This window comes from Larus michahellis, unplaced genomic scaffold (assembly GCF_964199755.1).
Source record: "Larus michahellis unplaced genomic scaffold, bLarMic1.1 SCAFFOLD_69, whole genome shotgun sequence".
NCBI lineage: Eukaryota > Metazoa > Chordata > Aves > Charadriiformes > Laridae > Larus > Larus michahellis.
The window spans coordinates 1,083,061-1,153,190 of NW_027436445.1; the positions used below are offsets into that span (position 1 = coordinate 1,083,061).

The 70,130-nt window shown below is 49.2% G+C and overlaps 3 protein-coding genes across 10 annotated transcripts; 1 reads left to right on the top strand and 2 right to left on the bottom strand.

The window, feature by feature from the left end:
• Nucleotides 1-15,075: 15,075 nt before the first annotated feature.
• On the bottom strand, nt 15,076-22,762 carry LOC141737445 (E3 ubiquitin-protein ligase RBBP6-like). The gene is given in 10 exon segments (XM_074572141.1): nt 15,076-15,933; nt 15,936-16,082; nt 16,085-17,208; nt 19,361-19,418; nt 19,511-19,589; nt 19,669-19,765; nt 20,883-21,010; nt 21,453-21,556; nt 22,320-22,498; nt 22,737-22,762. Coding segments are annotated over 10 exon segments (2,079 nt in total). The 3' UTR covers nt 15,076-15,796.
• Nucleotides 22,683-29,109, bottom strand: LOC141737446 (E3 ubiquitin-protein ligase RBBP6-like). Its single transcript, XM_074572142.1, has 6 exons — nt 29,100-29,109; nt 26,862-26,992; nt 26,186-26,230; nt 23,949-24,037; nt 23,734-23,830; nt 22,683-22,908 (listed from the first exon to the last, which is right to left on the bottom strand). The coding sequence occupies exons 1-6, from the start codon at nt 29,107-29,109 to the stop codon at nt 22,765-22,767; spliced, it is 516 nt and encodes a 171-aa protein (XP_074428243.1). The 3' UTR covers nt 22,683-22,764.
• A 3,314-nt stretch (nt 29,110-32,423) lies between these two features.
• On the top strand, nt 32,424-57,259 carry LOC141737449 (NACHT, LRR and PYD domains-containing protein 12-like). 8 transcript variants are annotated; one of them, XM_074572144.1, is made up of 12 exons: nt 32,430-32,490; nt 33,362-33,475; nt 33,784-34,086; nt 35,917-35,943; nt 36,516-38,229; nt 45,250-45,342; nt 46,395-46,565; nt 47,110-47,280; nt 50,849-51,019; nt 52,429-52,599; nt 54,126-54,296; nt 55,434-57,259. In XM_074572144.1, the coding sequence occupies exons 3-12, from the start codon at nt 33,804-33,806 to the stop codon at nt 55,447-55,449; spliced, it is 2,988 nt and encodes a 995-aa protein (XP_074428245.1). In that variant the 5' UTR covers nt 32,430-32,490; nt 33,362-33,475; nt 33,784-33,803; the 3' UTR covers nt 55,450-57,259. The 8 variants fall into 8 exon arrangements, with proteins under 8 accessions (XP_074428252.1, XP_074428251.1, XP_074428253.1 ...); XM_074572149.1 differs by having other exon boundaries at nt 33,362-33,467; XM_074572145.1 differs by having other exon boundaries at nt 32,434-32,468.
• The last annotated feature ends 12,871 nt before the right edge of the window (nt 57,260-70,130 follow it).

A 70,130-nucleotide genomic window follows, 5' to 3' on the forward strand; every position in this document is an offset into this window, starting at 1 on the left:
AATGGCCAGTACTTTATCTCTACACTGACTCATGGATGGTGGCAAATGCTCTGTGGGGGTGGTTACAGCAGTGGAAGCAGGGCAACTGGCAGCGCAGAGGCAAACCCATCTGGGCTGCTGAACTATGGAAAGATATTGCTGCCCGGATAGAGAATCTGGTTGTGAAAGTACGCCATGTAGATGCCCACGTACCGAAGAATCGGGCCACGGAGGAACATCAGAACAACCAGCAGGTGGATCGGGCCGCTAGGATTGAAGTGGCTCAGGTGGATCTGGACTGGCAACATAAGGGTGAACTATTCATAGCTCGGTGGGCCCATGACTCCTCAGGCCATCAAGGAAGAGATGCGACATATAGATGGGCTCGTGACCGAGGGGTGGACTTGACCACGGGCACTATTGCACAGGTCATCCATGAATGTGAGACATGCGCTGCGATCAAACAAGCCAAGCATTTGAAGCCTCTTTGGTATGGAGGGCGATGGCTGAAATACAAATATGGGGAGGCCTGGCAGACTGATGATATCACACTGCCACAAACCCGTCAAGGCAAGCGCTATGTGCTCACAATGGTGGAAGCAACCACTGGATGGCTGGAAACATACCCTGTGCCCCATGCCACTGCCCGGAACACTATCCTGGGCCTTGAAAAGCAAGTCCTGTGGCGACATGGTACCCCAGAGAGAATTGAGTCGGACAACGGGACTCATTTCCGAAACAGCCTCATAGACACCTGGGCCAAAGAGCATGGTATCGAGTGGGTGTATCACATCCCCTATCACGCACCAGCCTCTGGGAAGATAGAACGATACAATGGACTGTTAAAAACTACACTGAGAGCAATGGGTGGTGGGACTTTAAAACACTGGGATACACATTTAGCAAAAGCTACCTGGCTAGTTAACACCAGGGGATCTAACAATCGGGCTGGCCCTGCCCAATCAAAACTTCCACGTACTGTAGAAGGGGATAAAGTCCCCGTAGTGCACATGAAGAATATGCTAGGGAAGACAGTCTGGGTTAGTCCTGCCTCAGGCAAAGGCAAACCCATCCGTGGGATTGCTTTTGCCCAAGGACCTGGGTGCACTTGGTGGGTGATGCGGAAGGATGGGGAAGTCCGATGTGTACCTCATGGGGATCTGATTTTGGGCGAGAATAGCCAATGAATCAGATTGTGTGCTGTTAATTGCTAAGTAACACTGTCACTGTATGTCCTCATTGCTATAATTGCTATCAGTTGTACTACAAGTAAGGCACAGGGATGATGGGATAAGAACTGATCTCAGCAGCTGGCGCCCAGCAGTTTCCTCAAGATCTACATCTTCAGCCCACGGACTGCATGCATGAGCCACACCAGGTGCACCAGTCACAAGCTCCGAAAAATACAGCATGCAACAGACCAGCACCACCCCGCATCTCACCTGCCCTGAGAGACTGTTCTAACAGATGGAGCCCAAAGCCGTGGATTAAAAGAACTCAACGGACACTTTGGAGGGATGGCCCATAAACTAAGGGCATTATATGTGTGTATATATATATATATATAAAACAGGGGAAAGTGGTGGCAATTCATTGGAACCTGCTGGGCATGGCATAGATGGTATGGAATAAGGGGTGGATAATGTCCTGGTTCCGGTGGGGATAGGGTTAATTTTTCCTGGTATTCCATGCCATGTGAGCCACGCCCACCCTGAGCTGCCGGGGGAGGGGGCAGGAAGTTGCTGCTTAAAAGCGGGCTGGGGCGTCCCGGGTCTGGTCCGGCCGGCGAGCGGCGGGGAGCGGCGGTTCCGTAATCGCGTTTGTATATTCCCCTATCCGTGTTGTTGTTGTTGTTTGCCTGTTCCCTTTACTGTCCTGTTAAACTGCCTTTGTCTCAACCCAAGAGCCTTGCCTTTTCTTACGATTCTTCCTGTATTAGGAAGGCGCGAGCGAGTGGCACGTGGTTCTTTGTTGCCGTCTGAGGCTAAACCACGACAGAGGGTCAGAAGCGGAAAAGCGCAGAGGGGTCCCACCTGCGGGGAGGAGCGGACAGGACAGGTGACCCAAAATTGACCAACACGGGTATTCCATCCCATCTGCCCCATGCTCAGTGTGAAAGCCGAGGGATCAAAGGGTCAGTCTTTTTCTTCAAGGGCTGACGTCTGAGGAGGACGCTGTCTGTTATCTGCCTTTGATCCCGATCCGTGTGTTCCTGACTCCAAGTCTGTCCAACGGGTTCCCACCCGTTGCTGAGTCCAGTCTGGGACTTCCCTAGTGCCTGACGGTGACGTCATCCTGGGAGCTTAATAGGGTTTTGTATAAACTGTATCTGTTTCATTATTTTCCTTTTCATCTTATTATCAATATTTCATTAAAGTAGTTTAGTTTCTTCTAAACTCATAAATCTCTCTTTATCTCTCCCCCTCCTCCCCGTGCACAAGAGGCTGGGCGGGGAGCATCTGTCGCCGGCCATTGGCCAATTTGGCCAAAACCATGACAGAGGCCAAGGAGGCCAATGGTCTCCTGGGGAGCATTACGAAGAGCATTGCCAGCAGGTGGGGGGAGGTCATCCTCCCCCTCTACTCTGCCCTGGTGAGGCCACATCTGGAGATCTGTGTCCAGTTCTGGGCTCCCCAGTTCAAGAAGGACAGGGAACTGCTGGAGAGGGGACAGCAAAGGGCTACCAAGACGCTGAGGGGATGGAGCACCTCTCTGCTGAGGAAAGGCTGAGAGCCCTGGGGCTGTTCAGCCTGGAGAAGAGGAGCCTGAGAGGGGATCTCATCAATGCTCATCAATATGTAAAGGGCGGGTGGTAAGAGGATGGGGTCAGGCTATTTTCAGTGGTGCCTTGGGATGGGACAAGGGGCAACAGGCACAAACTGGAACACGGGAAATTCCATCTGAACATGAGGAAAAACTTCTTTACTGTGAGGGTGGCAGAGCCCTGGCACAGGCTGCCCAGAGAGGCTGTGGAGTCTCCTGCTCTGGAGAGATTCCAAACCTGCCTGGATGTGATCCTGTCCAACCTGCTGTAGTTGAACCTGCTTTGGCAGGGGGGTTGGACTAGATGATTTCCAGAGGTCCCTTCCAAGCCCTACCATTCGGTGATTCTGTGAGAGGAGCAGGCATAAACATCTTTTGCTTCCTGGTACTGAAAGAGATTTTCAGACTGTGGGAAAGGACGTAACTGTGAGATGCCAGAAACTGTAGAGATGTGAGGAGAACACTACACGGATGGGAAGAAGCAGGGGTCTTCCCGGGAGGTCCTGGGGCCACGCCTGGGGTGTGTGAGCACACGGCTCTGGGACGAGACGGAGAGTACAGGATGGGGGTCTGGGGGCACCAAGAGAGGACCCATGGGCCAATGGTGAGCTGGCTCCCTGCCCCCCCCAAAGTGGACGCCCTGCCCCTCCTGACCCGGGGAGCGGGTCTCAGTGGGGCCCTTTGTGACATCACTGCGTGACACCCCACAGCACCATAGAAAGCCAGCGTGGCTGCAGTCCTGCAGTGTCCGGCAGGACGGCGACAGGACAGGGCGGGAGTGCGGAGCTGGCGAGGAGACTCCAAGCGCAAGCCCACTTCTTTCCCCGCCACCCCCAGTAGCCCCACGGCACTGAGGTGTTCCCCTTAAGCTGCCCTCCCCTCTCCCCCACGCTTTCCTCCATTTGGCAGGATGGCGGAGAGACCCCCCAGCAGCCCCAGGGTGGCCTGGGAGGAGGTGGCGGCTCCCCAGGAGACCAGGTCTCCAGCGGAGCCCTACGAGGTGACCACGGTCCAGCAGCTGCAGATCGGTGAGTGAGGAGCCCCTCCGGGACTGGCAGGGCCAGCAAGCGCGACCGCCTCGATGCCGGAATCCCGTTTCCACGGCACACTGGCAGCAGGGGTCCCACGGGCAGGGGGCAAAGCGGTGCTTGAATGCCAGGGCCGCTCAGGGCTGGAGCCCTCCCCAGCACAGCCTCCTCCTCCTCAGCCATGCCGAGCTTAAAGCTCTTTCCACCCTTTGGGAAGCTTGTTGGCAAAGATGTTGTATCCTACTGACTCTTCTCTGTTTCCCCTCCTTGTAGGCAAGACACTGCCAGAGGAGAATCCAGAGCATCCAGAGCTCGAACCAGGATGGGATTCCGAGAGCAGCTGCTCGCTTTCTTCGCTTGACAGCAGCGAGTCGACCACGGTAACGAGCTGCCCCCTTCCTGGGACTCTTGTCCGTGTCACCAGCAGGAGGCTTGTGTGAGCAAAGGGACGCACAATCAGTGGGTCTCGCGTGGCCTCCCTGTCCCCGGTGAGAGGGTTCCTGCTGTCCCCGCGCAGGGACTATGTGAGGGGGGCACTCCAGTGTCCCAGCAGCAGCTCCAGCCCTCCTCAGCAGCAGCGAGCCCTGGTTCTCTCTTGGGCCAGCACACTATGCCCATGAACCCAAGCCTCCTCCCTCACCCTGGGGACCCTCTGCTCTCATGCTCGGCCCTGCAGAGACTGCAGCCCCTGCTGCCACCTTTGCTGCGGGCACTGCTGACAGCACTGCCGGGCATCTGTCGCCAGAGCTCCTCGGGTGCTCAGTCTAGCAGCACCAGCAGGGTGCTTGGCATGACATGGCTTCCCTCCCTTCCTTCCTCCCGTAGGTGTTTGGACTACACCTTGAGCCTTCTCAGGTGACAGACATTGTCCTCATTGCAATCGAGGCCTTGACATCAGATGACATCTGTGACAGGCAGATGGGCAGCAGCATCCTGGACATGGTCGTGCTAGACCCTGGCTACTGGCTGACAGACGTAAGTGCCCTGTGGCTGGACTGCCCTGCCTGTGAGCCCTGCCAGGCCTTGCTCTTCCCTCCTTCCCTAAGCCAGCTCTCTCGGGCACCTGAAGCCTTTTCAAGGCAACAGAGAGGGATGGGAAGGGCAGCAGTTTCAGTCGCAGCTGGAGAAATGGCTGCACTCCAGTGGCCACACCATCCTCACCTGTGTCCTCTCCAGGTACCAAAGTTCATGAGGTACATCCACAAAAACGTGGAGTGCATCTGCACGGAGCCAGCCCGGCACAGCCTGGACTCACTTCTCCTCCGAATGACCGAGTGGTGCCCCAGAGAAGTGGTCAGGAGCCTGTTGAAGATCTCGCCAACCTGTGACAGGTACTAGCCCCGACAGCCTTGAGGGCTTGTGACCTGTGGGGAGAGGGACGCGGGGACTCTCTGGCTGCCAGACCCAAGGAATATTGCAGGACATCCCTGAGGAGCAGGGCCCTCCATCCCACCACGCTTCCCAGAACCAGTGGGTCACCGGGCCTGCAGCAGCCAGAGCTGGCCAAGCCAGAGCCCCACCACCACGCTCCTCCCAGCCCCAGGGGGAACACCACCGCAGCCCCCTGCCGCCTGCCCAGTCAGGGCCCCCGCACACCCCAAGTGAAAGGGCCAGGGCTTCAGCACAGCCAGGGCCCGGAGAGGCTGGCCCAGGCACGGCGCAGTGGCCGAGGCAGCCCTGCTGACCCAGCGCTCTGGGTCTGCAGCGCTGCCCTGGCCATGTGGGAGGTGATGATCTCCGTGCCTTGGATTTTGTGGAGCGTCTTGACGGAGCTGCTCAGCGTGCTCCAGGACCAGCGGGTGCGCAAGGTGTTCAGCTGTGCCACGGAGGACGCCTGCATCTATCCCTTGGCTGTGAGTGACCACGCTCATCCTCAGGGCTGTGCCTGCCTCCCCAGGGAAACGGGCACGGAGCCCTCCCCTCCGGTCTGCCTCCAAATGGCCACCTCCCCCCATACAGAGGGACACAGCCCCTTAGGGCCAGCAGGGCCTTGCCCAGCACCAGCCAGACCCCCTGCCAGACTCTTGGGGCCACCCTGGGCCCTTTTGACCCTGGTGCACAAACACAAAGCCTGCGCCTGCCCGGGCAGCGCTCTGATTCCCCCCGCCCCGCTCTGCAGCCCCAAAACCTGGGGCAGAGAAAGGGGCAGAAGCCAGAGCCAGGCCAGGTGCTGGGCCTGGGGCAGAGGCATGGCCTCTGCACAGCCTGAGCGGGCTTCAACTCTGGGGAGAGGAGACGATTGCCACCGCTGGCGGGTAACGCCTCCTTCGTGCCAGCGTGGCGGAGGGAGCCCCGCAGGCTCTGCTGCTCTCTAACCGCTGTCTTCGTTTTAGCTGCTGCTCTACACTGACATTGACACCGAGGAGTTTGCTGCCCTGTACAGAACCCAGAGGTACCTGAGGCGTCCAAGCTCAGTGATGCTCTCGCTGGTGCTCAGTGTCCTCATCACGCTTTTGAAAAAACCTAAGATGGTGAGCAAGGTGTAGCCAAGCGGAGCCACGTTGGCAGCTGGGGCCTGGGGCAGTGGGTGATGCGGTGGCTTGGCCTTGGCTGGGAGTCAGAAGGTGGGGTGTCAGGTCCAGTCACCCTCCCTGCTATGGAGGGGGCTGGTGGGTGCCTGGGGAGCCCTCCAGGCACAGAGGGTTACCAGTCCATCTGCCCCTTCCGCCTGGTCGGTAAAGGGCATGGCTGAGTAAGGGGACGCTGCTCTCCCGCAATCCCTTCCCTTCCTCCTGCTCTCCCTGCATGCCATCAGTGGCCAGTGCGGGCCAGGAGGCTGCTGCAGTGACTCCTGTGCCACCTGCTGGGAAGCTGCACGGGAGGCTGGTGCTTAGCAACCAGTGCATTTTTGCCAGGGTGGCCGTTCACCATTTCGTCATAAGGAAACTGTGTGTTTCATACAGGCAACAAAAATGCAGGTCCTGCTGCCAGACATCATGGAGAACCTGCAGGATGCCAACACCGATGCCAAGATGAAGACCCTGGTGTTCCTCAGGAGCATGATGGGTGACATGAAGACTGAGGAGGCCAGCCTCATTGCTGTGCAGCTGGCGGAGAAGCTCCTACCCCTCTTTGATGATGTAAGGCTGCCGTGGGCACCTCAGCCCTACAGATGGGCGCTCTGCACAGACAGCTGCCCCTCAGCCCAGCCCGGTGGGCAGCACTCGGGCAGGGCTGCCCTCCTCGCTCCTCTTGCCTGGCCTTTCAGGGCTCTGGGGCCATTCAGCTTCAGCTGCACAGTGGGCCCACAGCTCCTGTGTTCGGGATCTGAGCCCAGAGCATCTCCCCTCACATCAGCCACGCTAGCGCCCTTGCTCACCGTGGGCAGGGAGCGGCTGTTGATGAAGTCCCCCTGTCCTCCTCCCTACCAGGAGTCCAGCCAGGTGCGGGAGCTCTCCATGAGCCTCTTCAAAGATGTGATGAAGGCCGTGGTGGGGACAAACAAGAAAAAGATGAAGAAGAGAGTGCAGTGGGTCCTGCTCCCGCTCTTCCTCCACATGAGCGATGAGATCGAGAGCGTGGCACAGGTACAGTGACCAGCGACCAGTGTCACGGGGAAGGGTGTGCTGACACCGCAGTCCGGCAGCGGACTGGCCCTGCATCCCCGCATCAAAGCTCTGCCCACCCTGGGCCTGGCCGTGAAGGAGCCGGGGCAGCCCCAGCTGGGCAGCCAAGCGTCCTGCTGGGGGATGCCCGTGGGAGGTGCTGCTGGCCCTGTCCTGCCCCGCTGTCTCTGGCACTCCCACCCTCCCTGCCTACAGCCCAGGGCCCACAGCTCCTTTGCCCTTCAATTTGCCCCCAGCCCTGGTGGCAGCTCAGCAGCTCATGAGGATCTCTCTTCTGCTGGCCGGCAGCATGAGACACCCGAGGTGGTGGCTGCCCCGTGTCCCTGCCCTGGGCACTGAACCCAGTTCAGCCTCGGTCCCCCGCTGCCTCTTCCCATAAGGGTCTGGGAGAGGCTCGGAGCCTGGCCAAGAGGAGGAGGATGCCAGCTCTCCTTCCCTGGGCTCTGGTGCCATCTCCCATCCTCCGCTTCTCTGCAGGCCTCTGGGGACACCCTCCTCACCTGTGCCGAGTTCCTGGGGTGGAGGAGGCTCAGCCACCTGGCCGAGACAAACCAGACGCACCTAATCGGAGAGTTCTTGGTGAGGACAAGCCCCAAGCCCCAGGGCCAGGTGGACAAGGGCTGCTCCAGGTGCCCGTGGGCCGCTGTGCAACTCTGCCTCTGCTCCCACCCGGAGCACACAGCCTGCAGCTGCATTCTCCTTCCCTGCCCTCAAGCACGGAGCCCCCAAGGGCTCTTCTCCAGGCCCCTCTCCCCTCCCTGCCCCCGGGGTGCTGAAGGAGACCCCGGCCCATCTGGGCCCTGGCAGTGGGACAGAGGAGTCTCGCCGTCCTCGGGCCCCCTCTGCCTGCAGCTCCCTCTGGACCTCAGCCCCACAGGGCTCCTGGCTGGGAGACGGGAAGCGCCGGGAGGGAAGGGGGATGCTGGTAGGAGGGGCTAGTCTAGATGGCTGAGGAGGGTCTGTGCCAGCCCCGTTCCCTTGTGCTCTCTCCAGTTAGTGCATGACAGGAGCAGGGCGGAAGACTATCTGTTTCAGAGCCTGCTGTACCTGCACAACACTCAGGCCACCTTGCGAGAGGCGGCTGTCAGGTTCATCGGTGAGCCATGTCCCCCAGGGTCCCTCTTTTCGCAGCCAGGCCCCTGTCCCCACCGCTGCACTGGCAGTGAGGGGCAGCCCTGCAGTGCCAGAGCCCTGGCTGCCCTCTGCAGGGCCCACCACACAGGTGGGCTCGCTGGGAGCCCTGCTCAGTCCCACTGCCCTTGGGTGCTGCCATTCCCTGGGCTCAGCCCTGCTGAGGGGCAGGAGGGCGTGCAGCCCCGAGCTGGCAGGGCCAGAGGCCGTGCTGCCGGGCGTGTGCTGGGGAGCAGAGCTCTGACGCGAATTCTGTGCCTAGGGCTTGCCGTGCAGCACCTGAGGAACCTAAGTCAGACCAAAGTGTTGAATGTCTGCAACGGTGAGTAGGGGCAGTGCTGGGCTGGTGGGGCAGGGGACAGAGCCTGGGCAGGGTGCTGCCATGCCTAACCCTGCTCCAGGGAGCTGCTTCAGGGGCAAGAGGAACACGTCAGGGCCACATGGGGCATTCCTCAGCAACAGCTTCCAGCTGGTCTGTTTGTCTCACCTGCTCCTCCTGGCCAGGGAAAGAGATGAGTGGGACTGGCATGGTCTGGATGGAGGAGGTCTCTGCACGCAGTGGGGGTTCATGTCTGTTCTGCTTCCTTCTCTTGCAGCCCTCTTGCCCTTGAGGAGAGACAGCGAGCGCTCAATCAGCTCCCTGGCAGCTCAGACCGTGTTTAACCTGACAAAACCCGTGAGAACACGAGGATGGAGCCTGCAGTGGCTGTGCTGCTGGCTCATCTGAGCCATGGAGAAGTGAAAGAATCCTCTGGAAAAGGGCCATAGATTTGAATAATTCTTTGTTTTTAATAAAGCTGGAATAACAAGCCCCGTCCCATGGTGTCCTTCCCATGGGGACCACCCTGAGTGGGCTGAGCAGACAGTGTCCCTCCTGGCCTCTGCTGCTGCCTGCAGGACAGCACCCGCGGACCCAGGCTGTCCTGGCAACTAAGCCCCAGCTGTGCCGCTAGACCACAAAGCCTGGAAGGAAGAGGAGAGAGGCTTTAGCCCAACCTGCCCCTCCTGAAACATCTCAGGGCACGGAAAGGCATCCAAGCTCCGCAAAGCTGGCGAGTCGTCATTTCTCCCAGCGTCCAAATCCTCTCTTGTTCTGTGGAGCTGTGCGGGTGTTGGCTGGGATGGAGTTAATTTTCTTCATAGTAGCTCGTATGGGGCGATGTTTTGGATTCGTGATGGAAACAGTGTTGATCACGCAAGGATGGCTGAGCTGAGCAGTGCTTACGCAGCATCAAAGCCCTTTCTGATTCTCAGCCCCCCCCACCAGCGAGCAGGCTAGGGGTGCACAGGGCATTAGGAGGGGACACAGCTGGGACAGCTGACCCCAGCTGACCAAAGGGACATTCCGTGCCGTATGACGTCGTGCTCAGTGACAAACCTGGAGGGAGGCTGGCAGGGGGCTGCTGCTCGGGGACTGGCTGAGCATCAGTTGGTTGATGGTAAGCAAGTGCTTTCCTTTGCATTGCTTGTCTGTCTCGGGGTTTAGTTCTCCCTTTGTGTTATTTTCTTATTCATCACAATTTATTGTTACTCTTACTATCCTTTTCCAATCATGAAATGGTTTTTACCTCAACCCACCAGCTGTTTCACTTTTCACCCCTCCGATTCTCTCCCCTGTCCCGCTGGGGGCAGTGAGGGAGCGCCTGTCTGGTGCTCAGTTACCGGCCGGCGTCAAACCACAGCAGTCCTTTCTCCACCCCTCACTCCACACCACGAACGTCAGGCCCAGGTCCCGCACCACCCAGTGCATCCTCAGGAGCCACCGCTCCCCTTCCCACCCTTTTGACAGGATGCACAGGCAGCACTCCCTCAGTCAACGGAGCACCACTGTAAAATGTCCATAAAAAGTCCACAAAATGCCCAGGGAGCCCATTCGGCCCATGCCTTCGGGCTCCACCCCTCATGCTGCTCCCTCTGGACAGGAGAGGTGGTGTCTTGCGGGCAGTTCCTGGACACCAAAGCCCGCTCAGGCCAGAACCAAGAGGTCGGTCCCCCTTGTTTTCAGGGTCCAAAGCGCCACTGTTTGCATCTAGCCCACCCTTTGCGTGCCCAAAGCCTCCTGTCCTCGGCCGAAATCCTCACGTTGAGGGCCCCAACCTGTCTTCAATGCCCCACGGCCTTTCCTCAGGGCCCACAGGCCCTGGGGCGGGTCCAACCCCTGAAGGTGGAGCCGGTCGCCTGGCAGCGCCCGCCCAGGAGGGGAGGCAGGGGCCCGGGACAGCCAATGGCCTCAGGGGAGGCGGGGCAAGGCATGCGATTGACTGGAAGCAGGCAGCCAATCAGAGGAAACATCCCCAGAGGGCAGGGCGGGAGGGGAGCAACGCCTCAGGCAGCCAATAAGAGAGAGCATCACTTCAGGGGAGGGTGGGCCTGAAACTAGGGCAGAGTGACAGCCCAGATGGCCAATCAGACATGAAGGGCGGGCACTGCAGCCCAGCAGCCTGCCCACCTGGGGCCAATCAGCAGCAGTAGCACCTCAGGGGAGGAGACTGACAGCGCTCCCGACCTATGAGGGCAGAGATCGAGGGGGGAAGAAGGTGGGCTCTGCTGGTGGCCAGGCCCACCTTTGCCATGGCGCCCGTGGGGCCTGCGCGAGGCCCAGCAGCCCCCGGCCCAGGCCCGAGGCCCCTCTTCCCCCCCTCCTAGCCCTCCCTCCCCTCAGTCGCCCCCGTCTTATGGAACGCCCCATCGCCGAGGGAGCCACCGCGCCCCAGAGAGTCAGGATGCCCTGGCCATGCCGCTGAATGGCAGCCATGGGCCCCGGGGCTTCTGGCTGCCATCGCCACTGGCGCCCGCCCGACAGTGATGAGGAGGTGAGGCTGAGGCCGCTGGGATGGTGGTGGGGTGGGGGAGGATGGGTTGGAGTGATGCTTGCTGTGGGTCCGCCCACCATCACATCCCCTCCCCGCAGCCCAAGTGACCCTGCAGTGGCCTGAAGGGTGTTGGGGAGGGGGAGGACGCAGCACCTCTTCCTCCTGGATTATGGTGTGGTGTTGGGGGAAACTGAGGGGATGGGAGGCACAGTTTGGGGTGGGGAGGAAACTGGGACACACACACACACACACACACACACACAAAAACGGCAAATACAGCCCCCAGGCTCCCCCTCGGTGAACACAGAGTGGGGTAGGTGTATGACCTGTGGCTGGACATAGCCCACTTGGCCCCACAACACATTGGCCAATGTCCCCTAAGTGCACTCAAAACCCACTTCCTCAGGTGACCTGTGTTCTCCCACAGACATGGGGATGTGTCCTCCTCCTCCTTCTCGCACCCCAGGTGCGAGTCACTTGAGCGTATTTGCAGTCCTCCCCACCAGTCTTCCATTACTTTCCGACATATGATTTGCGTGAATACTGTGTTGAGGTATGGTAGTCGTAGTGCCATCAGAAGAAAGTGAAGAGAAAGAAGATGAGGATGGCGAAGATATTAAAAAGTGTTACAACCTTTGACAGTGGAAACATGTCATTTAGAGCTTATATGAACAGTTTTCCTTCAATGTACCATTCTTTCTAAAGATGAGGAGGGGACGGTTTGCTATTCCCACATCAGAGCTCACTGAGGTTTTAAAACAAAACCCCCAAACAAATGGGTGCTGGAAAAAAGAGTAATTAGACTCCAGGGGAGGCACCAGGGGAGACTCGAGGTTGACCCCTAGGATACTGAGGTCGAGGATACAAAGGCTCTGAGGCCAGCCATACTCCAACTGAGAAAGAAATTCGGGCAGCATGTGAAGGAGTTGGAGCTGCTTCAGAGGGAATTGGTACCGAAGCACAGCTCCTCCTGGTGCCCCGATGGCCACTACTGGGCTGGATGTTCAAAGGCAAAGTTCCTTCTACTCATCATGCCCCCAGTGCTGCCTGGAGTAAGTGGGTTGCCTTAATCACACAGTGAGCTCGAATAGGAAACCCAAATTGTCCAGGAATTGTAGAAGTGATCACAAACTGGCCTGAAGGCAAAGACTCCGGAATGCCCCCAGAGGAAGTGGTGTTTCGTGCTGAGGAAGCCCTACCATATGACGAACTCTCAGGTAATGAGAAACAGTGTGCCTTGTTCACTGATGGCTCTTGTCGTCCTATGGTTCCACTCCCTGACCAAGGGTCCCTCCCCGCCTTTCCTGTAGGCCCCCTTTAGGGACTGGAAGGTGGCTCTAAGGTCTCCCCGGCACCTTCTCGTCTCCAGGCAGAACAACCCTGGCGCTCTCATCCTGCCCTCACAGCAGAGGTGCTCCAGCCCTCTGAGCATCTTCATGGCCCTCCTCTGGACCCGTTCCAACAGGTCCATGTCCTTCTTGTGCAGAGGACTCCAACAAATATGTAAACACACGTTGTTCTCATCTGCGGCAGCGCTCAGGTTCCCACACTGTGCTCTCACAGCCAGAGTTTGCAGAGACAGGGCCGGGTCTGACACTTGTTCTTCAGTTTGAGCATGACTGTTCCTCCTCCTATTATCTCCTGTGTGTTTATACACTATAAAATAATTGGCCAAATTTGGAGTGATATTACAACAAGTATGTAAGCACACTCCAATTCTTTTCCCCTTTGAAGGTAGGTACAAGGTTTGCTCTTCAGTCGTCAGAGCTGTAACGCCATCCCTCAGTTTAAAAAAGGCCTTTTGCTCGTACCCTTACTAGTCAAGCAGTTGTTTTCTCCGAAACATTGTTTAACATACTCTTTTCTCTAGCCCATGATCCTGGTATTTTACTGACCTAAATTTCCCTGAAGCTGATTACAATCAACCTTTTCTGGTGAAGACTAAGGAAAAATGTATTTGCTACTACTGTTTCAACCGTTATTTCTTCTCTCTCATTAAGCAATGGATATAAGCTTTTCTTTCCTGGCCTTCACTTTTAAAATGCAAAACAATTACTAGGGGCTCTAACTAAAACTCATTTTGTGTCCTAGTTTTCCTGATTTTATCTCTACCCGTGCACCACATTATCCTGTGCCTTACGCCTTTGTCTTCTTCACACAGTTCTTTTTTTCAGAGCTGTGGATGATAACCTATGAGTCTGTCACCCACTTTAGGGTAGCTTTGTGTTTGGTCATTTCCACTTAGATTTTCAAACCACCTACGTCCCTGCCTGAGCTTTTCCAGCTTAAGAGTTGCCGCGTGTCAGTGTGTTCAAACCGTTCAGACGCATTCTGCCCCACCTGAAGAGGGGAGATGAGGTATCTTGGTCCAAGGGTTCTCTGAAGACAGACCGTGGGATCTGTGATCATTTCCATGGAACGGACCACACTTAACCTCTAGAAGATGACCAAGCAGTATTGTTCCAGAAGGAACATACTAAATTTAGTCACTGAGTCAACATCTGTTTCTTATGTCTGAACAACAGTCCAAACTGATTTTGCTCTGTAAGCATGCTCTCCTTCACTGCGGTTTCACCACCTGAACTGTATTTCGCCGCATGTGTTCCAGCATTTACCCTCACCCAGAGCGCCCTGTTTGGATACCTCCCTTCACACTACTGTTGGCACTGCCTAAAATCTTCAGAAAGTCGGTCAGGAGACTTCTAAACATGCATGTAGTAGAAATTACCTACTCAGGCCTGAGCATAACTGCATGCCAGGTGTTCTTCAGCTCAAAAAACCTGGAAAAAAGTAATCATAGAAACTCCATATGCAGAGTAAACTAAATTTGCAGGAGACTGAAAAATCACAGTAATGCTGTTATAGCGCTCTGAAAAGAGAGGAGAGTTTACCTGAGCTTGGCGGGCTTTGACTACAGCTTTTTCGGCACAAGGTCGTATAAAAATATGGGATTCTGCCTGGTTTTATGGAGCTATGCCATAAAGAAACGTCCAAAATTTTACTTCCATGCAATTACATTTAATTAAATTTATGCCTTCTAGATTGTCGCTGTTCAAAGCAGTTTAAAGCAGAAGCCTGACTTTCTAGTGGCCTTTCTTCTTATGCCAAACTCATCTGCTGAACCCCACTATTAATGGGTTAGTTCTGTGTCGTGGCACCACCATGTGAAAATACTGTTACTAAAGGTTCTGTTTAAAAAGCACAAGCATCTTGGGGATCAGCAGAGTTATGAGAGGAAATACAGATTACAGGACATCTTAAAGCATGTGCGTAAATGTTTGCTGGCAAATGACAACAGCTTTCTAAACAAACTGGAACAATGTTGAAATGTGACAGCTTCATACATAACGTTATTTTAAAATAGTCCCAGCTGTTAATACTGGCTGTGTGTTTGGGGCCATATGCTACCTTTTACAATATAAAATCAAGTCCACTTGGCACGTGAACAACGTGCAGCTCTTGGCAATACCTCCCCACGTTGTATCAATTCAAAAGATTTAAAGTCCTACCAGTCTTTTCAAAACTAAACGCGTTGCTATGTTATTTTTCACACATGTTAGCTACCAGCAAGCTTTTACTGCTGCCGTTTTTCTGTCACTAGTCTTTTCTCGGCTAATGTCCCGCTGTCACTGGAAATCTCATCACGTTGGACAGTTTACTGAAAACATTTTATTGTAATCAAAAAGTGATGTAACAGGGTTCTGTGTATTCTATAATTCATTCTGCTGATATTTTATAATCAGTTATAACAGCTGCTTCTGACAGGCAATTAAAAAACATACTCAACCATGAAAATGTTCACAGTACCTGAAACTCCACCCAAACTAATGAACGGTCGTTAAAACTAAGATGCCCCAGCAAAACCTTTCACGTTGCATGTCACAACTCACAGTTCTGTACAAAATGTTCACTTCTATAAAGCTCTGAAGTAAAAATCCAGCTGCAATATTTTAAGGGCAGCACAGTCTCCTCCATGCCATTATTTGCCATGCCTGAATTCGTTTACATTTTAACAAGATTTGATACAGACTTAAGAATTCAGTCATTTTTTCATTAGCTGTCATTCCATGTAGTGACAGATTTCACTTTTTGGTCATCCTTCTCTTCGCTCTTCTTCGATTTTTTTCTTCTTGTGTTTGTGTTTTTGGCTCTCTGCGAATTCTGTTTCGTTTCCAATGTGTTTCTTACGCTGCTTGTGTTTCTTATGCTTCTTGTGCTTTTTATTCTCTTTTTTCCTTTTCTTTTTCTTGCTGTCTTGACTCTCTCCTGAGCTGGCACTGCCGCTGTGGCTTCGAGTCCAACTCTCAGAAGGGCTTTGACTGTGGCTGCGGCTAACGCTAGGACCGCTTTGACTTTGGCTTTGGCTTGCATCAGGCTGGTCAACTGCAGGAGGTTGCCGCTGTATCCTCTTTTGCCTTAGCAACAGCCTTGTCTTTTGGTTCTTTAGGATTTTTTTCTGCAGCGTCCTCATCTTTTGCAGACACAGTACTTCAACAGACGTCTTCAGCAGGGGCTGTTACGTCATTATTATACAGCTCCGTGGTCTTGATGACAAAACACAGTAATGTTCCTTATCAAAAATTTTATCTACTTTTCTTTTTCTTTTTTCGGGTTTTGCATCAGAAGGTTTGCTTTTTTCAGCAGGTTTTTTGACTTATGCTCTTTGCTGGAGGGCTTGTCCGACTTGGTTTCTTTTGGATGGTCTTTCTTGGCCTTTTCCTCCTTGGCTGGCCTGGTTTCTGGGTGATCTTTTGTCACTTTTGGGTGAACTTTCCATGGGGTAACAAGAGCCTTCTCATTGTCTTTGGCAACTCCTCCTTCACTTTTTTCACAGGAGGTTCCTGTGAAATACTGAGAGATTCTTCACGATCGGTGTCCACCTTCCCTTGGGAACCTTTAGCTTTTTTGTCTTTCTTGGGAGGCACCGCCACTTCTACTTTCATCTTCGCCTTGTCCTTCTCTTCTTTCTCCTTTTCAGACACCAATTGGAAAGCAATAGAATCTGCTTCCATAGGCTCATCTCGCACAGGGGTGGCATCATCTCTGCTTGGGAGCGTGAACAGAGAGTCTGTTTTAATGTCTTCTGCTGTTACTGGCTCTCTGTGTTTTCTTGCACCTTCTAAAAACTCAGCATTGGGAAATCCTTTATTCTCATCCCCTTTTCTTCTCTTCCGGTGTTTTTTACATTCATTTCCTTTGCCATCTTCCAGTGGATATTCCATGTCCTTCTCATTTGGTTTTGGTGGATCTTTCATGCCGTGGCGCTCTCTTCCAGAAGGTTTTTCAGGGTCATTTCCATCTCTATTACGACTTCTGTGGCTTTGCCCACCAGGATAGTCTTCCCTGCGTCCCCGAGCGTATGGCAAATTCTCTCGTCCAGTCCCAGGTGGACCAAACCTATCTGGAGAAGTGTTCTCTCTATTTACTGGTGGTCGAGGTTGAGCGCCAACAGCAAAGCCCTTGTAAAACTTTTCGTACCATTCTCTATAGTTCCTTTCCCATTCTCTGGGTCTCTCCTTTTCAAATGGATCTCTGAGGTCAACAGATCTGCCATGGTAAGCTTTCATATTATACGGGGGAACTTCTCTGTATCTGTTAAAGTACTGCTTTTCTCCATCCCCTTGAGGTATAGTCCATTTAGTGGGAGACCGGCCTCTAAACGCTGGAGACCTTGACGGTGGATGGTGTCTTCTGTATGGGGGTGACCGTGACTTTGAATGGTGATCACCGTGTGACCTTGACCTAGAGCGATAGTTACGACTCTTCTCTTTGCCTCTTCTTGGATAGGGTGGTGATCGCGAGAAGGAACGAGAACGGGAACGACTAAATGATCGAGAGTTGGAGCAAGGGCGGGAAGAACGTGATCTTGACTTGGAGTGGGTATACGAACTCCTGGAGGAAAATGAAGCACTAGAGGGAGACTTAGACCTTAGAAAATAAAACAACACAAAACCCGTAAATTAAGTTAATTCAAAACAGTCACTCTCCCGTTTTTTTTTTCCTCCCAAAATTACTTGTTTGGGTTGTTTTTTCCCCCTCTCCATATGCTTATGTCAAAGCTGCGTTCAGCTGCTGACATAACGCTACTGCAAATTGAAGACCGTGATAACATGTAAAAATTTCTGCTTACAAGAGAGAACACCTGCTGCTTTGATAGCGCAAAAGCATAGAGGAAGGGTAAGTTTATATCCACCATTTCTGTCACATGAACTACCACAGCTATGGATTGATTGAAGGTGGCGTATACTGGCTTCTGCTGGTACGTGAATGCACACGTGTTTCACTACTCAGCCACGACACGCAGTGCAAATCCTTTTTGGTGCAGTAAGATGCAAAAAGAGCAAGTCTTAATGGCTACAGTGCACTATCAAGAAGACAGTAAAGCTCAATTTTAAAATGCTTGCTTAGTCGATTTAACTTCACTACTTATTTGGCAATTTGTACAAGATGCAAAATACGGATTGTACGGCAATCCTACATACAGGGCACTTATAGCCAGATGTCCTAGCAAAATTTTGCACATAATAGCTCTAACCAAGGGTAGTGACGGCTTCTGAACTCAGCCTCTAGGTCTATGACCCATTGCCATTACTCTAGGAAAGATACCGGCAGCGTTACTAATAGAGCTGTTCAGACTCCTGCCCACGTGATTTTTGGGGATAGAAGATGTCAGCTACCCTGATCTTTTTCTTCACAAGGTTTGCTTTTATTATTTTTTAAAGAACCATTTCACATTATTCCACGTGTGTTCATTAGCATCATTCCTCCCCTCAAAGTCCTTCACCCATTCAAGATTTCCTTACACGCAAGTCGTATCTTTCAATTCCTAAGAAAAGTTTAACAGTGTCAACAAAATACTAGCCAAAGCCACCAGTTTCCAGTGGTGGAGGATACAAGGGAGGTGGAGGCACAGGCACAAAGACTGGTGTTGATGCTGGTAGTGTTGGGGCTTGAATCCTCCTTTGGGTGCATTCACAGTGTGGGTGTCCTCGATTTGAACTTCTAAAGAAACCCCAAGATGCGTGTCACCATTTGTAATACTCTGCCCTGATTTTAAAGAGCAAAGAGAACGAAGCGGGAGCATGGTGGCGAGCACTTCTTGTTCTCAACTTAAGCATTTTTCTCCCTGCTTTCTGTTCATTTGAGACGACACTCATTTCTTGATCTTCATACTTGCCCTCCACATCCTCACTCCCGGCAGGTCCCTCAGTCTTCTCTCCTGATACTCAGCTTTGCGACTGTGCGTGGAGGCTGCCCGTGCTTAAAAGAGACTCCCATCTCCCATGTGCTGAGTGTCCACCGCTCCTCTGCCACTCCTTGATACACGTAATACTTCCCATGTTGTTGATGACGTATTTGGCCTGTTCTTGTCCCTGAATTATTATTTTCTTGCTTACTGAATTAAGATTTCAGACAGTCTGTGGGATGGATCCTGGTTTCTGTTATTTATTTATCCTAAGATTTTATAAACACGATGCACCCTTACAATCTACCTAGAACAAATTTATACCAAAAGGAAGGACTAGCTTGACACTGTGATAATAGATAAGACGGGCTCCTCTCTCTCCATCTGAGAGAAAGCAGCTTGGCTATTGGACATGACTACATTGAAGAAATTCAAAATTGTCAGAAAATAACAGCACTGACTTTTCCAATCATGTGCTCAATCAGTATCAACTAAGTTGTCAAAAAAAAAAAACCAGAATGTTGGAGTCTGGTTTCTATTGGGAAATCAATTTTTTCAGCTCCGTTCAGCCAGCAATCAAAAGGGTGGCTTTCCATCCGATCCTTTGATTCTATTTCATTTTTATATGGAACTATAGCATCCTAAAAAACTGTTCATTTTTCAGAGTCCTCTTTTCAATCATGTACCGGGTTTTTATGTTAAATAATCTCACCGCAAGCACTGACTCCCTCTGTCAAAGCCAATTCAAATTAAGTCATTTAAAAATTAATTACCACTTGTATTCTCCACAGCTATCTGTGCATACTTTCTTCATTGTAAATCAGCTGTTGTATAAGTTAGGTGTTATGGCCTCGTTACAAGCAGTAATATATTGAATTGCTGTGGAATACTTACAGTTCCCAGCCTGGTCTGCCACCTGCTGAGCGAGGTGTCCTGGCTCTCGTTGGATGACCTTTTGGAGTCGGGAGAGGAAAAAGAGAAAAATCCCATTCAGTGTATCTGAAGGTAATTTTTTAAAGAAATTCTGAAGTTATAGTCACGTACCAGTCGTGGGCACTGATTGTCCTTGGGGGCCCGGACGACTCGGTAATGCTGGTTGTCTTCGTACAGGAACCTGACAGGCCTTGTGAGTAAATGCAAACGGTTGGAAAATAAGCTCCACTAAATGCAAGAATCACTGCATATGTTGAAATACAACTTACCTTCTCTTTCAACAAACTGCTGACTGACAGTGAGGGAGATGCAGAAGGTTCAGCAGCAGTCACCAGAGCAGCAGGAGGTATAACGCTAGCGGCATTGCTACAAAAAAACCCCAAATTTTTATTGTTCAAGCAGTCTTTTGAAGTGCTACTTGAAACGGAAAGTCCAAGATGAGAAAAGGCTGACTACTGTAAATGGACAAAAAAATTTACAAAATAATCTTCATGAGATTTACAGAAGTCAACTTGGCCAATTCCAAATGAAGCGCTGTCGAGAAGGCCATGTGGACTGCTGGCAGTTAAAGAGAAAGCTCACTGGAAACATATTTTATTAAGGTAGCTGCACATGAAAGGATTAGAGTACGTTTAACCCCCAGAGAGAGCCTCAGTTGTGGAAGACGGAAGCACTGCAATTCTATTAGGAAACGTTTCTGTGCTACTTCAGGGGCTGCCTTAGAGGTTCTTTTGGATTGCAGTCCTTTGTATTCAGCGGTACGGCTGAGCCTGACACTCTTCTGGACAGAGTGGCTGTTTGCATCCAAGGCACAAAGTCAAAGGATGTAAGCCCTAAACAATAGAACAGGTTTTTCACATATTTTCCTATGACTTCATGGGTTGCACACTTAGACGATCATGTTTGTAAATACTTCACATTTACAGTGGTTCAGTGTTTATTATCCAATCTGTATGTGTCGCTGACTGCGCTGTGTGTTACTGAGGATGGCTCTGACTTATCATAAGATTGATGGTAGAAATACTGCAGAAAGAAGTAATGTGAAAACACTTGGCCTATTTTACCCACAATTGTGCTTTTACACTTTCCATGAAAATATTATTTCCTCAGTACTAAAGAGAAATTAACGCACTCAAGAAGGTTTGCCATAACAAAATGGTTTCTTTAGGAATTGCTAGCCACTTCAAATGAAAGGGCTCCTGGGGAAAAAGCGCTCCTCTCTCCGGGTAAGCGTGTACGGAATGACTGATAAGGGAAGCAAACAAGCAATACTTGTGAGAACATTCTTGCAGGAGGCACACTTCCGACTTATCAAAGTGTCCTCATTCAAAGCGAGGACTTTCACAAAACAGAACTTCCGCAGTTATCTGGAACTGCCTCTAATGAGACATAAATCGCTGGTGGAGAAGCTCAAGAAGAAGAATAATGTGACTTTGGCATCTTGGTGTCGTTTATATTCATGTTGATCTACAGATTTACTTACTGAAAAGGTCCAGGAGGTGCAACAGTCATGAGTGGTGGTGGAGGTGGTGGCGGCTGCTGCTGCTGCTGCTGAATGGTCTGGTGGAGCCCTTTTGTGTAGCCAGTTCCATTGCTGAAGTTGTTCACAGCCTAGAGGCAGAAGAACATTTACCACAGGGTAACATGAAACTTCAGTAGATACATGAACAAAAGCCTCCACAGGGTAAAATTACTTGTGTAATCCCGTAAATGCTATCAATCCTAAAATGAATCAACATACAAATACACGAACACATCGCCTTAAACACTGGTAGTAACAACTGGTAACTCAGAGTACCTGTATTTAAAATACTTCAGTGTTAACACCGAATTTGAAAGTAAGGCAATCATGTTAAACAAAAGCGCGATCTGAATTTGCCCCATTGTCTCCAAAGAGTTGTCAGCTTCTCTAACAACAGATAATGAATTTGAAAAGTAAATATAGCCTGTTTAATTTAGCGGTTTTTGAGGAGATGTAAATTAATATTTTCTTCCCTTTTGGCTTTTTGCAAATAGACTTTTCTTACAGTTTACATAAAAGTCATCCTGTTACCTTGCATAGGAACTCGTTGGCAATTAAAGCATCAGGGGAAACGTCTGTCTGATGACACGTTGGGCATGTGTGTTCCTCAGATTCCAGCAATGCTGTTCTAATGCCTGTGCGTAATTAGAATCATCAAAGTAGGTTTAGCCAATGTAAGGAAATTCTGGGGGCTCCAATCAATCATAAAAAGACATATATGATTAATGGGGGAATATGGTCTCGAACTGAGAGCACGAAGCTATGAATGTTCAATAGTGTAACACACTTCTAGGATGCAGCAAATAACTGTGCAGTTTTGGTATTTTACTAATGTAGCGTTTGAAGACGGCTGCGTCTGGATGTTTCGACTATTCTTTTTTCCACTCTCTAGTACAGTGAGAAGTCACCACCCTGCAGGTTAATGAATAAAACACAGCTCAAAAGAACATCAGTAGCCTCGAGTTCTGAAGGTTTTAACCAGCTCTCCCGTGGAGAAGAATGTGGATTAAATGCCTAACTGTCGGTTTGTGGCAGACCACAGTACGGTTGGCTGTACTGAGCCAACCAGAGTTGGCCATACGATTTTGTGTGAGAGAAGGGGCTGTGAAAAAACCTAAATGTATTCAATATCTAATACTGTAATCACCTGCGCAGCTATGCACTCTCCTCATGCTTGTCCTTCTGCATGTAAAGAGGATTTAACTAGATACGTAAAAAAGGAAAAAAGCTTTCTGTCTTTTTTTTTTTTTCCTTTATACGAGAAGAGTCCTTTCCTATTCAGCGGATGCTTAAGTATGGAATAGAACTGGTAACAAAGAAATTTTGTCATCTCCTGTTTCTGCTTTCAGAAAATCAGATGTGGTGTTTGGAGTGAACAAACAGGGCAGTAACACTTACATTCGTCACAATAACTGTTTCCACAGCAGGGAATAACGGTTGCATCAGTCATTATCTCTTTACAAATGAGACATAACAACTCATCAGGAATAGGGTCTTCTGAGGAGGAGGAGGAGGAGGAGGACGGCTCCGCTGGTAAGAAGGGAGGCTTCTCCTTCTTTCCTCTAGCATAAGCTTCCCTGGAGGGCGGGGTGGGGAAGGAAAAAGAAAAAAGCTAACGATGGGTACAGGAAAGCTTTTCCAAGCTCTGGAGTTCCAGGGGCGTGAACAGCAGGACCGCCCTATTTTAATACGAGAAATTATCACAGATTTTGAGCTTAACATACAATGACAATGCTTCCTCCCTCGTGGTTACAGATGCCGGCCAACTTGGCTGCATTGCCACTCAGACATTTACGCATGGTTTCTCTCCTTCACCTTTTGGTCAGTCCAATTAGTTCCATACTTACGCATTATTAATTGGTATTGCATATGTTCCGCTGTTTGTGAGCATAGCACCCTTGGTATTGGGATCTTTCACCTCCGTCATGAAAGAGCTTGGAATTCCCGTGCTCTTCTTAATTCTGGGAACAGGCTTAAAATTTTTGTCCTGTTCAGAAAAGAAATGCAGACATAGCTCATCTTAAGACCCACACTTAAAATGACACTTTGATGATTAATTTAAGCAGCAAAAGCCCTTAGTCCTCTCCTTTTACCTAGCCTAAGGGTTACTCAACTAAAATACTTATTTTGCTACGGGAATATAGCCGGGATGTTTCAAAGACTTGAGCAGCATTTTGAACTCCGTGGACATTCTTTTGCTTAACTTCAGCTTCCGCAAGGATTACGTCTTGCTTAGCTCACCATCCACCCGGAGAAGAGGCACAAACCCGCTCCTCCTCCACAGCGCAATTCAGAGGGAGAGCCCAATTCAGGGCTCTGAACCAGTCACTGGAGAAACTTAAGTTCACCGTCGATATGTACGAAGGTTGCATATGCATTCGGTGACTAACATTACATGGCATGAATACTCAACCAGAGACTTGTGTAATTAAAACACGCAAATATTCAGTTGGTGGGGTCAAGAGAAACACCTTCCTTTTATGTGGAATTCTAAAAGCTGAGAACTGACATTAAAAAACGTTAAAACCAGGAAGATTTTCGATAGTATTGAAATATATAAAAATACGCATGACAGCTCACAGAGAAAGATCTATGGACGTATTGAATATCTACGACCAAGAAAAAAGAACATTTTAAGTTTTAAATTCCAGGTTTCCCTTGAATTTTGAAGGGTTTTGCAACATTGCCCTATAACCCCTGTATTTTACCCCAAGAGAAAGAATTCCTAATCTGAGTGTTCATGTATTTGTTACGTAACTGCCACGTGAAAAATGAAAAGCGAAGTCACAGCAGAAGTCCCCCGCAGTCTTACCCCATTCGTTGGGCAGTTCTTTATGTAGTGGCCAGGTTTTCCGCAACAAAAGCATATATAGGATGGTGGAGGTGTATCCCAGGGTTTGGTCACGTAACTAAAAGTTTTTTGAGAAAAGAAGAAAAAGGTATGCATGTGTCTCTCTTGTTCAAACAAATATCTCCACAATTTTTCCAGAATCTTCAAAGAACAGATTTGACATTATCGACACTTACTTGATTGGATCGTATTCACGGCAAGACTGTATCATCATAGCTTTTATTTTGTCTTCTTCGGAAGCATTGGCTTCAGCCAGATTGTCGGTCTGTTTAACAGGTAAGCATTTGACACACGCGTTAGAAACACATTTGCGCCCACACAGCCAGAGACGACACCACTCACCCCATCCTGTAAAGAGCAGCACAACGCTAGCTGGGGCTGCATGAGAACAGCTGCTTATAGAAAATACTGTTGTCCTGAAGATGTTCTGGGGAGTCCTTACGCCACCACATGACGTTGATGTGCCCGTTAACCTCCTGGAAAAGAGCATTCTTGGGCACTCAAAACCTTGGGTTCTGTTTGCACCTCACATAAAGACTTGTGTAACCACTCCAGTTTTCTTCCAAGCGGACTGAAGCCATGTGTAGAAAAAATTATGCTATGCAGTACTCTTCAACTGATTTTTAAGCTCCAGACTATTGGAAGGAGGAGATATCCACTGTACGTTTAATGAAGAAAGATGTATGCAATAATCGCTATTTACACTTTGCAGCGTTAAAAGGACACTCAACTCAAGAGTCGGGGAAGCTGCTTCTGCTCGCTGAAATTCAGCTCCAGACACAGAAGCGTTAAAAGGAATCAAGCTTTTTATAATCCCTCAGCAAGACAAAAGACTCTTTGCAGTAGAAGTTTGACCATCATGTGCTCTTGGCAGTCCAAACCGCGTGTTCTCCCCCTACTAACTTCTTCATATTAAGTGATTTAACTACAGTAAGCAAAACCTGCAGGTCTTTGCCAGTTGACTGTGTCCTTTTAACATACAAATTGTAATATAAGCCTTGTGCAGCACTAGATCTTCAAATTATTGAAGTCCGCTGGATTTATTTAAGCAGCATTTCTTAAAACGTTTTTATTAGACACAAGTGCAGTTACAAGCAGGGTCTAAGGGAGTACCTGTCAATGATTTGGACCTTCAGGTACCCATCCTTCAGATCAGCCACTCATGGGTTTGGTTTTATATGCATTCATTGACAAAAGCAACAAACTAGTTTCTACATTTTATTAATTGGTTGTTTCTTAGATGTAGTTTTTTCTCAACAGTAACATAATGCAGATGGACATCTCTGAAGTCATTTCCATTAACGTTTACAGAAAACTTTACAGATGCTTGACTCACGTGTTGGAACCCAAACGGTTTACAAAGCACGTCCAAAACCCACAAAACATTACTAGGAATAGACCAAAATTGAAATACAGCATTTAATACATCGTAGTAACAAACCAGAAGACTGATAACACATTGCCTCCATGCTAAGCCAGTCTGCACTAAAGAGGTTAGAGAAAGTAACAGGTTTGAGCTGCCGTATTTTTCTGAAATACTTAAATTGTCTCAAAAGCTTAAACATGTACCCCACTTGGACAGTTTTTCACAGTTTAAAGTAAAACTTCACGTGAGGTTACAGATTTCACAAGGTGCAATCGCTAGAGCTTTCCCAGACAAAGTTACGCATTGTTGAGCAAAAAATGCAAACAGTTCCAGAGCAAAACACAGTATTACAACGGTTTCAGGAGGTCACAGCTGCTAATATGCCACACATACACATTGGTATATTCCGATAAACGATGAGGTACGTTTTCAGAATTTACACAGTCGGTGTGCAAACAAATTAGTCTGTGTTGTTCACAAGACAAATTTTGTGTTGTGAATTTATGAAGTTGTGCAACTCTCAAAGAATGGATCTGTAACTGTAATGACTGGCAATTGAGAAATAGCCGTGCAAGTGTCCGTGTTACAGTATTTTGGCTGGGGCAAAGCCCCCTGAAATGTCCATAACTTGCAGCCAGTTCCATTCTTCTGTAAAAAATGTTTTAGTTTCCAACACAAAATTAATGAGACATGTGAAAAATGGTAAACAGCGTCTGAAGGGCTTCTTTTTTGTGTCTTGAAGATGAGTAATCCTGCAACGTTATGTTGAGGCTGATAAGGTACTCCCCTTCTCTCTGCCCAAACTGGGAACTGCTCTTTACAGGATAGTATCGAAACACACATGCATTTTAAAGTTAAAATAAATACTTTAAATTATTAAAAATTAAATTTAAGTTTTGTTCACATTACAACAGCTATCCAGCTATAGACCACAGCATAAGATTTAAAAATATAAAGCAAACACTTTTTTTTGAGGGGGTAAGTATTTGACAAGATTTTTTTTATATATATATATATATATATATATATATATATATATATATTTACCTTCACAAGCTGGGCCAGAGAAAGAGGTGCAGGAGAGTCATCAATCTGTTCACAAAAAATGAGACACATATTCAAGTTCCACAATCAAAACACAGCGATAGTCAACCTCTACTCTAGGCTGAGAGCAGCACTATATCCTCTGAGCGACACTGAAAGGGGCGTTTCAAACCCGGTGTAATTTGTCTTTGGACAAAACAAAGTCCAAAACTATGAGGGCTTAGGAGTGCCTGTGTGGTTAATGAGAAGAAACTAAATGAATCAAACCCGCTTGAGATCAGCTGCTTGCTCCCGAATATCTCAGAGAGGGACCCTTGTCAAATGCTCACAACTGCTTAAAAGTCGAAGAGGTAAGGCGGCTGTCAATTTTCATCTGAAAAGGTTTTTAAAAAAATATTTATTTGAGAAGGACTCATCACTGCAGGAAACTTGCCTTCAGTGTAGTTTGTAAACTAATGGTTAATTTCACATCATTGATAAAAGCACGTGATTACGCTTCTAGGAACAGAGTACAGCTGCCTGTCAGAATAAAGCACCGGCACATCGGCCCTGGAACAGGAACTCTGCCCCTCCGCTCAAGAAGGTTAAAAATGCCACGCTTGCCATACCCCACCAAGCCCAAACAAAAACAGCAATCCAAACCATCAGCCAATAAAAAAGAATAAGCGGCTCAAATTACTGAAATGAAGGTGTTCACCACGACAGAGATCCTTGCAGTCACTGGCACAGCCACACTAAAAGGATCCCCTTCCTCGCTTTGGCTGTAGTAACAGCAGGAGGCAGCACACATTTGCAAGCGGGCAATGACAGCTAACGTAAGAGCAAGGCGATGAAGAAATAGCCAAAGAATAAGCTTTTGTGCATCCTTTTTCAAAAAGTCTTAACTAATTTTACGTTTCCCGCTCTACGGTACAACAATAATTGGCAAACTTCCCAGTGATTTATTCCTACCACACTAAGATCCAGGTTCTGCTTTGAAATACATACAGAAACCTGTGTATTTATTTCAAACAAAACAAAACAAAATCCCCACACTTTTGACCAAGACCTGAGGTAGATTTCAGACTAAAGCTAATTGTGTCTCCAACACTAGAAGCACCTGAGGCTGCGCTGATTTACAGTGAGAGAGAGGACATGTAAAGAGCAATGCAAGGCTTCTGCCCTCCCTCCTTTTGTTTTTTGGTGGCTTTTTTGAGACACCTCTGTTGGCTGGTGGTAAGATGCCACTTAGAAATATAACGCAGACATGGCAGGGAACACACGAGCCTAAAAGAATGGTAACTTTATTTATGAGCATGTGACTTGTGTTTATACACGTGCTAGCAAGCAACGAGAAAAATAATGCTTTTCAAGAAATAAAACCCCATCTGAATCAGATCAAATACTATAAATGTGGCTTACATAAATTTGACTGGGTCAGTTAAACTAACTCCAACCCAACTGATCAGATCCAGTGATCCAGGGTTAGTGTAATGCCTCACACACCATTCTAGTGAAGAAATAAAGATGAAAAATTAAACGCTCCACACAGTAAGTTTTATACTACAAGGACTATTTTGAAACACACAGTTTCACACAGTATTCAAGCCAAGTGCCAAATCCAGACCTAGACCATTACAAGTCCAATACAAGTATTTCCCTGGGTTACTGATCTAGATTTTAGCAGCAGAATGACAGCGTTTTCAAACCTGAAGAAAAATGCTGCCCCTTTTCCCAATGTAAATTCAAAGTGGTGGTATACTAAAGAAAGGCTTAACCTTTGGGCAATGACAGCAGCATCCAACCCTGAGAACACCCAGATCCAAAACTGTACTGCAGGCAGAAGTTAAGAAAAGTGACAGGGATTTTACCCACAAATGCACCAGAGCGGCCAGGGGTGAGCGGCCCTGCTCCCTGCCCCGCAGGGGGACCCCGGGCACAGACCCCAGCCCCCCACACGCAGACCCCGGCCCCGCGCCTGCCTGGGCACCCAGAAGCTCCTTCCTCTTTGCGGGCAGCCTTTGGGCTCAGTGCTGCTCCGCGGGCAGGGATCATCTCCCAGGGCTCCAGCCTGGAAAGGGGCAGCGGAGGCACCAGCTCAGGCTGCGGGCAGCACCTGCCTGCTCCCGGCGAGCATCCCTCCGGCACCAGCCCAGGGACCCTGGGGTCCCCGGGGGATGTGTCCCCCGGTGCAGGGAGGCCCGATCCCAGCAGGGCATGAGCAGCCCAGAAAGGCTTCTCCCAGCCCCTGGCCTTGCAGGGGTGGGGGGAGAGGGTGAGCCGAGCTCCCAGCCCCCCGAGCTCCCCAGAGCAGGGTGCCCACCCCACTCCATCCCCGCGGTGCCTGCTCCAGCCTGCCCGGGCGGTGGGGGTGCCCACCTCCCTGGAGTGGGGCCCTACCTCTGGCAGCGTAAGTGTCCCCTCCTTTAGGGCTTTCATGATAACTCCTTAATGTCAGCACACGCAGAGAGGTGTCGGGAGAAGGGAAGGGCTGGGTTTGTTGTTTGAGGTGTCAGGAGCAGGGGAAAATGGCTGCGTGGAGAGCAGGGGAGCAGTGCTGTGTTGTGCCATCGCCAGGCACCCGCAGTTGCAGCTGGAACACAGGCCATGGCAACGGGAGCGCAGTGGGGACGGGGACAAGCCCCCTTAAAGCAGGGGTAGCTCAATACATACATACCCCCCAAAGTCAATAATCCCAACACATTAGACTTCCTTCCTGTCTTAAGCGCTTCTTCCTAACCATGCCGTCACTTAACAAGTGGGTTTGCCCAGAGCACTGCAGACTGTCTTTGGGACGCTGGGGCAAGTGCAGCACGTCCTTCCGAAGAAGTCTGGATGTACTGACATGCCAAGGAAAAACCCAGCCCGTCCTCATGTACAAGTGCTAGCCCAGGCTCCAGGCGGCACCTTCTGGGCCTTTGAGCCACCGACCCCTCACCATCCTCCATTCCTTACCGTCTCACCACACAACAGCTCTTGCGGGTTAGTAGATGAGCAGCCAGAACAGAAGCCCAAGGGCAAAACCCCAGAGGAAACGCAGCTACAATTCTGAAAAGCAATCAACAGGTCCCAGTGACACCAAGGGGGTCGCTGCAGTCTACGGGCAGGGCTGGAACTTGTACTTCTGGTGGCATTTGTTCCAAGGCAGCTCCTACAGAGCAGACAGCCCTGCTGGGACAGGAGATGCCCTCTGCGTTGCCTCTGAGGATGGTGGGACCCTTGGAGGTTTCCTTGAGGTACACATTGAGCTTTACCCACAAATGCACCGGGCTATAACCTTGTGCCAGAATTTGTACACTGGGGTTTAGATATTTTCATTTGGAGACAAACTGCTTCATCAGATAAAGTGGAAAGATAAATGCAGAACTTCAGAATACCACTTTCTGTAGCAAGGATATGTAAATTCACGTCAACCTGTTAAAGACACTGCGGTACTCAGAGGGGCCCAAACAGTATCACTTCAATTGTACAGTTTTTAGGAACAAATGCCCAAGTATTTAAGGACATGAAAAGGAATCAGAACTGTCCTCAAAACCTATGGGATATGTTGGGTTCGGTATTTGTTGAGCCCCTGAGTCACAAGTAAGAAACAGTACCAAGTTTAGCAATAATGGTTTCTCAGTCGTTTTTGAAAACATTTTCAAAAAGCATTAGGCAAAAAAGTACTTAAAAACAGAAGCTAAGTGATACAATGTGAAAATGAAAAAACACAAAACTCTCTAAACAATTTTTATTGCAAGAAACAAAAACCCCACACCCCCATACAAGCATACATATTGGCTAGCTATAGACAGACAGATGTAGCACATCAGTGTGCAAACCTTGAACCGGCGTGATCTAAAAACCATCATATATCACCTGTTCAACACAAAGTCATACAGGAAATAGCCCAGCGTGTTCAATATGAAATACAATGCGTTACGAGGCACAAATACCAATATTCACATTCGAACTGCGCAAGCGATGGCATTACTCAGTCTTTACTATGCTGAATTAAATACACTGCAATTGCAATATATACAGTGTTTTACTGGAAAATATATGAAGTTAATGTTTGCAAAATTAACACAAGGCTATTTGTTTAGAATTTCCTTAGAATTTCTTGTTTAGAATTAAAGGTGTTGAAAAAAGGGTGAGATTGTGTTTTTACATACTGCTTTTGATGTTCCACTCACTGGCTCAGTTCTGCTTCTAGAAGAAATAAAGGTGATCAGAACTTCCACACAGAAGAGAGCCCGCCACCTGTGTCTATTTCTTGGAGCATCAACAGCCAGACTCCTCAGCTGCTCAGGGCTTTCCGTTTAAATGGAAACAAAACTGGCTGTGCTGGAATTTGGATCACAGACATTTTGGGGACTTGAGCTTACTTTCAGAAGTAGGGCAGAATTGGTTGCAGCTAAAGTGCTATCTCCCCTCTTAAGTGGGTCATCTAGTTTGAATTAACCAACGGGACGTGAATTCTTTGAATTAATTTTGAATTAACTAAAGGGACGTGAAGTCACTTTTTGCAGAGCAGAGAGAGTCAAACGAAATTACCTATGAAGACAGCCTTGAAATGCCTTCCAAAAACAGCATGTGCCTGAAGCACATGGGATAAGCATGGGATAAACACATGGGGTAAGCAACAGCGGCTCCACAAAAAGGCTGAGATTGCTACGCCTGTGCTGAACGGAGGGTTTTGGCGGTTCTGCAGAAGATTACAAGTGGCAGCACCTCTCCTAGAAAGAGACTGCATATATGAGGACAGCAACCACAAATTCTGCAAGCCTGCAGAGGTCAATTTGAACGTGCACAACAGGTGTATGATGCAAAAAGAGGAATAAGTCCTCTTTTAGGAATAAGACCTCTTAGGAATAAGTCCTCTTTTAGTATTTTGTGAATATTCATTGACTGTTAGAAGAGAAGCATGGATGTCTGCCTTCTGAATAGACTGTCCTTGCATGTATAAATAGAGATACGCTCGTTTTCAATCTGCTTGTTAAGTGCACCGTGCAGACAGCTCCCACCATCCAATAACAGGATGATGGGAAGCAGCTAACTCACTGAGAAATAGAAGGGCCTTTGTGAGCGCTGATATCTTTTCCCTGGAGTCATTCCAGATGTTTCTGTCACTGTTGCAGAGAAAATTGGTCATATTGGAAAAAGAAATCCTTCCATCTCATTTTGGCTGTGTCTGGCTGTGTCTTTGCAGCCCCAGTTTCCAAAGTGAGTCTGTTAGCTTCTGCAGTCCTTCTCTGATGAGGTCGGGTCCTTCTTAGCTCATGCTTGGTATGAAATTGACATTTTCCAGTTAATTTCATGCTTGGTTTTGCATACTTTGGGTTTATGCATACTCTGGGTTTATGCATACTCGTTTGCTGATTTTGTTTTCCATTTTTCCATTATTCAAGTTAGATGGGACTAGTTTTATATACAGAAGAATTCAGGCATCTTTCATAGGGTTTCACCTCAATCACATTCTTAGGGTGCAAATTGCCAAAATATTTAATAAAACCAGAGTATTTCCATTGCTTTGTATATAACAAGAAAAGCATCTCTTAGAGGGTGGGTGAAAGACCAGATGGATGCAGCTCCTCTGACTGTGGCATTCCCATGTCTTGAGTGAGTCAAAAAATCTCCAAAGCATTGTCTTGGATCAAGGTGGTACAGGAGGATTGAGGTAAAATAACAAAGCCTCTGCCTGGTGGGGCTCCTTCTGGGGCCAGCACTGCTCAGTGGTTCCATCAGTGGCCTAGATTGTGGAGCTGGCCTGAGCATTAATCTAGCAAAGGAACCCATTTTTCCTGTGTCCAGGTTTGAGATTAAGGCAGTACCTAGAAGAGCTAAGAAGTCTTCTGCAGAGGAAGAGATGCTTGGGGAAGGGAGTGATGATGCTAGAAGATAATGTTAGCTGCTGATTCTTGACAGCGGTTTGCGTCTTTTTCTTTTTTTTATTACTGGTGGGTGCTGAGAGCCCAGGTCACGATGAGATGCCCGGGATAGTAGAGTGCACCTTCTGTGCCTCCATTGATCCATCATAGCAAGACTCCAGGACCCGTTTTGGAACAAGATTCCAAGAGAGCTCCGCGCCACAGACTGCAGCTGGTAGTGCTGAGGCATGTTTTGCCCCTGCATGCCATTCCCTAAAGTGTAACTCTCCACTTTTATGAGTTAGTTGACGCAGGAGGGAGTGAAGACCCGCGGCAGTGCCTCAGCGCCGGGCGGCAGCAGTCGCGCGCTTCCTGCTAGGACTGGCCCTCACCGCCCGCCGTAGCTCCCCCCGCCTCGGGGCCGCCGCGGGGGCGGGAGGTCCGGCCGCCCTGCGGAAGTGAGGCCTGGCGGCGGGGACGGTAGCGGGCCGGGCTGGGTCCCGGGGCGGGGGGGGGCTCTCGGGGAAGCGGAGGCGGGCTGGGGCGTGACCCGGGGAGCGGGCTTGGTGCGGTCCCGTGGCTGGGGGGAGCGTAGCGGGGCTGCGTCGTGTCCCGGTGCTCGTGGAAGCGGGTCCTGAGGGGGGAGCGGGGTCCATGGAAGCAGAGCGGGGTTGGGGAGATCCCGGGTCTGGAGGCAGCAGAGCGGGGCTTCACCTGCGGCCGGTCTTCGCGGCCCTTAGCAATGGAGGGCTGCCCCAGGGAGCAGCCTCAGCAGCCGCCGCGGGGAGGAGGCGGCCCTTTTCTGGAGGAGGGAGACAAGTGCTGGAGCTGCGCCGGGGGACCCTGCGCTGCCCAGCTGGATGGAGGGGTGCCCGGGAAGGCGTGGAGCAGCAGAGCAGCTGCAGCAGGGCAGAAGCCGGACCCCGTGCCGAGGCACAGATGTGCAAGCAGCTTCTGTCCCTTCTCAGCCCTCGTGGTCCCAAGGGAAATGCGTGTGGGCTGGGGAGGGGGTCAGAGATGGTCCCCTGGAGCTGGGGCTGCGCCAGAGCAGGTGCTGTTAACGGAGCCTTGCACGGGGATTGGCTGCTGTCACCCTCCCTGCTCCTGGCTGAGCTCCTAGCTCTTCATTCACCCCTATTTGCTCCCTACACAACACACAGGCCTGCAAGGGTGGCAATAGAGACCTGAGCTGAAGGGCAGAAAGCCAAATCTTTGCAGCCTGTAGAAACTGAATGATGTGAGCCTTTTAATGAGGTGATATGTTGGAAAGTCTTTTTCACTCGGGATATGGCGAGTTTCTGGGGCAATGTTCTGATGTTCCTGGTGAAACGCTTCTGCATTGTACCTGCAGGAACAGGCTTCATGTTCCCTGGATGCCACTTTTGTTCCTGGGAGATGCAGAGCTGCAAGCAGGCAAACACTGTGGATGCACTGAGAGCTGCGGTGGTGCTGGTGATGTGAGTGGGTGCGTGATCTCCTGAAGGTGTTAGTACTGTAGAGACAGCAGCTCTCCACCCACACTAGCCACTGTCTCCAGAAATAAAGAGGGTGCAGCCCCAGTCCTGCTGCCATGGCTAGTGTGGCAGGGAGCCCAGGCATTCCTCAGGTGCCCTGGTTGCTGTATTTGTTTCTGCGTGGTGCATATAGGGATACTGCAACAGTCTGGCTTCATTTATTAGCCCTGTGCCTGAGGCAGGAGTTGCAGGGAGAGGCTGAGAGAAGTACTGTGGTCTCAGAGAGCATTTAGCCCTAAATATCTACATTTTTCCCCAGGGTACTTTTAGCACAGAGTGATGGCAGAAGAGATGAATTCCTGGAACATCGTTTTAGAAGCACTGGAGGATCTTGTGTTGGGCATGTTCATTAAGTTCAAGCTTAAATTATCACATATTGATTATGAAGGCACACCCAATCTATCCAGAAGTTTACTTGAAGAAACCAATGATGCAGTCAGGCTTGCTGACCATATGTGTGAGCACTATGGACTGGAGACTGCTGTGGAGGTAGCCATCTGTGTGCTGGAAGGGATCAATAAAAGAGACACTGCAGCTAAACTGAAACAGAAGAGACAGCAAGGTGAGGAAACTGGAGTTTATGAATACTTTTTCTTCCTTTCTCTTTGACTGGTCCCTGGAAAAAGTGCAAGTGACTTCTTAGCAGTTGTGAGAGAGAACAATTTTCAAGCGCTGGGGAAATGGGAGGAGAAATCCAGTGCATTCCTTCCTAAGGAGAATAACTGCAGGAATTCCTTCCTGCTGCTGCTCTACATGTCCCTTTCAGGGACTGCTGTTCAGATTCTTCTTTTTCCCCCTGAGGTCTCCCTGTCAGACCCACAGTGTTTGTCCTCAAGAGTAGGAGAACCTCTTGATCAGATGGGATGGGTTGTGGCCTCCAGCCCAGGCTCTTGTCCTGCGTCAGGAAGGAAGCACGGCCCCATGTGGGAGCTGGGGTTCCTCAGTAGGAGAAGGGTTCCCTCCTGATGTGAAGGTAGTGCAGTGGTTGTCTGCTGCACTCACCCCTGACTGTCAGACAGGTTCTGGGATATGGGATGGATGGTGAGTGTTAGAGCATGAACCCATGTGCTTTCCCTTTGGTTGTGTCTGAGGAGGCTCTGGTCATACCTGCCTGGGGCTCTGTGCTGCAGGAATGTGCAGGAACCCAGGGATTATGCCTTTGTCCCCAGGAGTGTGAGCAGAGAGGAAAGAGAGGCTGTAGGGGATCCCAGACTGTTGTGCTTAGCATGGGTGTGAATCCTGATATAGTTTCAAGACAGACAGGGAACAGACTTCCTGGTTTTGGGTCTTTATAACCTTTATGGTCTAAAGTCCAGGGCTCTGATGCCTGTGGGAGCTCGTCATGGGGTGTCTCAGGTGAGTGGCTTATGAGAAGATGCGCTGCTTGAACTCTTGTCTGTCTCAGTAGCCCAGTCTTGTGGAAGACAGAAGTTCCCTGGCCTTGGTGTCATGAGTGAGGTAGGAAGACAACACAGTATGTTTTCCGGCTTTTGTTTTGCTTTGAAAGACCAGAATTTGGTGCTCTTGGTTTTAACTAGAGAACTTGAGTAGGGAGAATGAAAGTCTAGGTGCTAATTCCAGCCCAAGACAGGGAGGGAGGAGCATTGGAACAGGCTGCCCAGGGAAGTGGTTGAGTCACCATCCCTGGAGGTTTTTAAAAGATGGGTAGACGTAGTGCTTAGAGATATGGTTTACGGATGGTTTTTTTTCAGAGTTAGATTGATGGTTGGACTAGATGATCTGAAAGGTCCCTTCCAACCTAGGTAATTCTACGACTCTGCGACTTAAGCAATGGAAGAGGAAGAATTTTAGTTTAATGTTTTTTCCTGCCCCTTTCCATAAATGACTGCAAAGCGCCCCTTTTACTGGCCTTGCTTTTGATTCTATTGTGTCTGCCAGCCTTGCATGCTGTGTGAGACTCGGAGGCCAGACCCTTTCCCAGGCCTTCAGTCATACAGCATTTTGTATACCCGCTGTGTGTCCAGCACACAGGTGCACCTGCACAGGCACCTTTTACAAAGCCCTGTTGAATGAACCAGCATGGAGGGGCTGAGCCAGCAAGAGCGGAGAGTTGCTCATGGAACTAAGAAAGCTCTTGCAGCAGGGCTCAGTTGAGACCTCCAGGAAAAGGCAACATTGAGCAGAGGTGTCAGGCTTGGTGTTTCTTGGACAGAAATACTGGCAGGTTGAAAGAACTCTTGAGACCTGTCTGGATTTTCAGTGAGTTGGGAGCATTCACAATGCTGATGTGCCAGTGTCAGTAGCAAATCACTGACTGTCCTCTGGGATCTTAGGCAAGGACTGGGCCCTGGAGGAATCTGCTGCCCCTGAGTATTGTCCATAGGATGCTGCTGCAGACAATGCTAATACACGTGTTCAATTTCTGTTTCAGCTCTGGGTCCTGGAACGTCAGCTGAAGGTAAGTGCCACTTCAGCAGGAACCATTACGCTATGGGCTGCTGTCTCAGGCAGGAGACAACAGTGTGCAATCATCTGTCCACATAAGGAATGCAAAGTACAGTTCAGATTATCCTTCCCTGGAAGAGTTTGCGAGAAGAGAGGTGGTTTGATGCGTGATAGCTAAGCAACTTTAATTATTTCCTATTTATTGCAGTGGAGATTGATCAGAGCACTGTTAACCTTTCATCTTCCATTAGAGAAATGAAACTGGAAGTCTTCTTTAGTAAAGATGCCACAATGCTTTATAGAAAGAGGAGTATGCTTAGCAACTCTATTCCAACTATATCCTCAGCCATTTTTCCCATGAAGGCGTTCTTCCCCAGTGGGTCCTGTGCTCCCTAATGGGTTCCCCCCACCCCTTCCTTAAGTAAAGCATAGAGACGCCTGTTCAGGTGGGTGTTCATGGTGAGCCATTGTTAAGGTCTTTGTAAGTCGTATAAAACAAGTGCAGTGTAGTGGCAGTGTGTTTAATGACAAGGAGCTAATGGGAAATCTACACTTATTAGGGACTTATGTTTCTTACTGTTTTAGATTACAGGCAGAAATACAGAGACCATGTAGTAAGAGAGTTCCATACATTTGAAGAGGTGAATGCTCGTCTGGGTGAGAATATGACCCTAAGCAGTAGATACACGAAGCTGGTGATGGTTATGAACCCTCTGGGAAGAAGTGAACAAGAACATGAAGTCCTGGGTCTAAGAGGAAGACATGCAGAAGTTGTGAGGGAGGATACTCACTTTGCAGTTACTGTAGAAACGCTTTTTCGGCCTGATGAAAGAGGTCAAACGCCGCAGATCATTGTGATAGTGGGTAGCGCAGGGATTGGAAAGACAGTGACAGCAAGAAAGATCATGTTAGACTGGGCAAGAGGAGCCATTTATGCACAATTTGACTATGCTTTCTACATAAACTGTAGAGAAATCAACCTTTCCTATCAGGTAGATATGCTGAGTCTGGTGGATCTCATCTCAGCTTGCTGTCCCTGTGGAAAGGCACCACCTGAAGCAATCCTGGCTAGTCCTGAAAAACTCCTGTTCATCATTGATGGCTTTGATGAACTGAGGTTTCCCTGTGATCAGCCAAAAAATAAACTGTGTTCTGACTGTGGGGAAAGGAAGCCAGTGGAAATAATTCTGAGCAGTTTATTTCAGAAAACTCTCTTCTCTCAGTCCTCCTTGCTCATCACTACAAGACCAACAGCTCTTCAAAGTCTGGGACGGTGTTTAAAGGAGGAGCGTTATGTAGAAATATTGGGTTTTTCAGATGCTGAGAAGGATGAATATTTCCACAAGTTTTTCAGGGATGAAGATAAAGCAAAAAAAGCTATTACCTTTGTCAAAAGAAATGACACTCTCTTTGCCATGTGCCTTGTACCCATCATGTGTTGGACCATCTGCACTGTCCTTGAACAAGAACTTAATGAAGGGAAAGATCTTGCCCAGACTTCTAGAACAACCACAGAGCTGTACATGCTGTACCTTTCCAGCTTACTCAAATGTGGGAGTGACCATCTGAAGCAGGATATGAAGAAGTTCCTGAGCAGACTTTGCTGCATGGCTGCTGATGGAATCTGGAAGCGGAAGATCCTGTTTCATGAAAAGGAGATTGAGGCGTATGGCTTAAATCACCCAGTTCTCCTCTCCCTTTTTCTGAATGAGAGTGTTATAAGAAACCATATGAAATGTGTGACTGTCTACAGCTTCATTCACCTGAGCTTTCAAGAGTTTTTTGCAGCATTGTTCTATGCACTGGAGGACAATAAGGAAACAGGAGAATTGGGGATGCCAGGGAAGGATATAAATAAAGTGTTAAAACAGTACAGTAAGTATGATACAAATTGGATATTAGTGGTACGATTCCTATTTGGCTTGTTAAATGAGGAAACAAGCGAGTACCTGGTAGAAAGAACTGGGTGTAAAATCTCACCTAGAGTTAAGAAAGACGTACTGAAGTGGATTCAAATAGGCCAAGGTGCAACTTCATGTTCTGGTAGAGCGATTAACAACTTGAATGTATTTCACTGTTTGTTTGAGATTCAAGAAGAAACATTTGTGAGCAATGCATTGGAGCATTTCACTGGGATACTTCTGAAAGACTGCATCCTGAGCCAATATGATCAAATGATCCTTTCATTTTGTGTCAAACAGTGGACTGGACTGGACTCCTTTTGTCTTGAATGGTGCTCAGTTGCACTGGAAGACCATGAAAACGAGTTTGTTCCAGGACCTCCAGATAGGTCACATCAGTAAGTATTGCTGGCCACCACAGGAGTGGAGTTTCTCAATTACATAAATTGGTCTTCTCTGTTTTTGAAAACTAAAAATGTTTGGAAGTTTTCCATTATAAAAACCTCTGTAAAGCTAATGCTATGGTGAAGAGAATCTTCCTGCTCTCATACTAACAAAATTTCCCTGCCTCCATCCCCTATCCATGTTACATATCTTTTTACTGATTCACTAAGCTTATTATGGAGAACATGTATGGAGGCAGGACCTGCTGTGTGAGCAGTTGCATAAAGGTGGAAGAGAGCAGTGAATGCAGACGTCGTTTTTTCTCTTCAAAGCCTTTGCTCCTAGGTGAAGGCAAATATCACCTTGGAGTGATGTTTTTCTGCAGGAAATACAGGCATCTCTCCCCCCCATACTACTTTTATAGTAGTATAGACCCATTCTCCTCTTCAGAAAAGGTTTTTAAAGGGATTTTAATTTGCCTGTCCAGTTGGCTCATGCTGTGGAGGGCTTGTTAGGACTTGGGTAGAACATCACTTTATGCCCTTCTCATCTGTGGGGTGCAACCTTCTCATTGTGGAGAGACTTTCTTGTGATACTGGATGACTGTCAAAGCACAATCCTCTGTTCTTCGAAAGGAGAGAGGCCTATGACTGTGGAGCTGTCAGCCCAGGAGGAGCGGTCCTGGTGGGGGGATAGAAACTTTATTTGAAAATTACACCTTTGCTTAGGATTGTCCAAAGATGGAACTTGGACTGAGACAGAGCTGAAAAGAGGCAGGTAGTGTGTCTTGTATCAGGGGAAGTAGCACTACAGTTATTTGATGTGTGCTATTTCAAGTAATGTGGGTTTTCTTTGTTTTTTAAAAGACAGTTAATATTGAGGCCAGTTATAGAGAAAGTCTTGCACCTTCCTAGGCTCACACAGCCCAGTGTATGCAGCGTCAATGGGATACTGAAGGCAAGTGCTGAGCAGTTTTTCAACTTTGTTTTTTCAATGTCGTGCATATGAAGAAAGGCTGAAAGAACTGGGACTGTGCAGCCTGGAGAAGAGAAGGTTTAGGGGGATCTCATCAATGTACATAAATACCTGAAGGGAGGGTGCAAAGAGGGCAAAGCTAGGTTCTTTTCAGTGGTGCTCAGCGACAGGGCCAGAGGCAATGGGCACACAGGAGGTTCTTTCTGAACATCAGGAAACCCTTTTTCACTGTGAGGGTGATGGAATACTGGCACTGGTTGCCCAGGGAGGTTGTGGAGTTTCCATCCTTGGTGATATTCAAAAGCTGCTGGTCATGGTACTGGGCAACCTGCTTGAGGTGGCCTGAGCAGGGGCCTTGGAGCAAATGACCTCTAGAGGTCCCTTCCAACCTCAACCATGCGGTGATTCTATGATTTGTGATCTTTCAGAGACCCACTGTCTCTCCACCACCACCTGCTTCTGGCTGAAATACTGCCTTTTGCAGCAGACTTGTGGTAGTGCCCAAGGATGTTCTCAGTCCTTCCACCACAAAGGTGTGGTCCTGTCATTCACTCTGTTCTCACACATTGATTGTGTGAGATTGCATTCAGTGAAGAGATTTACTGTTGCAGATTTCTTTCAAATTAGGGTGGTAAATGTCTGTTAAACTGGAATACCTGCTGCACCTTTAGGTGTGGCATTGTGAGTCTTCCACTGGAATAGGGCGCTTCAGAGATCTCATATTCTAACTAGAAAGACTTGCATTGCAAAGCATAGCTAAAGCTAATGCATTTCTGAAACAAATGATCTGAAACAATTGGTATGCGTAAAACAAGTAGGATTGCAACGTTGGACTTCAGGAGGGCTAACTTTGACCTCTTCAAGAAACTGCTTGGAGAAATCCCATGGGCTAGGGCTCTGGAAGGCAGGGGGGCTCAAGAGAGATGGTTGGTATTTAAATACCACATTCTCCAAGCTCAGGATCGGTGCGTCCCTAAGAGCAAGAAATCAGACAAGGGAAGCAGGCGACCTGCGTGGTTGAGCAGGGAGCTTCTGAAAAAGCTCAAGTGGAATAAGGAAGTTTACAGCACGTGGAAGAAGGGACTGACCACTTAGGAAGATTGCAAGAATGCCATCAGAGTATGCAGGGATGAAACAAGGAAAGCCAAGACCTCCTTGGAATTAAACCTAGCAAGGGAAGTTAAGGTCAACAGGAAGGGTTTCGTCAAGTATATTGGAGGCAAAAGGAAAACTAGAGAAAATGTGGGCCCGCTGTTGAATGAGACAGGTGCCATGGTGACAGAGGATGCAGGAAAGGCAGAGTTACTGAATGCCTTCTTTGCTTCAGTTTTTACTGCTCAGGCCGACCCTCAGGAGTCCCAGACTTTGGAGGTAACAGAGAAAGTCTGGACGAAGGAAGACTTCCCTTTGGTTGAGGAGGGTCAAGTTAGAGTTCAGTTAAGTAAACTGGATATCCACAAGTCCATGAGTCCTGATGGGATGCACCCACAAGTGCTGAGGGAGCTGCAGATGTCATTGCTGAGTCACTCTCCATCATCTTTGAAAGGTCCTGGGGAACAGGCGAGGTGCCTGGGGACTGGAGGAAAGCCAGTGGCACTCCGGTCTTCAAAAAGGTCAAGAAGGAAGACCCAGTAAACTACAGGCCAGTCAGCCTTGCCTCCATCCCTGGAAAGATGATGGAACAGCTCGTTCTGGGCGTCATCTCAAAGCATATGGAGGAAAAGAAAGCTATCAGAAGTACTCAACATGGATTCACCAAGGGGAAATCATGTCTGACTAATCTGATAGCTGCCTACGATGGCATGACTGGATGGGTAGATGAGGGGAGGGCAGTGGATGTTGTCTACCTTGACTTCAGCAAGGCTTTTCACATGGCCTCCCGCAGCATCCTCATAGGGAAGCTTAGGATTTGTGGGTTAGATGAACAGACAGTGGGGTGGATTGTAAACTGATTGAAAGATAGAGCTCAGAGGGTCGTGATTAGGGCCACAGAGTCTAGTTGGAGGTCAGTGATGAGTGGTGTTCCCCATGGGTCAGTACTGGGTCTAGTCCTGTTCAGTATATTCATTGATGACCTGGATGAAGGAGTGCACCCTCCGCAAGTTCACTGATGACACAAAGCTGGGGGGGTGGCTGACACGCCAGAAGGCTTTGCCGCCATACAGTGAGATCTGGACAGGCTGGAGAGTTGGGTGGAGAGGAACCTTATGAAATTCAACAAGGGCAAGTGTAGGGTGCTGCATCTGGGGAGGAATAACCCCCTGCACCAGGACAGGTTGGGGATGACCCGCTGGAGAGCAGCTCAGTTGAAAGAGACCTGGGAGTCCTGGTGGACAACAGGATGCCCATGAGCCAGCAATGTGCCCTTGTGGCCAAGAAGACCAATGGCATCCTGGGGTGCATCAAGAAGAGTATGGCCAGCAGGTGGAGGGAGGTCATCCTCCCCCTCTGCTCTGCCCTGGGGAGGCCGCACCTGGAGTACTGTGTCCAGTTCTGGGCTCCCCAGTTCAAGGAGGACAGGGAACTGCTGGAGAGGGTGCAGCAGAGAGCTACCAAGATGATTAGGGGACTGGAACATCTCTCTTATTAGGAAAGCCTGAGTGACTTGGGTCTTTTTAGTCTGTAAAAAAGAAGACTGAGGGGGGATCTTATCAACGCTTATAAATAGTTAAAGGGTGCGTGTCAGGAGGATGGGGCCAGTCTTTTTTCAGTGGTGCCCAGGGACAGGACAAGAGGTAACGGGCGCAAACTTGACCATAGGAAGTTCTACCTAAACATGAGGAGGAACTTCTTTGCTGTGAGGGTGGCAGAGCCCTGGCCCAGGCTGCCCGGAGAGGTGGTGGAGTCTCCGTCTCTGGAGACATTCCAAACCCGCCTGGAGGCGTTCCTGTGCCACCTGCTCTAGGCGAACCTGTTCTGGCAGGGGGGTTGGACTAGATGATCTCCAGAGGTCCCTTCCAGCCCCTGTCATTCTGTGATCTGTGCTAACGATGCCCTTTGAAGTCTTTTGAAGGCCTTTCCTTCTAAACTCAGCTCAGGCTATCTTGCACTGAATTCGCAGTGCAGATCTATAGTCAGTGGAGCCCAACAGCAAGCAGTCTCTTGCAGATATGCCTTTTCAGGTATGCTTGCTGCCTTCCAAGAGTGTTCTCAATCCTTTCAGCACATAGGCTTCAGGTGTGTTCCTTTCATCCAGGTTCCAGCTGCTAGACATCAAACTGATGGTTTGTGTGAGAACCTAAATATATTCGGTGGATGTATTTTGCTTCTTTTCAAGGTTTCTTTCAGTGAAAAGTGTCTCTTAAATGGGAGAAGCTGCTGTAATTTGGGGTCTGGCATTGGGACTACTCTATAGGAAGAGAGTGCCTGAGATGAGAGTTTTTCTTCATAAGTAAACTTTTGTCAACTACAGTGCTCATATAAGTAACAGTGTTCAGGAAGAGAGCTCTGTGGAAAGGGTGACCTCATAAACTTTCCAAGGGTTTTTACCCTACGGCTGTTTGACATAAAGGCTGCTTGCTCAGAGCTACAGTATTGACTCTTTCCACTGAGGTTTTTAAGTCAGTCTTAGCCAGATTGATGAGTTCTGTTTGTCTTGTAGGCTTTTCACATATTCTCATTCTAAACAGGGACATACTATGCACTGAACTGTATGAGAGGCAGCACCGCACACGACCTTATGGCTCAGGGGATAGGGTGCGGAGCCCATAGCTTTGCTTTCTATTTCTGTGTCCAGCCTTTTTAAAGAAAATTCCTATCCCCTGTCTTGCCTCTGCCTGTCATAAACTCCTTCCTCCTGTTGTAAGAGTTAAGCTTAAGTGAGAGGCCATGCAAAGCCGGACTGCTGGAGAGATCCGCAGGCTCAAGAAGACACTGTATAGAGGTATCCAATTCACCCCTGCCCTTTTGATGCACGAGATATGGCCTTCTGCATCCTGTGATTGCATGCGCTCCACTTCTTCCTAGGGGTGTTTTCTTCCTGCTAAAAGCTCTGACAGGTAATGTGACTGTGCCAGAGTTGATCTGTGCTGTAGGATCCACCAGTGGCATCTGGACATCTGTTGTGGTGGCTCAAGCATGTGTTTATCTGGCAAAGCAACCCTATACCTGGGACTTGGATGGTGCATAGGTCTCTTTTCTGTATCTGTATTTCCACTGTCAGTAGTGTGACTGGTAAGGATTTTGAAAGGGATGGTGGTGGTACCCTCTGGGTGTTTCCCTGTCAATGTTAGGAAAAAAGTTCCTGGTGTTGCCTTACCACAACTAAGGAAAATGCTGGAAGCTCCAGGCAGCAGAAGTCTGTCACAAGTAGAGTGGAAAGAGCAAGTTTATTGTCCTGCTCCAACTTACACTGAGCGAGAGCCTGGCTGCCCAACAGTTAGAACCATAGAATAGTTTGGGTTGGAAGAGACCTTTTAAAGATCATCTAGTCCAATCTCCCTGCTATGGACAGGGACATTTTTCACTACCTCAGGTTGCTCAGAGCCCTATCCAGCTTGCCCTTGAACCCATCCAATGATAGGGGATCCATGACATCTCTGGACAGTCTGTTCCAGTGTCTTACTACCCTCTTAAAAAATTTCTTCTTATGTCCAGTCTAAATCTACCCTCTTTCAGTTTAAAGCTGTTGCCCCTTGTTCTGCCTCTACAGGCCCTGGTAAAAAGTCTTTCTCTGTCATTCTTATGATGTCCTCTAAGTACTGAAAAGCTGCAGTATTGTCTCCCCAGAATCTTCTCCTCTCCAGGCTAAACAACGCCAGCTCTCTCAGCCTTTCTTTGTAAGAAAGGTGTTCCAAAACTTGCATCATTTTCATGGCCCTCCTCTGGATCTGTTCGAACAGGTCTGTATCTTTCTTGTACTGGGGACTCTAGAACTGGATGCAGTGCTACAGGTGGGGTCTCATGAGAGCAGAATAGAAGGGCAGAAGCAGCTCCCTTGACCTGCTGGCCGTGCTTCTTTTTAGACAGCTGCTGATATGATTGTATTTCTGGGCTGCAAGTACACATTGCCAGCTTGTATGCAATTTTTCTTCCACCACTATCCCCAAGTCCTTCTCTGCAATGCTGCTTTCAATCCATTCATGCCCCCATCTCGACTGATACTGGGGATGGCCCTCACCCAGAAGCAGGACGTTGCACTTGGTCTTATTGAACTTCGTGAGGTTTGTATGGGCCCACTCCTCAAAGGTACCCCCAGAAAGGACGTCTGCCTGGACCCTGGGCTAGTTGTGGATCTTACTGCTTTCCAGATCTGTGCAGTTACAGCCCTGAGGGTAGGTTCTTGCTCTTCTCCCAAGGCACTGGGCTTCTGCTTATAGTACAGGTGGCATTACTCACTGGGCCCAAACTGGACTTGGTCTCTTGGATCCTGTCTTTAGGACTTCAGTGCTCGGTGGGGACTACAATCACCCTTTTCCAAACAGTATTGGTTAATGTGCAGAGAAGGAACACAGCTTATAAGAAGGGGTTAACACCAGAAGCGAAGGCTGTGAATGTACTCCTTTTCCTGTCTCCTGCTTGGGGAAACTGTTAGCTCTCTCTTTCCTTCACAGCCGGGGCAGTTTCTCTTCTTCAGTCCCTGAGTTCTCAAAAGAATCTCCTCTGAATTCAAGGAACAGAGTCTTTTAATCTGATCAGAGCTGAGGTGGTTTTGGAGACCTCTGTTGAGGCAGCCCAGTGCATTGCTCCTTGAAGGTTTGGAGATGAGAGTGAATAGCACCAGCCTGTCTTCCCTGGGAATACTTCTTAACAAACTTGACCACAGCTAACACAATCTGTGTACGTGGACAGCAAAACTAGACATGTCTCATGTAGCCATGTACAGTACAGCATTTGTGATTACTGTGAATTTCATATAAATCTGACCTAGAATTGCACAGTATGAGACACATCTGTTTTTTCGTGTTTTTGGGTTTTTTTTTGCAGTAAACTGGAAGTACTTACAGTTGTGCTTTGAGTGGGATGTTATGCTCTCTAACATGCTATCTTGATGTTTATGAATTATTAATGAATTCAGCTTGCATCTTCTAATGCAGATCATGTGTTCTTTACTTTTCTAGGCATGCACCCCAGGCAGAGGAGTCCACTTCACCACCGGTGTCCCTGCTCTGTCAAGCTTTAGGAAATCCAAGGAGCAAATTAAAAACAGTCAAGTGAGAAAACTATTCTGTTCCTGAGAGACATATAAACAAAAATGGCAGCCCTTCTCTCAAATAGGCAGCTCCCTCTGTTTACCTGCTGATGAGGAAGTCCCTTTCTTTGATGCTGTTAAGCCTATCGACTGTGAGGAGGTGTTGGAGAGGTGGAGTCCTTCCACAGCCTGATAGAGCTCGTGTTCACAACCCTAATACCATAGAGTAATATTCAAGGGCCCTGCAGTGAGGCATTTGGGGAAAGGGATTTTCCATGGCTCTACTGGAACCTGGCACTGTCCGTCTGGGAACCTCAACTAAGGATGGGGAGGGGATGGAGAAAGAGACCTTGATTTCAGATCAGGAGTGAAGATGTTCAGGAAGCAAGGAGGAGACTTGCTTTTCCTCTGCTCTTCTTTACTTCATTAGAGACAGGATAAAACCACATCAGAGATATCCAAGTGGTTTCCCACCCCAGACGGGGGGATGGCAGAGCAAATTGTACATCCGTGAAGGGGCATCCACAGTGAAACCTCGGCCCAAGGTCAGGCTCTAGTGAATCTGACACGTTCTTGTGGGTTTCCTCTTCCTCCCCAGGAGCACAGCCCAAAGGCAGGGCTGTGGTGGCCGAGGCAAGGCCTGGCAGCTGCCTCCTGCCCAGCCCTGAGGGCAAAGCTGGCCTTTGCAGGAGGGGGCTGCTGTGTCCCGCAGAGCGAGTGTGGGCCTGGGTGCCTCTGGGCACCCAGCAGCCTGCAGGGAGCCAGGCCCAATGCCAGGGCAGGGCAGCCCCATGGCTGCCTGCAGGCACGGCCAGCTGGCATTGGGTGCGACCCTGTCCCTGTTCCACCAGCACGACCATCCTCTGGACTAGGTCCCTGTGGCCAAAGCAGACCAGTGGGGCATGAGGAGCCAACGAGTGCCTCCTAGGAGGGAACTGACAGAGGGGAGCGGGCAGTGGCTATGGTACTGGCCCATCATTGGCCATGGGGTGGGCAGGGATTGTGGCTTTGGCCTGGTGAGGGCCTGGCAGCTGTGATGACCCCACAGCTCTTCTCCTTGTGTCTCCTCTGCAGGTTGTGGTGCTGCCGACTCACCAGCTCTATCTGTGGGGACCTGGCCGCAGTGCTTGGCACCAGCCAGAGCCTGAGGGAGCTGGACCTTGCTTATAATGACCTGGGAGACCTTGGACTGCAGCTGCTGTGTGAGGGGCTGAAACATCCTTCCTGCCAGCTGCAGACGCTGCGGTGAGGGACATGGGGCTCCACATGGCATTTCCCAGAGCCTTACCTACTCCAAGGTCTCCTTTAACTTTTCTTGGCTCTATGGGAAGGCAGCACTTCCCACTTCAGTTTGCAATAAGCCTGTTGTGTTTAAAGCATGGCTTTGTTCCTCCCAATTGATATATTGAGGGAGAGGTCTCATCAGGAAGCAGGAGCTGCTTCTGGCTCTAGCCCTGAGAAGAGCACTGTGCAGGTGGAGCTGGTGGCTGTGCCCTTGCCATGCTCCTCACCCAGCTCTTCCAGGAACACTGGTCGCAGGGCTGCCTGCCTGGTGTGCATCTTCTCAGCCCCCACTGCTGGGGGAGGCAGGAATGAGGCTGCTGAGGCAGGGCCTGGCAGCTGCCCACTGACAGGGGCAGAGCTGTGGGGTTGAGGGGTACCTTCTGGGAGGAGATTGGTTGTGGGGTGGGCATCGGTGGGGTTTGTAGCCGTGGCTTATGCTCATTGGCCTGGTGTGGGCATGAGCATCTGTCCTGGTGGCTCTGACAACTTGGTGGATCTTTTTCAGATTGGTGAAATGTCAGCTCACCAGCACCATCTGTGGGGACCTGGCCACAGTGCTCAGCACCAGCCAGAGCCTGAGGGAACTGAACCTGGAAGGAAGTGAGCTGGGAGACCTTGGACTGCGCCTGCTGTGTGAGGGGCTGAAACATCCTTCCTGCCAGCTGCAGACGCTGCGGTGAGGGACATGGGGCTCCTCGGGGCCTTTTCCATCTGCCCCATGGGTGACACTCAGTGTAGCTTGTGGCTGGGGCAGGGCAGCTGCTGCCTGCATGCAGGGGTGGCGACAGGCTACCAGTGAGGTGCATCTGCAGGGTGAGATCTCTGCTCGGCCCATGCTCCCCGCCTGCCCTGCCCTGCCAGGACAGCACTAATAGCTGTGACAGGTGTCTTGGCTAGGGGCCTTCTGCCCCAGCCCTGGTCTCTGTAGTACCACAGGGGGATGCATGCTTCTCTGGGCATGCTTCCCTCTTCTACTGCAGTAGAGAGGCTTGTGGGCAAGCAGTGGAAAGGCAGGGCTATCCTTTTGACCTTTCCAGGGGGACTGAGCTGGAGAGTCCGTCCTGATCTCCCAGCATGCTAATATCTGCATTAGCACAGGGTGGCCATGGTCATTTATCGAGACATTTGCTGGGTTACTCAGGTCCCTTTCCAGTGTTACTGAAATGGATTTGCAGAAGACAAAGGCAGGGGCTATGAGAATGAAGAACCCCCCACTGCAGGAGAAGATCAGGTTCGAGACCCTCTGAGGAACCTGAAGGTACATTAGTCCATGGGACTTCATGAAATCCATCCATGGGTCCTGAGGGAGCTGGTGGATGAAGTTGCTACACCACTTTCCATTATATTTGAAAAGTTGTGGCAGTCTGGTAAAGTTTCCACTGACTGGAAAAGGGGAAACATAACCCCCATTTTCAAAAAGGAAAAAAAGGAAGACCTAGGGAACTACAGACCGGTCAGTCTCACCTCTGTGCTTGGCAAGATCATGGAGCAGATCCTCCTGGAATCCCTGCTAAGGCACATGGAAAATAAGGAGGTGATTGGTAACAGCCAACATGGCTTCACCAAAGGCAGGTCATGCCTGGCAAATTTGGTGGCCTTCTATGTTGTTGCCACAGCATTGGTAGATAAGGGGAGGGCAACCGACGTCATCTACCTGGACTTATGCAAAGCATTTGACGCTGTCCCGCATGACATCCTGGTCTCTAAATTGGAAAGGCATGGATTTGATGGATGGATGGATGGTGGATAAGGAACTGGCTAGATGGCCGCACGCAAAAGGTTTCGGTCAACTGCTCAATGTCCAAGTGGAAACCAGTGATGAGTGGCGTCCCTCAAGGATTGGTACTGGGACCAGTGCTGTTTAACATCTTTATCGGAGACATGGACAGTGGGATTGAGTGCACCCTCAGCAACTTTGCCTTTGACACCACTGTGTGGCACGCTCAACACGCTGGAGGGAAGGGATGCCATCCAGAGGGACCTGGACAGGCTTGAGAGGTGGGCCCATAAGAACCTCAAGAGGTTCAGCCAGGCCAAGTGCAAGGGCCTGCACCTGGGTTGTGGCAATCCCAGGCACAAATACAGGTTAGGCGGAGAATGGCATGAGAGCAGCCCTGAGGAGGACTTGGGTGTGCTGCTGGACGAGAAGCTCAACATGAGCTGGCAATGTGCGCTTGCAGCCCAGAAAGCCAACCACATCCTGGGCCGCATCAAAAGAAGCGTGGCCAGCAGGTCAAGGGAGGTGATTCTGCCCCTTTACTCTGCTCTGGTGAGACCCCAGATGCAGTACTGCATGCAGCTCTGGAGTCCTCAGCATAAGATGGACATGGGCTGGTTGGAACGGGTCCAGCGGAGGGCCATGAAGATGATCCGAGGGCTGGAGCCCCTCTGCTGTGAGGACAGGCTGAGAGAGTTGGGGTTGTTCAGCCTGGAGAAGAGAAGGCTCCGTGGAGACCTTATAGCAGCCTTCCAGTCCCTAAAGGGGGCTTACAGGAAAGGTGGGGAGGGACTCTTTATCAGGGAATGTAGCGATAGGACGAGGGGTAACGGTTTTAAACTGAAAGAGGGGAGCAAACCCCTTGTATAGGCGAGGTCACTGTCAGTCACGTTCTGTTGTGCATGTTTTTGAAGCCATCTTTACATTATAACTTTTTCTTATGTAATACAGTCTGTCCCTTTACCCTCAGAGTCCTCCTGGCATCCAGCTCCGTTCAGCCTTTTTCATCTTGTAAGCTGGGGTGGCTAACCGAGGAATTTTGATATTGGAAATGGCACTCATCAGATGGAGAAGTTGGGCAGATTTGTGAAGGGGAGGGAGTGGTATCTGCTTTTCCAAGGTCGTTGTGCAGGTGGAAGTGGTACTAAGCTTGTGGTCCCACCTATTATACCAGAGCATAGGAGGAATACTGTGGGAGCTGGGAGCGTTGTTCAAGAATCTGTGGAGCCATGCAGGAGGAAATGGATTGAGAAAAGTGTGCAGTTGGACTGGGCTATTAAAATGGTCTTGCCTGCTCTCCCACCTGTGCATGTGGAGAGCAGCTGGGCAGCAGAGCAATGCAAGGCAGAGATGAACAGAGATCTTTACATCAGTCTTTGCTTGAAGACTTTGAAATGCTGCCAGGAATGAGCAGCAAAGATTAGATTGACCGAGTAGTAGTCACTGATGCTGTTTTTTCTGTCAAAATCTTGCATCCTTGGGTTTAAATTGTTAATGCAAGGAGGGTCTGAAGAATTGTCTGAAGGTCTTCACAGACCTGTTTTCCAGAATACCTGTTGCTCTTCACATTTGCAGAAGGGTGGTTAACCAGACCCTAGGTCTTCTTTTGCCAAGCTAATCTGCTTTCTAACTACTTATGGTCATGCCCGTCCTGTTGAGTGGAATTATGCCATATTTCATAGTCACGTTGTCTTTCCAGGGGACATTATTACCGAGGAGGTCTCTTTCTTCCAACTGCTATCAGCATTCCGTCGGTGCTCAGGGCATTTGCTCTCCTTTCTACTTTTCAGACTTAGTTAAGCAAGAACTTCTTTACTTCTTCTCTAGCTTTTACGTCTCTAAAGCTCTAGCCCTCTCTCGTCACTCTCTTGTACTTGCTGCTCATCTATGACTACGCGTGGGTGTCGTTATGCCACAGTGCACCACAAGTGGGTTCTCTGTCTTTCTCCTAGCTGGAGCTGTGCTTTCTCCTGCATTATCCTCCCTCCAATTGTATACCTCAGAGCCCCATTCACCAGTATTTCTTTTGATTTTCAGACAATGTGCATAATGTTTTGTTTTGATATTGAAATGGGAGAGCTCATTTGGTGGCTTCACTGTTGAGCCATATGGAGGTTTATTTCCCTATCCACCCTATAAACACATGAGGGGCAGCTCGCTGTAAATTGAGGTGGTAAGAGCTGTCTTTTCCTAGATCAGAGCAAAGTTAAAAGGAGGCCTTGCTCTGGGAAGGGCTCTACAAAGGGAAGGTTTTCTTGCTCATGGCGGAACAAAACATGTATAAGATCTCAAAGCATAATCAAGAAGGCCTGTTCTGAAAAGCTGCCAGCAGTACCTGGAAGGTCTTGAGCAAAAACCAAAGGGCCTAAATGGGCAAGGTGGAGCATAGGGTGAGCATATGGTGAGTGTGAGCAGTGCTATGGCCATGGCATATGGTCACTGACTTGGTGATGGGCTGGTGAGCAAGAACATCTGTCCTGGTGTCTGTGACAACTCAATGGATCTTGTCCATTTTTGTCCTCTGCAGGTTATGCCATTGTCAACTCACCAGCACCATCTGTGGGGACCTGGCAGCAGTGCTCAGCACCAGCCAGAGCCTGAGGGAGCTGGACCTTGCTGATAATGAGCTGGGAGACCCTGGAGTGCAGCTGCTGTGTGAGGGGCTGAAACATCCTTCCTGCCGGCTGCAGACGCTGCGGTGAGGGACATGGGGCTCCTCGGGGCCTTTTCCATCTGCCCCATGGGTGACACTCAGTGTAGCTTGTGGCTGGGGCAGGGCAGCTGCTGCCTGCATGCAGGGGTGGCGACAGGCTACCAGTGAGGTGCATCTGCAGGGTGAGATCTCTGCTCGGCCCATGCTCCCCGCCTGCCCTGCCCTGCCAGGACAGCACTAATAGCTGTGACAGGTGTCTTGGCTAGGGGCCTTCTGCCCCAGCCCTGGTCTCTGTAGTACCACAGGGGGATGCATGCTTCTCTGGGCATGCTTCCCTCTTCTACTGCAGTAGAGAGGCTTGTGGGCAAGCAGTGGAAAGGCAGGGCTATCCTTTTGACCTTTCCAGGGGGACTGAGCTGGAGAGTCCGTCCTGATCTCCTGGGTGCACAGTGTCTGCCTTTGCACACTGTGCCCACGGCCATGTGTTGACACATGGTCTGAGTCACTCAGCTGCCATTCCAGTCTTTCCCTTTCTACTCGCATTGCCATCCGAGCTACCGTTCCCGATGTCAGTGTTCTTGCATAGATGCTGTCTCGTCAGTGTGAGCCCCAGGTGGGTGTTTGAGTTGTACGGGGTATGCCCCATTGCACTGGGACCCTCTAGGCAGAGAGTGAAATCCAGCTGTGCACACCCTCATGGGGCAGTGGGAGCACTGGTGTGCACACTGATGTGACTGTGTCTGCGGAGAACCTGGAGTTCACAGAAGTCCCCGCTTGTTGTCTCTAGCCTTTGGAGGTACCCGGTCAGTGGGGAAGAGGGTCAGGGGCAGGAGGTGGTGGGAATTAATCAAGAAGGTTGGGGGACTGAAAGGCAGTGTTCACCATTGTAAATAGTGCTGAGCCACGGGGCTAGATGCACAGGGCAGAAGTGCTGATGTGGAAGGTGTGATGTTCACACTCTGGATCTTTTTGGGTGCTTTCCCTTTGCATCACCTTCAGGGAACAATGCTTCCAGGTGCTCTGAAGGAAAGCGTGGCAGACCTGAACTGTCAGTGTCTGCTACCTTTATTGTCCCAGTCCTGAGTTGGGCGGGACTGGATGGGCCATGTGGTGGCCAGGCTGTCTGGGATCGGTGGGTGGAGAGGGTGGTGGTGGGTTCATGGTGAGCCCTCCCCAGGGTGGGCCCTACATGGTGGGGGCAGAGCTGTTGGGCTGAGGGGCCGCAGAGCCTCCTGGAAGGGGAGGGGATGGGGGAGGCCGTGGGCTGGGCTGGCAGCAGGTGGTGGCTTGGGGTGCTGGCCTGTCATTAGCCGTGAGGCGGGCATGTGGTGAGTGTGAGCAGTGCTATGGCCCTGGCATATGGTCGCTGACTTGATGATGGGTTGGTGAGCAAGAGCATCTGTCCTGGTGTCTGTGACAACTCAATGGATCTTGTCCATTTTTGTCCTCTGCAGGTTATGCCATTGTCAACTCACCAGCACCATCTGTGGGGACCTGGCAGCAGTGCTCAGCACCAGCCAGGGCCTGAGGGACCTGGACCTTGCTTTTAACATAGTGGGAGACCCTGGAGTGCAGCTGCTGTGTGAGGGGCTGAAACATCCTTCCTGCCAGCTGCAGACGCTGCGGTGAGGGACATGGGGCTCTGTCGGGCTTTTCCTTGGCTACACCATGGGCAGCACTCAGTGGGACTTGGGCTTTCTGGCTGCTTCTTGCAAAGGTGTGAGGGTGCTAAAATTCAGATATCTTCAGCACTGGGTCCCTGCTAAGCCCATGCTCCATGCGTGCCATGACAGGAGAACATGCAGAGTGTGTGAAAGAGGTGTCCCTCCAGCCAGCTCCTGCTGTGTTCCTGGTCTCTGTAGCCTCAGGGGTGCACAGGCCCAAGTAAGCAAGCAGTGGAAGAGGGCCGAGCATCCTTCCCTGTGAAAGGTCTCTGCTGTCGGGTCTGACTCCTCGGTCCAGTGTGTGTGAATTTGTGGCTCCCTAGGGGTATGTCCACCCCTTTGGGGTGTCTTTGTGTCTGGAAATAGTGCAGCGGCCTCTGTGTGATCAGCTGAAATGTAGGGATCTCTTCTGGGATTTGTGCTATGGGGCTGAGCTGGAAAGTCAGCTTTTATAGTGGGATAGAGCAGTGCTGTGGAAGTTTGAAGGAGTTGTGTAAGGGCATGTGGAGGCAATGAAGGAGGAAGTGGATCCTGAAACACACACAGATGGGTGAACTGGTTAATTAACAGTCTTGTCAGCTCTCCCACCTGAGCCAGGAGAGTAGCTGGGCAGTGGAAGGATGCAGGGCAGAAGCTAGTGGAGGTCTTTGTCTAGAGATTTGAAACGTTGCCAGGAATGAGCAGGTCCTGCAATAAGGATTAGATTGGCAAAAGCGGAATTCCTGTTACCATGTTTTCTGTTGGAGTGCATCATTAGATTTATATCATGAATGCGGGGAGGGTTCGAAGGACTGTAGCAGTGTCTCCACAGATCTGTATTCCAGGCAAGAAGGGCTGTCAACCAGCAGGGTATTGCCCATGGTGGTATCGTAACCCAGAATCATAAAATGATTTAGGTTGGAGCCTCTCTGGAGCCTTGGTGAACACACTCATGGTTAAGAAACTTTTTCTAAAATCTAATTAGAGTTTCTTGTGTTATGCAGCTTGCGCTGATTGACTCTTATCATAGAATCGTAGAATCATTCAGGTTGGAAAAGACCCTTGGGATCATCGAGTCCAACATCAACCCCACTCTCCAAAGTTCTCCCCTACACCATATCCCCCAACACCACATCTAAACGACTCTTAAACACATTAAGGGATGGTGACTCCACCACCTCCCTGGGCAGCGTATTCCAGTGCCTGACCACGCTTTCTGTGAAGAATTTTTTCCTAATGTCCAGTCTAAACCTACCCTGCTGCAGCTTGAACCCATTCCCTCTTGTGTGCATCTCTGAGAAGGGGCTGGCTGAGGGTTGGCTTCAGGTTGGACTGAGAATGGGTGTTGGCTCCAGTGCTGGTCACTCACTGACAAAGTGGTTGGCATGTAGTCAGTGTGGGTGGGGTGTGGAATAGGCTAGGCTTACAGTCAGGGGCCTTGTGAGAGGGTGCATTGGTCGTCACAGCTATTGTGAGCCTCATACCTTTTTACGATGTGTCTTCTGCAGGCTGTGGAATTGCATGCTCACCGGTGCCTGCTGTGGCTATCTGGCCATGGTGCTCAGCACCAATCTGAGCGTGAGAGACCTGGACCTTAGTTTTAACAACCTGGAAGACTCTGGAGTGCAGCTGTTATGTGAGAAGCTGAAACATCCTGACTGGCAGCTGCAGACACTGCGGTAAGGACATAGGGATCCATGGGGAATTTTTCCAGCTGCCCTGTGGGCAGTTCTCAATGGGGTGTGTCACTGAGAATGTGTGTTGCTGCTTCTTTAAGAGAAGGCTGCAAGCAAGGTTTGTTTGCAGCACTGGGTCCCTGGTCATCCCATGGTTTCTACCTGCACTCCTCGGAGGGAGAGCAAGAATAGTCTGGGAAAAGGATGCCCCGGCAGGCATCTTCTTTCCTGTACCCAAGTCCTACAATCTGTCTAAATGCCAGAAGTACGTTATGAAGAAGATGAATTCTCACTTGATTCCCAGTGAACTTTTCTGATATCTGTCATTGCTTTTGTCCAGTTATCTGCTTCAGGCCTTGTTACTACTCTTTCTGGAGAATCATATCCCATTTCCAAAATTACCAGTCACGTATCAGTCCCTTCCTCAAGGTTGTTGATGTCATAGGGGTTGAACTAGGGGTTGAACTAGTTAGAATTACTGCTTTGCTTTGCTTTCTCATGGTGTAAGATCAGGAGTTAGAATTATATGTCTATTCCTTCACAGCCTCCAAGGAGCTAGGACTCCATCTCTTAAACCCGTGGAGATCCTCACGCTGCAGTTTTTGGTGGATTCTGTCTCCTTTCAGTGGAAGGAGTGTTTTCAGGCCCTCATGCTGAAGGAGACCCTGCAGAGGCCACGGACTGTAGAGAGCTGGATCATTCCTAGGTCTAGTGAGGTGCTTTTCTGAAGACCACAGGTCTCACACTGTGCTCTGTAGATGAGGATGCAACTAAGATGGACATCCCACTTATTTCTTCTGACTGAAACACAGTTAGGTCTGAATTACTTGTAGTTAAGTGTGTGCTGAATGAGATTTGTGTGCTCTGAACGAGAAGAAATCGCCTTGGTCAAGGGCCTTCATGGAAGCAAAAAAGCTTAGACCAGACCAGGCTTTTTGATCCCCACTGCCCTCCACATGATACTTCTGGGCTATGAGAGCAGCAGCTGGGGAATGGGGATGACAGCAAGACGGGGGTCTGGCAGGCATGGTGCTGTGAAGTAAGAATGGTATGTGTGTCTAATTGTGCAGTGCTCTCAGGTGTCAGGCAGTAGTCAATACTTGGGGTACATTAAACAGTTCTTTCTACTTCTCTCCAAAGGTGGATCAGATCATAATTAAATGAAGAAACACAACAGAAGCTAGCTCCCTGAGAGAAGAAAAGACTGGATGGAATAAATGCTACATTTCTTGAGCAGGTTTCTCTGCAGCCAGGCTCTCTGGCTGAGTGATGCCATCACTGGTTTTGGAAACTTCCTGTGAATTTATATGGTATGCTAGGTACTTGATATTTTGCTGAATTGGGTTCTCGAAGAATGACCCAGTTACGGTTTTTAGGATTGGTGAAGTTTACAAATAGATGTGTTCTTTAATAGAAAATCTGGTGATCATAGAGAAAACTTTTTTGCTAGAAAAGAAATATATTTGCTGTCATGCAGCTTTTACATTTCCCTCTGCGCAGCACTTGCTTCAAGACAAGAAACACCATTGCACAAAACAAAGCTGGCGAGACCTTGCGATATCCCACCTGGCCTGTGGCTCTGTTTTATTACAGTGAAGGTCTCCCATAGACCCTGTATTATGCCTCCCAGCCCCATGCAGATGACTGTCACACCATAAAGTGTCTAAAATGGCCCTTATGTTCAGGCAACTGAACTTCTCCCCAGCTGCTTATGTCTTATATACTCTTCTTAGTAAAGAGGAGTAAGAACTGCTAGAACGTTATTTGGGCAGCCTGTTTTAGACGTGGTGGAACCATGCCGTGGAAATTTCTGTTCCTTTTCACCGAGTATAAAGGATGACTACAAGACATCTGTATTGTACAGGCCTTAGGCTGTGTGACGGGTTCCATCGTCAGCTGCCGATGGTGAAGTGAGGTTTGTATGTGTCTTAACTCATGGAGAAAGTAATTAGCCAATTACACATGCCTGACAAGTGCATGATTGAAGGAGAAAAGCAGGAAAGTGAATGATGGCATGTATGAGTATGATGTGATGTATGTAAAGAGGAACATTAACTGAATACTGTTTTTTGAACAGATGTGGGGAGCCTGACTGTAAAAGGGCTAACAGTCCCATTGCTCTAGGTTTTGAAGTGATATGGTTCACCTCTCACAAAATCACTGACTTGTAGGAGTTGGAAGGGACCTTCGGAGATCACCTAGTCAAACCGCCCTGCCAGAGCAGGTTCACCTAGAGCAGGTTGGACAGCAATGTGTCCAGGCGGGTTTGAAATACCTCAAGAGAAGGACACTCCACAGCCTCTCTGGACAGCCTGTTTCAGTGCTCTGTTACCCTTAGAGTAATTCCATCTCGTGTTGAGATGGAATTGCCTGTATTCAAGTTTGTGCCTGTTAACTCTTGTCCTGTGACCAGGCCTGTCATGTCCCACTCTCAGGAAAGAGGGGCGGTAAGTGACTCAGATTCGTAAATCCCCACCAGCGTGGACTAAGGTGAGATAAATCTGAGGGTCTGCATACAAACATTTATCAGTTTCCCAAAATGATTAGTGTAGGTCTTAACAAGTTGACAATAATCAGTTAGGTACATAACAAATTATAGCAAATGGTGAGGTATGCATTGTGTTGCTTAACAACAGGTATACTGTAGGAATGTGTCTGAGAGAAAATGGTCACGTGAGCCAGCCTCCCTACTATGAGAGATTAGATTAAGAGCAAAACAGGTGGTAGAAGATGGAATTAGTACATGGGAAAAACGGGGACTGAGAAGGTAGAAAACATGTTGTGCTAATGACTAAGCAATTTACTATGTGAATTCTTGTAACCAACCTGATCTGTGAATGAACTGCATGGACAGCGCGTGAACAGAGACCGTAAGCCAATCATATAGCTGCCGCTAGCGCGTGCTCTTATGGCCTGTCTATATATACTCTGTGAAAACTTGAATAAAGAGAGAACGAACATACTCATATTGAGATTCCATCGTTACTCCGGGTCCGTCTCCCACTCCGACATCCTCCGACATCTGGTAGCAGAGGATGGTTCAGCACGACTGAGTTCTCCGAGACTGCGATAAGCAGCTAGAGGAGGGGAGTGGGAAACTTCGGCTGGGAGACGTGCTGCTTGGGCGCATCAGCGGGAGCAGACAACGGCGTGAGGTCGCTCCTCACCTCCCAGGCGCAGCTATGGAAACAGAAGCTGCGGCCACGCTACTCGCTGGGATCCTCTCTAAGAGAGGGATTGAAACACCAGCGAAACTGTTGCTCAAACTGATTAAGCCGGGGCAGGAGATGGGACAAAAAGTAACAAAAGAAGAAGGGGCTATATTAAGACTTCTCCTGCATATCCTCTCTAAGAGAGGGGTGAAATACGATGAGCGTATGCTCCGAAGGTTGTTAATATGGTGCAGAGAGAACGGATTCGCACCAGAGCCCCAGACAGCTTTTAAACCAGAAATATGGGAGGCTGTTGGGAAAAAACTGTGGGAAGTGATAAGTAAAGGAGACAAAGAGGCATCACCGTTAGCGACGACATGGTGGTTGGTGTTATCGACCTTACAAGATATGAACGCGGAGCGAGCCACGGCAGCCGGGGCTTTTGCAGCGTTACAACCCACTGGAGGGGGATCGAACAGGCCAGGTCCGAAGGTCTGGGACAATCCCCTGCTGATCCCCTCTGCTCCACCTGAGGCCGATGGAGGAGGCAGAATGTCAGCAGAGAAGGACAGAGCCGGAGCTGTTTGCTCCTGACATTGCCTGCCCGCCTCGCCCCCTCCCCTCCCCAGTTGTCCCCCTGAGATAAAAGTGCTGGTTTTGTATGTCTGCTGTGTAAGTGTGTGCGGGCGCCGGCTTATACCTGCTGATCAGCATGTGTGCTACTGTTTGCTTTTTGTTGTGTGCAGTGTCGTTAGGTGACTCCACTGGAGCAGGCGTTCTGCCCGGTGTGGTACTGTTCTCGTATGCAACTAGGGCTGACACTCCGTCAGGTGAAGAAGTTTGTGTATACACAATGTTTAGACGTAAGGCGAGCATGCCCCAGGTAGATACACCAGGATGGGCTGTAGAACCGATGGAAGTCCTGAAATATTGGGGGAGTTTTCACGAGCCGACACGTTTACACTCTCGGGAACGGCTCGCCCGTGCAGGGCGTATCGCTGGTTGTTTGTTGTTTGTCTATAAGGTCATGGTTGATTGGGAAAAGGAGTTGAGCCAAAATCTATAGGATGCTCTGTAGGAAAATGAGAAACTTAAGGAAAAATGAGAAACTGAGCTCTTGTTGCAAAGGCAGACTTTTATGTCAGTCGTAAGTGATGAAAAAAAAAAAAAGAAAAAAAAAGAGAAAGAAAAAAAAGAAAAAAATGAAAAAGAGGAAAAAAAAAAAAGAAAAAAAAAAAAAAAGAAACCAAACAGGAACAATTAGATGGGAAATGTGCCACGTTAGCACAAAAGTATGCCATAAGCATTATGAGAAAGTGTCAGAAAAAGAGAAATAGGACACCTGATTCAAAGCAGTACCATAGAGATATGGTTTTGGTTTTTTCCTATATGTGTCTATGTTATTGCATGCCTTAGTAGATTGCTCTGTGTTATACCCTGCGAGACTAAAATGAACCCCAGCAGAAGCGGTCTCTTGAGCAAGGGGGTAGAATATGGGAAAGCAACGTCAGATCGGCGAGGAGGATTGTAAATACACTCAAGGGACTCGCACCTGGGTGCTGGAAAACACATATATCACACCAATTGTTATTCATTCTCGGGTGCTTGCAAGAAAAACATTTGGATGACATAAGCCTGTAATGGACTCACAGACACCTTATCTAGCTGCTTGAGAATCTTGGCCTGTTGTGGAAGAAGATCAAAGCACAGTACCAGCAAGAACAGGGAGTCCGCATGCGCTCTTGCTAACGAGGACTCTTTTGCTGCCAAGGATTCGTGATAACAAGGACTCTCTTGCTGCCAAGGATAAGTTTAACAATGCTACTAGTACCGCTATTTCTGAGTTATTGCTAGATGTAGATAGTATTCGATATGCGATGTTGCAAAACAGAACTGCTACTGATTTTTTGCTTTCAGCTCACAGACATGGTTGTCAAGATTTTAAAGGACTGTATTGTGTGAATCTAAGTGACCACTCTAAATCCATCCATGCCCAGCTGCAGGAACTGCACCGACCAAACCAGCAACTTGTGGAGACCACGGGGTGAAATCTCTTTGCTGGATGGACTTGGGGGTGGGGTTGGTTGAAGCAAATTATACTCATTGCCTGTGTGGAAGGAATTTGTCTGTTATGTTTAGTATGCTGTTTGCCGTGTTTAATAAGCATTATACGATCAGCTGTAAATGCTACTTTGCATCGTACCCTTGTACGAGCTGTAGAATATGTTGCTCTAAAAACTATGTGTGTATCCATGAGAACCTGACCTTCACAGAAGAAGATAACAAGAAGGGATTACAACAATGTAGTCACGTATCAGACAGCTGCTGTTAGCAAAGCTGGATCATGAGTTTGGTGAGACTCGCTGCATACGCTGGCCACGTGTGCAGTGACTCTAGCCTGTACTTTTCTACTCAGTCCAGTGCGGGAGAGTCTGGTGGGACTCGCTGCGTGCACTGGCCATGCATGCAGCGACTCTAGCCTGTACTTCTCCACTCAATCCAGTGCAGGATATAAGGAGGTTGTCTCGGGTCAGAGAGGGGGAGAGAGATATGAACACACCTTGAAGATACAGGGGATGCCCTGATGCCCTGAAGCACTGTGTCTGCCCCCCCCGCCCCCCCCCCCCCCCCCCCCGCAAGTTTTATGTTCATTAACCCCAACAGCTCTGAAGGCATTACAGTATGTTGCAAGATAAGATATAGTCTACTACTGCTGCAAGACGCACTGAACACCTTCCTACAAGAATTTCAACTTTATGCCCTGATAGGACAGTGGGATGATGCACTCGCAAAGAGCCTGACTGCGTTAGAGTGGGTATTTTTGCCACATACCTTTTCAAAACCAGTAACTATGATGATCGAAATGTTACCACAATTGTTTTTCCAGGGTCGCTCGTGCTGTCAGCAACTACAATGTATCTGAAATATTACAAAAGGATTTCTCGTGGGTAAATCCAAAGAAATTGGCTTTCTGGGCTAAATTTAGGAATCTGGGTATTTATTGCCTTAGCAGGGTTCTTTTTGATTCTGTTTTTAATTGTGTTTAGTATATAACCTGCTAAGAGCATCACAACAAGGATAACATGTCCAAATTAAAAGCGGTTAAAAAGGGTTTCGATTGGTTAAGCTCATGGGGTATAACGGGATGGTTATCAGACTTACTAAAACAAGGGCTCATGCTATTGTTGGTTATATTATTATTGATTATGGTAGCCTCGTGTGTTCTCCGCAAAGTGACTGACATGATAGAAAATGCCATGCATAAGGTCTGGCTGGCTCAAGAAGAAAAAGGGGGGATTGTAGGAATGTGTCTGAGAGAAAATGGTCACGTGAGCCAGCCTCCCTACTATGAGAGATTAGATTAAGAGCAAAACAGGTGGTAGAAGATGGAGTTAGTTCCTGGGAAAAACAGGGACTGAGAAGGTAGAAAACATGTTGTGCTAATGACTAAGCAATTTACTATGTGAATTCTTGTAACCAACCTGATCTGTGAATGAACTGCATGGACAGCGCGTGAACAGAGACCGTAAGCCAATCATATAGCTGCCGCTAGCGCGTGCTCTTATTGCCTGTCTATATATACTCTGTGAAAACTTGAATAAAGAGAGAACGAACATACTCATATTGAGATTCCATCGTTACTCCGGGTCCGTCTCCCACTCCGACATCCTCTGACATCATACAACAACTTATGGCAAGCGGTACTTAAGGTCGTAACTTAACAACTCAAAAAGGAAAGAGAAACTGAGAGATAGAGAAAGGAAAAGACAGAGAAAAAGACAGAGATAAAGAGATCATTGGTCCTGGTTCCGGTGTCTTTTTCAGGGAATCTTCCCAGGCGTAATCTTCTTTCTTGGGAAAAATCTTCCCAGGCACGGTCGTTGTCTTTCTTCCTCTTCTTTGTTCCCTCCTCAGAGGCACTTATTTTCCCATTTCATGTTTGCTGAATTAGCACGGTCCACCCCCCTTGCTGAGGACAGCCTTGTCTCAGGTTTCTCCCTTCTCCCAGGTGACGTGTAACAAGATGTGGGTGGAGAGACAAGTGTCATAGTCATACAAGTTTAGCATGATCTCTATAATCTTCATTAGCATATGCAGGGTTGTGCACTTTCATATGCATTTTGTGGATAATGAAGCAAAGGTCACTTATTGGACACAATGGCCTTGAGAACAGAGAACTTGGCAAGCTCATCACACCAGTGGCAGAACTATCTTGCCTTCACAAGACGGTCCTACCACTGCTTTTCAGGCGCCTGTTAGCCTTATCCGTTCTTTGAACACCTATTTATCTTCTTGTGAGTGTTTGAGGCATTCCGTTGAAGGCTTGGAGGACCTTCTCCCTCCTGTCAGGGAATTCACGAGCCGTCTCTTACAGCTGAACAGTGCTTAGACAGCATGAAGGCTTTCTCTTTTTCCCACTCTGCCCAAGGGTGTAGGGTAGGGATGTTCCATACCATGTTATGTCACGCTGTCCTGGTTCCAGCAGGGATAGGGTTAACTTTCCGCAGGCTCTGGCAGGGATACAGGTATTCCATCCCAGGTGAGCGGTTTGCAGCTGGAGCTGCCGGGGGAGGGGGCAGGAAGTCACCGCTGGGAGCGGGCTGGGGCGTCCCGGGTCTGGTTGGTGAGCAGCGCTTCCGTCATCGTGTTTGTACATTCCTTTATCCATGTTATTGTTATTATTTTCTTGTTCCCTTTGCTGTTCTGTTAAACTGCCTTTGTCTCAACCCATGAGTTTTGCCTTTTTTTCTTCCGATTCTTCCCATATTAGGGAAGCTCGAGAGAGCGGCATGTGGTTCTTTGTTGCCATCTGAGGCCAAACCACGACACATGCTTAGCAAGAAAAGCTCAAGGAAAGGAGGAAGTGGGGGGATGTTTGTGGTTATGTCATTTGTCTTCCCAAGGAACACTTTGCATGCTGAGGCTCTGCTTTCCAGGAAGTGGATAAACACCTGCTTGCTGATGGGAAGGAGTGAGTACTTTACTTTTTTTGCTTTGTTTGCATGTGCAGCTTTTTCTTCACCTATTAGACTCCTGTTATCTTCATGAACAAGTCTTCTTGCCTTCCTTCTGTTTAATCTGTGTCCTGGAGAAGAGAGGGGTGAGTGAGTGAGTGGCTGTGTGTGCCTGGCTGTTGGCTGGGGCCAGCCCACCACAGGAATTTGGCCACCGCTCAGTTAGGATTCCGGTGTGAAGCACTCCTGATGCAACTCGGCTTGAGGGGCTGAGGCTGACCTCAAGGCTGACTTGAGAAAAACAAGTCCCTGCAGAGACATGGACGAGCTCGGAGCACAGCCAAACCGCTGCAGGATGCCTGTCTGCCTGAAAGGCAGAGAACAAAGGAGGCTCAGATCCCCAGTCCGTTTCACAGTGGGACTCTGCTTACCTCCAGCCTCTGTGGCTCACACATTTTCCTGCCATGCAAGGTGTTTTGTGACCTCTTCAAGTGAAGAAAGGTCAAACTCTTCTCTGCAAATTGCATAGCCGTTGCTCTATAGACTTGACTTTCTCGGCTTTACTTTTTCAAGTGGGGACACCCATCCTGCTGGAGAAGTGGAGAGTATGTAAGAGAGAAAACTACTGAGCATTGGAGAGGGATGAGAGACTGGTGAGTGCTTGCTTGAAAGTCATCCCAAACCAAGTAATTTTGATGATGATTGATTCTTCCTCCTAGGAAGTCTTGGTATGTTTCCTACCATACGTTCACACCTTGGTCTTTCTTCACTTGTCTGCAAGTTCACGCTACATCTGCAGGTACTATACGTGGTGCATTTTACGTAGGTTGGTCACTTGTTCTTTGTCCTCTTTGCTACTCCCCTGAAAATGGTTTTATCCAGCCCCAGGGCTGCATTTCCTTCACCGTCCAATGGTGAGATGTTTTTAGGCCCTTGGTGTTGGAGAAATACTAGAAGTAAAGGGTACAATTAACCACTGTAAATAGTTAGCAACAGGTGACCCTGGAAACAGAGCAGGAGGATACCATAAATTAGCCAAAATAAGGGAATACCAAGAAAAGCTCAAGAGGAACAGAACTGCTAACAAGGTTATTTGAACTATCCTAATAGTTGAGTGAACTATCCTAATTAACATAGTAAAAAAACCCACCCTCAGGCAGGGAAAGCCCCCTACTAACAAAAGCCCCCTCCTTGGGGAGCATGACTAGTGAAAAGAGAGGATGCTGCGACTTTAAGTAGAGACGAGGCAGAGTAAGAACCAGTGGGAATGAGGAAGGCTAAGTGTAACTGTAGGAAGTACTGATAACTGTTGTTTAACCATTACTTCAAATGTATAATACTTAACTCTGAGCTTACCAGGTCGTGCTACCTTTTTGGGTCAACCAGCTAGCATGTATCTCTGCGTAGAAATGAGATAAACCAGTATCTCACCTCTGGGTGTATATTGGCTTCTTGCATACCAGGTTAAAGGAACTCAGATTTGGGACAACACTCGTGTCCAGGGCCACGCTGCGTCCCATCTCTCATCCTGTGCCTCTTACTCCTCCACACTACATGCCGTGTTCCTCTTCTCAAGACCTTTGCTGTCTCAGTCTCACATTCCTCTACATTGTGTCATTACCTGAGTAGCAAGTGTCTCATTCCACACAGAATAGCTCTATTATTGTTGGAATAACTGTACAAAATTACGGGAGCAACAACAATACGATAACACAGCTGAGTTGTATTCTTGCAATAATACAACTCCCTAACAAAAAAGAGGGTTGTACCATACAAAGCAAAGTAAGATAAAATTAGACAGCCACCTAGTTATTAGAAAAATTGCTGTTACAGCTAAGTCACGTGAAAACAGAGCTCTGGGCAGGTTGAGACAATTTCATGCAAAGCAAGCTTGATAAGCCTGACCCTGGCACAGTCCATGCCAGGCCCGTGGCCCTTTACCAGCAATGGCAATATGGCATTCCTGGGCTACGTGGCATGGCTCAGATTTGTGCTGAGGGCTCATACCCTGACAAGAGGCCTGGGGAGAAGACGGTGTGGAGGGCTGCTGGTGTGGCAGCACAAGGGGCTGTGGAGAACATGAAGAGCAAAGCCACCCTGGCCGTCCCAGTGGTGCGGGTTAGGGTGTCAAAGGGGTTAAAACATGTGAAGACATTTCGGCACAGGCCAGAAGCTTGTTGTGGAGTCACCAAGAATTGTGACACTCAGGTGTGCCCACCAACCCCTAAAACTAAACTAAACACCCACATGTTCTCTATGGATAGAAAGAAGAGCATGACAGCAAACCGTGGCCATGATTGCCTTGAGGTGTTGACAGCTTAGAAGCTCCAGAAGAAGTTTTAGCTGAAACCCAAATGAAATGAAGCAATGCTATGTTAAAGCGAAGATGCCTCCCAGACAAGCTGTCTTCACTCACAGGAAGTGGTGGTCCTGCAGCTTTCCCAGCTTTCTGTCCTTTCTAGTGTGGAATACTGGAGTGTGTCCACGGGCAGGGGCCAGAGAACAGGCCCTGTGTATAAAATCACAGGGGGAGGGGAGAAGAGAAAAGGCAAGTGGTTATGGAAGCAACAAAAAAAAAAATGCTCCCAAGGCCTTTTTAGGCCGTGAAGCATTTTTAGGGCTGTGGCCACTGCTTCCAGCCTTGAAGTGTTCCCAAGCATAAACCCCAAACTGGCAAGAGAAACCTGTTTGTTCAGGGGTAAGTGTCTGCCCTCTCCATTCCCTTCACTCTTGCTACCAAATTCAAGCTCCCCCAGTGGGAATCTGTCATGGTTTGGCCTCAGACGGCAACAAAGAACCACGTGCCACTATCTCAAAGCTTCCCGCCCCCTGTCCACAGGGAAGAATCAGAAGAAAAAGGCAAAACTCGTGGGTTGAGACAAAGGTAGTTTAACAGAACAGCAAAAGGGAACAAGAAAACAGCAACAATAACACGGATAGGGGAATGTACAAACACGGTTACGGAACCACCGCTCACCGACCAGACCTGGGACCCCCAGCCCGCTCCCAGCGGTTACTTCCCGCCCCCTCCCCCGGCAGCTCCAATTGGGCACGGCTCACCTGGGATGGAATACCTGTATCCCTGCCGGAGCCTGGGGAGAATTAACCTGTCCCCACTGGAACCAGGATGTTATCCACCCCTTATTCCATACCATCTACGTCATGTCCAGATCTTACAGGTTCCAATGAATTACCACCGCTTTCCCCTGTCTTTTTTTTTATATATATATATATGTACATATATATTCATACAGATATAATGCCCTTAGCCTATGGGCCATCCCTCTAAAATGTCCGTTAGAACAGTCTTTCAGGGCAGGTGAGATGGTGTGTGGTGCTGGACTGTTGCATGTTGTATTTTTGGAGCTTGCGGCTGGTGTACCCAGTGCAGCTGGTGCCCACGGTCCATGGGCTGAAGATGCAGATCTCAAGGAAGTTGCTGGGCACCAGCTGCTGAGGTCAGTTCTGATCCCATCACCGCTGTGCTTTACTCAGTTTTTCATCAAAGTCCATCTGTCATTGATTTGGGTGATTCTTACTGTAGTACAATTGATAGCAATTATAGTAAGTAACAAGAACATACAGTGGCAGGGTTATTTAGCAATTAATATCATGCAATTTGATTAATTGGCTATTCTTACCCAAAATCAGATCCCCATGAGGTACGCAGCAAACTTCCCCATCCTTCCGCATCACCCACCAAGCGCACCCAGGTCTGTGGGCAAAAGCAATCCCACGGATGGGTTTGCCTTTGCCTGAGGCAGGACTAACCCAGACTGTCTTCCCTAGCATATTCTTCATGTGCACTACAGGGACTTTATCCCCTTCTACAGCACGTGGAAGTTTTGATTGGGCAGGGCCAGCCCGATTGGTAGATCCCCTGGTGTTAACTAGCCAGGCAGCCTTTGCTAAATGTGCGTCCCAATGTTTTAAAGTCCCACCACCCATTGCTCTCAGTGTAGTTTGAACAGTCCATTGTATTGTTCTATCTTCCCAGAGGCTGGTGCGTGACAGGGGATGTGAAACACCCACTCAATGCCATGCCCTTTGTCCCAAGTGTCTATGACGCTGTTTCGGAAATGGGTCCCATTGTCCGACACAGTTCTCTCTGGCGTGCCATGTTGCCACAGGACTTGTTTTTCAAGGCCCAGGATAGTGTTCCGGGCAGTGGCATGGGGCACAGGGTATGTTTCCAGCCATCCAGTGGTTGCTTCCACCATTGTGAGCACATGGCGCTTGCCTTGGCGAGTTTGTGGCAGTGTGATATAATCAAGCTGCCAGGCCTCCCCGTATTTATATTTCAGCCATCGTCCTCCACACCAAAGAGGCTTACTTGATTGCAGCGCATGTCTCACATTCATGGATGGCCTGTGCAATAGTGCCCGTGGTCAAGTCCACCCCTCGGTCACGAGCCCATCTATATGTCGCATCTCTTCCTTGATGGCCTGAGGTGTCATGGGCCCATTGAGCTGTGAATAGTTCACCCTTATGTTGCCAGTCCAGATCCACCTGATTCAATCCTAGCAGCCCAACACACCTGCTGGTTGTTCTGATGTTCCTCAGTGGCCTGACTCTTGGGTACATGGGCAGCTACACGACATGCTTTCACAACCAGATTCTCTATCCGGCCAGCAACATCTTGCCATAGTTCAGCAGCCCAGATGGATTTGCCTCTGCGCTGCCAGTTGCCCTGCTCCCACTGCTGTAACCACCCCCACAGAGCATTTGCCACTGTCCATGAATCACTGTAGAGAGAAAGCTTAGGAAGAGTGGGCTTGATGAATGGACAGTAAGGTGGATAGATTACTGGTTGAAAGACAGAGCTCAGAGGGTAGTGATTAGGGGCACAGAGTCTAGTTGGAGGTCAGTGACGAGTGGTGTTCCCCAGCGGTCAGTACTGGGTCCAGTCCTCTTCAATATATTCATCAATGACGTGGATGAAGGGATGAAGTGCATCCTCCGCAAGTTTGCTGATGACACAAAGCTGGGGGGGGTGGCTGACACACCGGAAGGCTGTGCTGCCATACAGAGAGACCTGGACAGGCTGGAGATCTGGGCAAAGAGGAACCTTATGAAATTCAACAAGGGCAAGTGTAGGGTGCTGCACCTGGGGAGGAATAACCCCTGCACCGGGACAGGTTGGGGATGACCCGCTGGAGAGCAGCTCAGTTGAAAGAGACCTGGGAGTCCTGGTGGACAACAGGATGCCCATGAGCCAGCAATGTGCCCTTGTGGCCAAGAAGACCAATGGCATCCTGGGGTGCATCAAGAAGAGTATGGCCAGCAGGTGGAGGGAGGTCATCCTCCCCCTCTGCTCTGCCCTGGGGAGGCCGCACCTGGAGTACTGTGTCCAGTTCTGGGCTCCCCGGTTCAAGGAGGACAGGGAACTGCTGGAGAGGGTGCAGCAGAGAGCTACCGAGATGATTAGGGGACTGGAACACCTCTCTTATTAGGAAAGCCTGAGTGACTTGGGTCTTTTTAGTCTGTAAAAAAGAAGACTGAGGGGGGATCTTATCAACGCTTATAAATAGTTAAAGGGTGCGTGTCAGGAGGATGGGGCCAGTCTTTTTTCAGTGGTGCCCAGGGACAGGACAAGAGGTAACGGGCGCAAACTTGACCATAGGGAGTTCTACCTAAACATGAGGAGGAACTTCTTTGCTGTGAGGGTGGCAGAGCCCTGGCCCAGGCTGCCCGGAGAGGTGGTGGATTCTCCATCTCTGGAGACATTCCAAACCCGCCTGGAGGCGTTCCTGTGCCACCTGCTTTAGGTGACCCTGCTCTGGCAGGGGGTTGGACTAGATGATCTCCAGAGGTCCCTTCCAACCCTATGATTCTGTGAAAGTACTGGCCATTTTTCTCAGTCAGCAATGTCCAAAGCCAGATGAATGGCTTTCACCTCTACAAACTGGCTCGATGGACCCTGTCCTTCACGGGCTTTTGCAACTTGTCGCGTAGCACCCTACACAGCAGCCTTCCACTTTCGATGCTTTCCCAAAATCCGTCAGGACCCATCAGTGAACAGGGCATATTTCTTCTCATTTTCTGGCAGTTTATTATATGGTGGGGCCTCTTCCATGCGCGTCACCTCCTCCTCTGGTGACATTCTGAAATCCTTGCCTTCTGGCCAGTCCATGATCACTTCCAGAATTCCGGGGTGACTGGGGTTTCCCATTCGAGTTCGCTGTGTGATCAGTGCAATCCACTTACTCCATGTAGCATCAGTTGCACAATGTGTGGTGGGGACCCTTTCTTTGAACATCCAGCCCAACACCAGCAGTCAAGGTGCTAAGAGGAGCTGTGCTTCTGTACCAACCACTTCTGAAGCAGCTCGAACCCCTTCATATGCTGCCAATATCTCTTTTTCTGTTGGAGTGTAGCGGGCTTTGGATCCTCTGTATCCCCGACTCCAAAACCCCAGGGGTCGACCACGAGTCTCCCCTGGTGCTTTCTGCCAGAGGCTCCAGGTAGGGCCGTTCTCCCCGGCTGTGGTGTAGAGCACATTTTTAACATCTTGTCCTGCCCGGACTGGCCCCAGGGCCACTGCATGGGCTATTTCCTGGTTGATTTGTTCAAAAGCTTGTCGTTTCTCAGGACCCCATTTAAAATCGTTTTTCTTCCGGGTTACTTGATACAGAGGGCTTGCAATTTGACTGTAATCTGGGATATGCATCCTCCAAAAACCCACAACACGTAAGAAAGCTTGTGTTTCCTTTTTACTAGTTGGTGGAGACATAGCTGCTATTTTGTTGATCACATCCATTGGAATCTGACGGCATCCATCTTGCCATTTTTATTCCTAACAGCTGGATTTCCTGTGCAGGTCCATTGACCTTACTTCGTTTTATGGCAAAACCAGCTTTCAGAAGGATTCAGACTATTTTATTCCCTTTCTCAAAAACTTCTTCTGCTGTGTTTCCCCATACAATGATGTCATCGATGTATTGCAGATGTTCTGGAGCTTCACCCTGTTCCAGTGCAGTCTGGATCAGTCCATGGCAAATGGTGGGGCTGTGTTTCCACCCCTGGGGCAGTCGATTCCAGGTGTACTGGACGCCCCTCCAAGTGAAAGCGAACTGTGGCCTGCACTCTGCTGCCAAAGGGACCGAGAAGAATGCATTCACTATATCAATCGTGGCATACCACTTGGTTGCCTTGGACTCCAGTTCGTACTGGAGTTCTAGCGTGTCCGGCACGGCAGCGCTCAGCGGTGGCGTGACTTCATTCAGACCACGATAGTCTACAGTTAGCCTCCACTCTCCATTAGATTTTCGCAGCGGCCATATGGGACTGTTAAAGGGTGAGCGAGTCTTGCTGATCACTCCTTGAGCCTCTAGTTGATGAATCAGCTTATGGATGGGAATCAGAGAGTCTCGGTTAGGGCGATATTGCCACCGATGCGCCGTTGTGGTAGCGATTGGCACCTGCTGTTCTTCAACCCTCAACAACCCCACAATAGAAGGGTCCTCCGAGAGACCAGGCAAGGTAGACAACTGTTTAACTTCCTCTGTCTCCAAGGCAGCTATGCCAAAGGCCCAACTGTAGCCTTTTTGGGTCCTTAAAATACCCTCTCCTGAGGTAATCTATGCCAAGGATGCATGGAGCCTCTGGGCCAGGCACAATGGGATGCTTTTGCCACTCATTCCCAGTTAGGCTCACTTCCACCTCCAGTACAGTCAGCTCTTGGGATCCCCCTGTGACCCCAGAAATACAAATGGGTTCTGACCCTCTAT

Coding starts and splice junctions, on each gene's coding strand:
- LOC141737446 (XM_074572142.1), bottom strand. Junction 26,231..26,861: donor TGGTGAACACCTTCATTTCA/GTAATTTGAGCC, acceptor TTTTGTGAACAG/ATTGATGACTCTCCTGCACC. Junction 24,038..26,185: donor CTCTGGCCCAGCTTGTGAAG/GTAAATATATAT, acceptor CCTGTTAAACAG/ACCGACAATCTGGCTGAAGC.
- LOC141737449 (XM_074572144.1), top strand. CDS start 33,804: ATGGCAGAAGAGATGAATTCCTGGAACATCGTTTTAGAAGCACTGGAG. Junction 47,281..50,848: donor TGCCAGCTGCAGACGCTGCG/GTGAGGGACATG, acceptor TGTCCTCTGCAG/GTTATGCCATTGTCAACTCA. Junction 51,020..52,428: donor TGCCGGCTGCAGACGCTGCG/GTGAGGGACATG, acceptor TGTCCTCTGCAG/GTTATGCCATTGTCAACTCA.